The 72089-nt window shown below is 41.5% G+C and overlaps 1 pseudogene across 1 annotated transcript; it reads right to left on the reverse strand.

The window, feature by feature from the left end:
• Nucleotides 1–5641: 5641 nt before the first annotated feature.
• On the reverse strand, nt 5642–54537 carry LOC149237267 (protein STABILIZED1 pseudogene; annotated as a pseudogene). The gene is made up of 3 exons (XR_016245912.1): nt 54084–54537; nt 7958–8952; nt 5642–7603 (listed from the first exon to the last, which is right to left on the reverse strand). The product of XR_016245912.1 is annotated as a protein STABILIZED1 pseudogene (transcript).
• Nucleotides 54538–72089: the final 17552 nt, after the last annotated feature.

Genomic DNA, 72089 nt, shown 5'->3' on the forward strand with positions numbered 1-72089 from the left:
AACAATGATTAAATATATGATAAATTTGAACCTTTTGGCATTTAGAGGACATTTCTCTCAATTTACAAAAAATAAAGTATGAAAATCATGTTGGAAATAGTTTCTGAAGTTTTGAGTCCTTTATTTCCAAGATTAACTAAATGGGTTTGGAAGATGAAAAAAAAAAAACCATCAAATTGGAAGAGTGGGAATTTTATATTCACTAAGGTTTTAAAGAAATTATATGCATAAAACTTATACTAACACCTTCTAGTGGAATTGATAGTGCACTAATCCGTTGCTTGCCATTATTTTGGTTTCGTACCACCTTATAGGATATCCGGGTTCAAATGCTATTTTCCATGACAGATAGTTGAATATATTTCAACTCTAATTGTTATTGAAGGGTTCCACAAGGATGTCACATGAGCATTTATGATGCCCCTTTTTAACGTAGATAGCCACCTATGTTAAGGTTCTATTTTGCAGTTCCATGTTGTTATTTGTGAAAATTATACACATTTGGTTGGACACGTGAAAATCAATTGATGGATTTGGTATTGATGATGGAAATGTTGGATGTATGACCAAATGTGTGACTTACTTGGATACAATTTATCTAGTGCGTGACTTGTCAGAGTTATTGTTGCATCATATAGGCTTATATAGATATGATTTATCTAATCAATGACTTAGTGAAATTATGATTTATCTGATGTAAGATTCATTTCCAGTATGAACAACAAAAATTGACACATGGACACTGGGCTTAATAAACATGATGTTTGAGATCATGTATCTATATCTATTTTGTGGTTGTATATATGCATGGATGAGAACTAAACTACAGGTTGGAAAGAACTGTATGATAACCAAGATCTAATATTCCATTGGGGAAGGTCGAGACGACCAATGAGGAAAGGTACGATGTACCTTATTCTATTACATTTGGTATCTACTTGATATGCACTCTTATGACATGAGTAAAATGCAAATGACAAGTGGAAAGACGACCTGACTGGATTATTCGATGACAAGTCCAACCAGCTCTATAGTGTGGTTCGTGCTCTGAAGGAGGGGTGGAGGTGTTACCCACCGTGTATCCTCCGAAACCTGGAATTGTGGGGAGGACAACTGAACACTCCCCCTAGACATGTGATGACGATTGCCAGGTGCCTGCTGGGGAAAGTTCGGTCGAGGCATTCGACGCTCCCACCATGTCGGTTTTATCAGTGGTCAGTATGGCCTTTGCCACTGATAAGGCGGCAGAGGACGGATAGGGTGGGAACGGAAGTAGGCCAGGGTGGATAGGAAGATATAGATCAGTTGGATACTCTTGATGGGAAGAAATGTCATTGTCAGACTTATCCAATTTTATTGCTATAACTCTCTCTGGTTGCTATGCTTTCAAACTCCTTGCATCTTTTCATTCTAACTTTGGGACGAAGTTTTCTGAAGGAGGGGTGTATGTAATGCCCAACTTAAATCTTATCCTACAAATTTTGTTAATGTTTACATTATCTGAAAATATTGAGAAATATTGGTCTAATATAAAATTCATGATTTCCATTATTCAAATTCCCCACTTACCTTCTCAAATTGAATATTAGGTAGGATATGGTCTCCTTCCATGATTTCAAAAATATATATATTCATTTCACATTACCCAATGTACCCTCATATTTACTAAGGAGAAGACATGGTCCTCTCCATGTAATTACATCTCACATTCCCCAATGTACCCTCACATTTACTTGGGAGAAGACATAGTCCTCTCCATTTAATTATCAATATATATATATATATATATATATATATATATATATATATATATATATATATATATATATATACTCACCTCACATTCCCAAATGTACTTTTCAGATTTACTTGGGAGAAGACATGATCCTTTCCCATTAAATTCTCAATTTTATATTCATGTCACATTTCCAAATGTATTCCTAGCTTACTTGGGAGAAGAGAAGTCAATTGTAAGGATGGATGAGAATTTAATGACATTAATGAAAGGTGGTTGAGATGGAGAAGGGAAGAAGGTTATAAAAAGGGAAGGGGGAAGGAAGAAAGGGGGAGGAGGGGGTCTTGCTTATGATTGTGGGGGTTGGTTGTGACTGTTTGGACTGGTTATGATTTTGGGAGACCTTGGAAACCTATGGAGGTTTCTTGGGTTGAGAGGAGGAAAGTATTGTTATCTGGTTTTGCACATTCTTCTTGAGGACACACTATATCTGGTTGGACTTGGGCACGGAGGGCTAGGGAACCTGTGGAGGTTTCCTGGGCTAGGAATTTGTTTCCTAGTTGGCTGGGAGGTATATCCGGTTGGGTCGGTTAGAAGGAGCGTTCAGCTGGAGCTATAAGACAAAGGTATCATCATCAACCACCGGAACATGTATTTTTCCATGGACTACTCTTGTTAAGTTGATATCAATGGAATGCTCACCTTAATTTATGTTGCTTATGATAAAATGATAAGATGTTAAATGTTTAAAGCTATGTGAGAAGGTCAGTAAGCTCCTTTTATTACTTTTAAATTAGCAAGAAAATAGATCTGTTAGTGTATATTAGATTGAGGCTCTAATAATAGGAATCAGGCCCTTACACTTAGTAAAGGGAATTTTTGTTGGGAGGGCATGTGAAAGCGATATTGTGAGAGATTTTATTAATTTTGATATAGGAATGGGGAATGTTGAGCAGCAAACATCTTCACACTACAACCAATCAACCATTATGTTAGTACCAAGCACCACTCCTTGTGGCTACCCATGTTGGCATAATGATCATGGTATATTGGAGCTTATATGTTGTTGTGTTGATGACATTGCTTAACCAATGAAGAATTATTTTTGTATAGAGAGATATTTATGTCGTAAAAAAAATTCCCAAATGCATAGATTTTAGGCATGTCCTACTTAATAATGAGCATTCTTTTAAGGAGGGAATGTAAAAGGGGTACTATGGAACATTACATAGATTTATTTATTTTAACATATGGGGAGGGGTAAAGGCCAAGTAACAAGCATATTCACACTGCAACCAATCAATGATTATGTCAATAGGAGGCACCACTCCCCCATGGTTATAGATGTTAGCATAAGGATTATGATATATTTGTTGAAAATTGGCAACAAGAAATTGCTAAAAATAGAAGTGCTAAAAATAGCAGTTTGGGCATCAGTGCTGGATTGGGCAGCGGGGAACAAATAGTGTGGCTCATTACACTTCTATTGACACATAATAACCAGGACTATTTACAAATTTTCTCTTGAGATGTTTCTATTAATGACAATGTTCCTAACAGGTATTCCAAGCCTCATCAAGACCCAAGCAACTGCTAAGGTACTCTGTTGTCACTCGTATCTACTAAGGCCTGTGCATGGAATAGGTCACCTGGCCGAAACTAGAATATATCTGTCTTTGTTTCATTCATGAGCACCTCCTTGAGGATGGTGCCCTGTTGGTATGTAGTAGGGTAAAGCCACGCATACCGAATGAATGTTTACAATACCCTTGACAACAATTCTAGACTCTATATTTCTGTAGGTACAATGGTCTAAATTCGAGTGCAATCATTTGAGTAATTCATAGGCATTGCCTCAAACTGAGTATACATAAAGTCAGTGTGCTTGAGCTTGAAAATCTAGTCCTGGGCACTGTTTTGAGTAACTGTTGTGTGTTAATTTTTTTTACCAAGAGTAGGTAAGCGCAATAAGTAAGAGTAATAGCACCGCTAAGCCCTGGGTAGAACATGGGTTTACTCCTTAGTTAACATTGTTGCCTTCAGTGAACAACACATCATTGGGATGATTTAAATGAGCAATTCTTTCTCTTTCCTCGTTGAGTAGAACATGCTGATATGATTTTGAAATACATTAGTCTATTCTATCACTTAACGAAGTGAGTAGAATATACTAATATGTCCTATTGCTTGAATAGCATAGGACTGATATGATAAGAACAACCTTTATCTCCAACACAGGATTGAACTAATATGTGCAGTTTTGTTTCCTCATTGGGCATAATATTAGCATATGGCTGCTCGTGTTGTTTTGGCTCACCCTTTCTGTTCCTAGCTCATTTCCTTTGTTCATTATACATACTAAATGGCCGTGGATTTGTGTATTATATCGACTGCTGATCCATTACTGTTCAGTGTCTTATCTTTGGTGAATGCCTTTGTTTTGAAAGTTTAGGTTTCATAGTAAATCATTAATGGGCTCTGAAATAAGGCACATTGAAATCTTGGACACTTGTTTCATGCCCAAATCAATTGTATCTTCAATAAATACACAATTTTGGCCCACTCTGTATAAATCTGCTTCTCAGACAATATTACATCTCCCTCATTATACAGGTTGTGTTCTTACATGCATAGCAAAGGCATCGTTTTGGCAATCATTTTATAAGTCACTACATATTGTCGGTACAAGGATCTAGGGTCTCCAAATGTAACTGTGTTGCCCGGAGACTCACTTTGCCTCTCCTCAAATTTGTAAACATAGTAGTATGCCAATGCTTCTTTCATTTTGTATGTGTAAGATAATTTTTCGTCAAACTGCATAATTGTTTTTTAGTTTTATCCATCCCAATTATGTTGTGAATGCACAGGTTTTTGGTTCAACATGGATCTCTTATATCTTTGTACTTTTCCTTTACTAACTATTTCTAGTTACATTTAGAGGTGTCTTTTAAGGGATGAGGGGGATTACTTGGATTCAGTGCTGCCCAATCTCTATAGAGGTTTATAGTAAACTATGACACATTGTGATGTATATCGTTGGGAGTTGGAGCGACAAAAAAATCGGTTTTATGATTCAGTAGGTTTATGCTTCTTGGAAAGCTTTCAACTGACAAAGAAAAAAAAGGGGAATGAAACACGCAACCAGTCCCTTTCCTTTTATTGGATCAACTGCTTTCTTTTTATGAAAGCATCTACAGGCTAAAGTAACTAGAAGTGGTCAAAAGTGAGTTTGGTTGGTTGGTAAAGTCCAACTGTTCTTAGCCCTCAACAAAGTTCAAATACCTCATAGGCATGTTAACCCCTCCTAGACTGTGCTGCATAATTGGGTTTTTGCAAAATTTTGGGCACTTAGGGTTAGCCTCAAGTTTGATGTAATTAGGATTATACTCGAGTCTTGGCCAAATTTGGTAAAATAGATACTCAGCCATAACTGAAAGGCAGTAATATGCAGTGGAGTCATTCTATGAAATGATTCAATTTGGCATGTGAATCTCACATCTAAGGACCATTAGAATCCCATGGATGGAGACTGATCAAGATTCAACCTGTCATCATGGAAGGAGACTAACCAGAGTTCAAAATGTTGTTTGCCCTATGACAAGTATCTACTTGAGTCAGACACCACAAATAACTATTAGTGGAGTTGGGTATGGCACAACTACAATAATACTGGCAACAATAGCAATAGCAAACTATCTTACGAGATGGAGTTGATGTTCCCTGCCTTGTTGGGAATAATGGTAAGACGTAAGGGTTCTATGCACCTTTATGTATATTTTGCCCATAAATCAGGGTTCAATTGCTTTTAAAGCATCGATTATTAGCAACACCATCCATATGATACTTATGGGATATTTAAGGAAAACAATGAATTTACTTTTCAAAAAAAAATAAAAATTGGGATGACTATTACAACAAACTATGCTACAATGATTACAATAATACTGCCAGAGTAATAAGCTGTCCAAATTGTTAGCTAGTAAAAACATATTGATAATTGGAAGGCCTGATTTTTTTTTCTAAAAAGTTTTTCAAACTCCTATAACCCCTTCTTCCTTGCCTAAAGCAACCACTACTTTCTTTAAAATAGCTTCAACAAGGAGATGTGAATTTTCAACTGCTTTTGATATAGATGCCCACCGCTCTCCATGCCTTGGTTCTATAGCAATGCATCTCTTCAGAACATCCTGTTGGATCTCCTCAGTTCCATGCTGAAGTTAAAACTTGTAGTATTAGGCCCAAAAATCCCCATTGTCTGGTGCAAGAGTGACTGCCCTGTTCAACCAATTCCTGGCCTTATCAACCTTCCTATCATTCCAGAACAGCTTGGCAACAGCTGCAATCACATATGGATCATGATCACATCTCTTGAGTGCATCCATACTCTTGCTCTTTCTCTGAGGCCTTGGAGCCATATCAATTGATGCTGCCCATAATATGCCACTGGTCGGGCACTCCTGTGACACCTTAGCCATCAGGATCTCACTCTCTTTCTTATTGCCATGCATTGATTCAGACCTGATAGCAGAAAGCCAGAGCTCTAGATTTTTAGGGTTCCTCTTTCTAGCTATAGTAAGAATTGCCCTCGCCTTGTTCAGACCACCCATTTTTTCCTCAAATTTAGCAGTTGAGATCCATAGAGGAATGCACCCTGGACAGTTCTTGAGGCCTTGCTCATAGACCTCACGTGCAGCCTCCAAGTTCCCAAGACGATCTTCAAGCTGTCCTCGCATTAGCCACAATTTAAAGCATGCAGGATACTTTTTAAGCCCTTCATAAAGCAGTGACCTCTCCTCCGCACTGTTTCCCAGCTCTCTTTCTACAATTGCTGACTTCATCCAGACTCTTTCTGTACCACCTCTCTCACGAGCCTTGGCGAGAAGCATCCTTGCTCTCTTAGGCTCATGATTTTCAAACTCCAGCTTGAATGCAGCTAACCAAATCTCCTCTGAGTTGGGTATTGCAGCATAAGCCTCCTGCAAAATTGCTCGAGCGGATGGGACATCCCCTGCAAGCCACTTTTCCTTAGCTCCCATCATCCATAGCACCTCTGCTCTCGGACAGTATGTCACTACTTTTCTCAGTAAGGCATCCAATGATTCTCTAGTTCCATGGCTCTTCTCTAGCTGGGCAGCCTTAAGCCAAATACTTTTCTTAGCAACAAACACTGTAAGGGCATGTGCATAGATCGCACGTGCAGTTTCAATTGATCCCCTCTTCTTGCATTCCTCTGCATCTGCAACCCATGTTCTCTTTCTATCTTCCTCTTCAACTCCAATAGAAATTGTGTTGCGAATTATTTCCTGGCAAGTCACACCAGACCCTGCTCGCTCTGCGGCCTCTGCCTCCTTCATCCAAGCTTCTCTGTCAATCACTACCCCTTCCCTCTGCAGGGACCTGATTCCCCTCTTAATAATCTTGCCCACCATGGTTGTGTTTCCATTGGCCTCCTCAAGCTTCGCAGCAGTGATCCAGATCGAAGGTTCCTTGGAAAGCTTCTCCCTCGCCTTGTTGAGAACCTTCTTTGCCTGATCGTATGTCTCAAGCCTTGTCACGCAAGCCACAACTCCACATGTAGTGGACAACACTCCACTACCCTGTGAAGCAAAATCCGGGCATCCTCCTCATTTGCCAACTCCACCACAGCCTTCCAAAGCCTCACAGAGTCAGGAATATGCTCCAGCCCCTTCCTCAGCACTTGGCTCTTGTTCGCATCATCATGTTCAAGCTTTGAAGCTTGCATCCACAACTTCACTGAATTGGGGATCGCCTTTACACCGCGCGCAATGACTACTTTGGCTTCATCCGGACTCGCCAATCTGCAAGCCTCCAACCATGCATCTTCATTCTTTGGGCATTCTTCACAACCTGAAATGTTCAATATAAAGAAACGAATCGTAAAAGCCGAACATTTAAGAAAAAATATTGAAAGGTTTACTGGAATCTGGAATTTGACTCTTAACAAAAAAAGAGGACCCATAATTCATAAAAATACAAAACAGACAACACTTTTGAATCAAATATCCTTCTAAATAAAATAAACTTGCAGCCTACATAACTGAGAAGTTAAATCACCAAAATCAAATCTCTATAAATATGATGTTCTAATAGAAATGAAACCTTAAAGAGCTGACACTTCTCAACTAAATTTTAACTGAATTCTGATTAAATTCAACTCCTGAATTTGAATTAATAAAAAGGTTCTGCAGGGCAGGAACATACCTTTTTGAATCAAATGTCGTGCAGCCTGTATCTTCCCTGCAACCTCCTCTAGCCTCGTCGCCGCAATCCAACCAGGAGGATGCTTTGGGTTAGTCTGCGTAACCGACTTGAGCAACAATCTGGCCTTTTTAATATCCGAAATCTCTGCATCACTGGTAATCTTCATACTCTTGAGATCAGTCAGATACCCCTTGGGATCCACTACAGTCAACCCTGAAACCGAATCAGATAGCCTATCGAGCTTCAAAGACAGCATAGTCCCTCTCCCCTCTCCAACAGCCGTGAGATCAGTCACCAGTGTCTGTGCCCAGGGTGTCTCCGTGCCACTGGCAGCCCTGCTTTTCGGATCCAATGCACTGACGTGCTCCTTCTCTTGCCTGGCCTTCTCCAGCCATGTATCCGGAACTGGAACAAAACTCTCAAACCTCTTTTTCTTGTTCCAAAGCGAATAATCCCAATCTCTGGTATGTTGTCCCACTCCTCGGTGGAGAGCGTATACAATTTCCTCTTAAGGTCTGCAAACTGCTCTGTAATTTTAGGGTTTGAGGCTCTGTACTTCTCAATCTCCTATTTCAGCCTTGCCTCCCGCCGGTCCTTGTGGCGAGAGTCCATTATTTTATCAATGCTCTCCCAAACGGCATCAGCTTCCTTGTCATCCTCATCGTATTCGGCAGAGGCAAACAAACCCACATCGTTACCCTCAAATTCATCGAACTTCTGGTTCTCATCATATCCCTTCTCGTCGTCTACTTCTTCCTCCTCTTCGGCACCCGTGGCACCGGCACTGCCCTTGCCCCGCCCTCTACCCGCTAACGCGCCTCCTATGGTAGTGGCGGAGCGGTCTGACAGGTCTGGGGCGGCCCTCGTAGGCCCGATATCAGACCGCGTGGTGAACCTCGTGGCCCCTCAGCCCAGGACAGCCACATAGTTCGGTTGGGGTTTTGTGTTGAGAAACTCCAGCCGGGGCCGGGGAACAACGGGCCCCTGCATTCTTCCTGCAACGAGGAGTCACAAAGGCGGCAGCTAATAGAACAGGTTTCCAAGTGATCACTCTGTCAAGTTGCAGACCCTCTCAACGGCGTCAACACCTCCCTTCGCCTGACGATTTGATTTCCTGCAGTCGACTGAACCGAAGTGTATCGCACCAACACGATTCGTGAACCCCGTCAATTGGAAACAAAAACAGGATCCTAGGAAGGAATAGAGTCCAGACAGGAAGTATTTCCCACCCGAATGCTCGTTGGTTGCCCCGACTAGCTATTAGTGGGTATCTAAGATTGTGCCATGACAGTTTGTACATGCAAAGGTCGAGGGCCTCGGGATTGTGATAAAGAGGACCCCGTGAGAATGTGTCTTAATATATATTTTTTTAGTTAAAATTTGATTTGCAACAACGGAGAGGAGGCATGCTCGTTCTACAAAAAATTTAGGTTTCGTCAATGATGTGGGTGTGGTAAGTTCGTTGGTGCCCATAAGAAGATATATGGATGGATGTTACATGATAGTACCAGCCTTAAGCTAGGTGTCGGTGGAAGTGAGCAAGGTACTTCATAAGTTAGATGGCATTTTTGGTGAAGGTGACAAGGGACTTCATGAGTTACATGGTATTTTTAATGCAATAGTAATGAGGAGGATCCACTAAATCTTCATCATCTTTGGAATTTAGTTGTTATTCACACGGTGCTTTGCTTTTCTTATAAGTGGTGACCAAATATTATGCTAAGGTGGGATTGTCTTTGGAGTAAATTTGTGGAGCTAGATCCATTGGAGATGTGATTCATTGGTTGGTTGTATGGTATTTCTTGTAATTTTTGGTAAGGAAAAGAAACCTTGCAAGGTTTTAAAGTGAAAGAAAAAGAGAATGTCACTAGTAGTTAGGAAGTTTGAGAGTCAAACACATTTTAGAGTTATTTGAAAAATACTCCAATTGGTAATTTTATTGGTTGACACATCTCAGTAGACAATCTAAATGAATGGATACAATGCTAGTAGGCTCTAGTTTTTAGGTATGAGCCTATTTTTCATGTTCTATCATGAGGGTGGCTAGGGTTTATTTTTAGGAGCATTGAGGATGCTACACCAGTTTGGCTAGCAAATGGTTTCAGGTTCTCCATTCCTGTCCCTAGAGCCATGTGACCCTTGTTTTCATCTACGGGCAGAGATTGATATATGTATTCCAATTTGGATCAAGCTAAGAGGTTTGCCTATTGAGATGTGGACATATAGGACCATCACTGACATTGGGAACCTATTGGATAAAATATTATCGATGGATGAATCCTATAAAACAAACCCTCATTATATTGTGGCTCATATTCATGTAGTGTGAATAAGTTTGTTTCTTAGCCTTTTCCCTCCTTTTGTGCAAAATTAAATGATCTCTCGCTTGGAGCATACTACAACCGAGATATCTTTTAATTTTGCACAAAGGGAGGGGAAAGGCTAAGAAACAAACATATTCACACTACAATGTATCAATCATTATGTTAATAAAATGCACATCTCCATTGTGGCTATGCCCATTGATAAAAGTTGCATGGTATATTGGAGCTTATATGTTGTTGTGGACCACATCTCGTAATTAACGGGGAATTAATATTTTGTATAGAGAGGTATCTATGTGATATAAACAATTCCAAGGCACACAAATTTTACATGTATTTGACTTAGTAAAGGGCATTTTTGTTGGGAGGGCATGTGAAAGCGATATTGTGAGAGATTTTATTAATTTTGATATAGGAATGGGGAATGTTGAGCAGCAAACATCTTCACACTACAACCAATCAACCATTATGTTAGTACCAAGCACCACTCCTTGTGGCTACCCATGTTGGCATAATGATCATGGTATATTGGAGCTTATATGTTGTTGTGTTGATGACATTGCTTAACCAATGAAGAATTATTTTTGTATAGAGAGATATTTATGTCGTAAAAAAAATTCCCAAATGCATAGATTTTAGGCATGTCCTACTTAATAATGAGCATTCTTTTAAGGAGGGCATGTAAAAGGGGTACTATGGAACATTACATAGATTTATTGTTTTTAACATATGGGGAGGGGTAAAGGCCAAGTAACAAACATATTCACACTGCAACCAGTCAATGATTATGTCAATATGTCAATAGGAGGCACCACTCCCCCATGGTTATAGATGTTAGCATAAGGATTATGATATATTTGTTGAAAATTGGCAACAAGAAATTGCTAAAAATAGAAGTGCTAAAAATATAAGTTCTATTTTTAGCAGTGCAGTGTGGATTCCTATTTTAGTCAGTCCCTGGACTAGAAATAGGAAGTAAAATTCGAATTTGGTCTTACCAGCAGTTTGAATATTAATTAATTAATTCAGTTTGAGTTAATTAGTTAAGGAAAATCAAACTTGAAGTCTTTGTGAGAACATGCAATAATTTCTCCACTGATTGGGGAATGTGTCCTTGATTTGCTCCACTGATTGAGGAATTAAGGATGAGTTCTATATTGAGAGGATCAGTTGACTTAGTTTAACTTAGTCAAGTCCAGTTAGATTAATTTAACAAGTTGTTAAATTAATGAGATTCAATTTGTTAATGCTTGCATGCATGTAACAACTGGTATTTTCAGATAATTGAAGATTCACTCATGGATAACTCATGCATGTCAGTTCAGACAGAGAACCAATTGAGATCAGATGGAGGGACAGTGTACTATCAGTTGCTAGGATATTCCTTGTGAATATTCCTTGCATGCAGAAGGAATATTACTCCTTATGGATTGTGTAGTTGGACCTGAGGTTACAGCAGATATGATGTGGGCAATTCACACATGTTATGACATTGGACCCCAATCAAAACTGCGCAAGGAAATAGGAGCTTAGAGGAGTATAGCTTTTGAGCTGATTCTTTTTGTATGTTGTTGAGGATTTCCACTTGATTGATAATACAGAGATGGGGTTTTAGGCTGGTGCTTTTCCCAGATAAATTCTTCTATGTTATGTGTGATTGATTCCTTCTTATCAGTTATATGTGTTCATGCTTGATGTTGCTCATGTTCAATTAAGCTTCCGCTAAGTTTATGGTAGATGTAGATCTAGTATTATGCTTTAGTACATTGCATATACCAGTTGGATGTGCAGGTGAAATTTCTACATGATATCAGTGAGCTAGCTGATTTGTAGAGAAAATTCTACATGGTATCAGAGCACAGGTGATCAAGGAAGAAAAATATACAAGAAGGAACAAGTTTGTGGTTTCTAAATATTGAATTGAGTTCTTATCACATCTATTTCACCGATGGCGTTCTATGGTTTGAGACTCGAATATGCCCTTGATGGCAGTTCGAATTATATAGCCTGGAAGGATCGCATGGAGGCAGTATTAGAAGATAATGTCCTTAAGGACTTCATTGATCAAGAAGTCCAAAAGCTGACTGATGCTACTCAACTGGTGGAATGGAAGAAGTGTGTGGCTATAGCTAGGAGAATCCTCTTGGAGGGAGTTCGAGATCACATTGTCTCGAGCCTCCATGGGAAGGAGACTCCATTTTCGATGTGGAAAACATTGAAAGATTTTTATCAGAATAGCAGTGATCAGAGGAAGCTAGCATTGAAGGAAAAACTTCGAAAGATCAAGTGTGAAAAGGATGACACGATCTCTATGTATCTGAACAAGCTCACCTCATGCAGGGATGAGCTTGCAAGTGTAGGGGTCGTGACAGCTGATGATGATATGGTGAGTCTAGCACTCCTTGGCCTTCCTAAGAGCTGGCATAGCTACCAGGACTCGGTTAATGGAAGAGAGAAACTGCCAGATTGGGAACAACTATGGTCGGATTTGATGCAGGAGGAGATCAGACGGAGCACCAGAGACGGTTCTTCATCCATGGAGGATGAGGAGAACTGTGCCTTAGCGAGTAAGACAAAGAAGGGGAAGGAGAAGGTTTCTCTTTCTGAATCCTGTTCTTCCAATGGTGAGAAGAAGGTTGTGTTTTTTCAATTTAGTATGTCCTAAATTGCTACATTAATTATCAATTCGGGAGTCGTAAACTGATGAAGTGCGGCGCACTATATGTGCAAGACAACCTCTTTCTTACTTTTTATTGTTTTCAATTTTATTTTGTTTTGGAGTTTTATCTTTGTTTTTCTCCTAATGCGAATGGAAATCTTATTCCTAAGTTTTAAGAATACTTTAGAAGGCAAGTATGGATATAGTTTTTAGACAATTATGTCCCTTATGATAACTCCCAGAGCTTAACACTTCAAAGGATCTCAAAACATCCTAGTGAGAAGATTAGTACTTGAACAAGAATGTAAATGTGCAACTATTCAAATTAAACAAATTATGAACTACTGGTCATGAAATCACTGTCTCTTCTGCTCATCTAAATACAGAAAATAAAAGTTAAGCTATTGCACTCAACCAAACCAAAAATTGCAGACTAGTGAAAGAAAAATCAATTTACATCACTTTTAGTCCGATAGCTCGCCAAGTAGCTTTTCGGGGCTAAGCCATGGCTCTGGAGATAATGTCAATAACATGAAGAACTTGATATCTAATTACAAAAATGAAAGTAAAATCAAATCACTTCATTCATAATACGATAGCTCGCCAAATAGCTTTTCGGGGTTAAGCCATGGCTCTGGAGATAACGTTAAATGACATGAAGAACCTGACATCTAATTGCAAAAATGAAAGTAAAGTCAAATCACTTCATTCATAATCCGATAGCTCGCCAAGTAGCTTTTCGGGGTTAAGCCATGGCTTTGGAGATAACATTAAATGACATGAAGAACCTGACATCTAATTGCAAAAAAGAAAGTAAAATCAAATCACTTCATTCATAATCTGATAGCTCGCTAAGTAGCTTTTTGGGGTTAAGCCATGGCTTTGGAGATAACGTTAAATGACATGAAGAATTTGATATCTAAGCTAACTAACAACAACAAATAAATAAGACTGAAATCAGGGCATAACTGAAATTGAAAAGCTAAGAAAACAAAGTTAGCAGAGAGGCCAATCTCATGTCACTATTTGATGCAAAAATTATATGAAAATGCTCGAGCATAACCTATCCTGAAACACACTAATCAGTGTTAGCAAAAATATACAGTGCTGGAAAATCATGTACAGGAATGAAATGTTAACATCATAAATAAATTAGGAAATATATACATAGATGAACAAGCTATGAAATATTTACAACGGAAATAAGAAAACGACACATGAAGACTTTACAGAAATAAAGAAACAAAACCTCAGCCAACAGGGGCCCTCTGCACGACCTTGGTTAACACGCTGTCAATCTGAAATTACGTTCACACAGTCATAAGAAACAAGGTCTTTTATATTGCAAAACAGAGGAAGGATCCCCTCGTTACAATAGCAAGACCAATGCTATGGCAACAATATATAAACTAACAACAAGACTATCTCAAAAACTAACTACGTGTGTTTGCAAACGCGTTATTTATATAGGAAATTACATAACTGTTTTTCCTATGAAACACCTTCAGTAGAGGACACGTAAAAAGACAAAACCCGTGAGCTTAGCGTCTTGGTTTCCATGATCATTCAATCTACCAAAAGGTGGATGTTGGATTTGTGTCATGGAGGCAGTCTACAGCTGTCAAAATGGATCCACGGATCTAGGAACGGTCTCGAACCTTTCACGTGTTGAAAACAGAGACCTGTTTGTTGTAGAACTCCTCGTTTGACCATCGTTTGACCAAGGCTTTCCTTTACGAATTTGGCTGAGCTGATAGGACCTGGTCCATGTCCAAATCATTCCTGAATTGCCCATGTACCTCGTTTTACTTGCCAACACCTGTAACCTAGAGATCAATAAAAACAGTTGCGGAATCACGAGTCAGCTGTGGAAAGTGGCTGCATTCCGCAGCTAATGAACAAAATCTAAGTCAAATAGCAAACACAAAAATATAGTTAGAAAACCACTTAAATGCACTCTTATAATCAATATGTAATGATCTTTGATAGCTTATGAGGCACTAGTGAGGGGAAAAAGGTCTAGGAAAGTATGTAGAAGAGAGGTAGTTTCAGGGCTCAACATACCCCCACTGTGAAGGTGTTGCATGTCCTCATGCAACCAAAACTGTGACCATCTTCCCTTCAGTTCATGTGTTCTGAGACCTCTGCTAATATATCCAACTTTCTTTTCTTCTTCCTTGGTACTACTGTCATCCTAGGCTTCCTCATTAGGCACCTGTATTTGAGGTTGATAAGGGCCCTGCTCAACCTCCTCCTCTTTTTCTTCAATTTCCTATTTTTCTTTTGCCACAGCCCAAGATGCAACATGGTGTTGTCGTGGATAACTTTATCCAACCTACTCTGTTCTTTCAATGTTTCATTTTCTCTTTTGATGTGTCTATTCAAGACTTCCAGTTCGAAAACTTCTTTAGTGATTGGATTAAAGCTTCCTGGGCTGTATTAGGATGGGTAGATGAAATGCCTTGATCTATTGCAGTCTTCTCCAACGATTCAATGAAATCATACATTTCTTGGTGGGTTGGATCTATCTCAGGTGTAGCCTTTCTTGGGCTGACCTCAAAATCTGGTTGAGAAGGACTGATCTCAATATCTGGTTGAGAAAGAGAAGAATGTTGTGGGCTATGGCCAGGAGGGATTGCTGGAGACTATTCCGGTGTTTCCTCTCATAAGTCCACGAAGTGGGCCCCTTTAGTTTGTACTTTCTTCAGTTTACCTTTAAGTCTGGAGCTCCTCCTTAGATTTTGTGAGCTGGTGTCTCCTTTCTCTACACTCTGTTTTTCTTTCCCTTTTCCCTTTGCTGTAGCTGTTTGTTCCTTAAGGTAAATTAGTCTTTCAGAAAGTATTTGATCCTCTTCTGAGGAAGGTTCTGGGGTTTGATAGACAACTTCAATATTTCTTTTCCCCTTTAGTTTCCTTGCTTCCTAACCCTAGTTCTTTCCTTCCTACTTTCAGACAACTTCTCTTCCTTACTAGTTTCTTTAGCTATGTTAGTAGGAGTATCTTGAATGTTCACACTTGTTTTCCTTCTCCTACTTTTCCTTGCTGAGCTACTTTCAGGTGTTTTAGGTGGGTCCTGAAAGAAGTTTCTAATCAAGAACTGTTCCCAAGTGTCCTTTCTTTCCTTCAATTGTTTTTCAATCAGAATTTTAACAAGGCCGTGATGGTAAAGGTGGGGCTCTACATCATTCAGATTCTTTATACAGTTGTGGACATCTTTTTCAGGCTACTCAATAGGAAATAAGGCAAATTGATGGTTTGATTTTCCAGAAAATTCATTAGTAACCTGACATGGTACATGTACATGGACCCAAATCGTCCTTCACATGTAATAAACTTCTGAATTATCAGTAATAAACTAGTCCACTTTTCCTCTAGAGCAGAGACAGGGATTTCACGTTTGAAAATGGTTATATCCATACCTGGATTGCGCAAGATAATCCTCCAAGCCCTATCATCAAAGTCTTTGTTTTTGAACCACCGTTCCCCCTCCTGTGGAAGCCTCGTTGCTACTGCAATGGATGCCTCTGTGACTGAAAATTTGAGATCTCCAACCTCAACTTCCACACCGTTAAAAGACCTTGCAAATGTCTTCGTGACTTCTTTATTGTGACCTCTGAATTTCTGGATGAATTGCAGCCACCGTGCCTTCCTTAATATGTTTTTTAACTGTGGATAACCCTCCATGAATTTAGGCCCGTCTGGCTCTGTTCTTACCAGAAGGCCCATTCTTTCCTCCTGCCTTAAAAATACCTCTGTGGGTGATGGACTATAGGTGTTGGATTGACGGAGGTGGAATGGTTGCGTGAGCAGAGATGGAGAAGGATTGTGGAGCAACTAGTAGTTGTAAAACAAAAGGACACAGAACATGCAGTGAGAATGAGTTCACGGAGCGAAGGCTTGTATAAACAGACCAGTACTAACAAACGCAATCTTCAATGGGAGAGTACGGAAACGGAGTGGGTTTGGCAAAGCTTTGAATTAAAAGGCTGCGGAGTGGACGTTAGCATGTTCATAAAACGACTGCGGATTTGTGTGGCAGAGAAGAGTCGTGGTCAAATAGATTACATCTTCATAACTACCTAGTTCAACAGGTGGAGTGCAGACATACAGTTAAGTACGAGTTAGATTCGGAGGCGGATCATGAGAACGTTAGAAATTAATGCGGAGTTCGTGGTGGAATTATGAAAAGGTCATGGAGGGGTTATGAAAACTATCAATGTGAATCATTACACATAATGGAGCCGGTGGTTTCACAACTATATAGATTATGTGCTTTAAAATGTTATTTGAAATAAATTTTGCTCATACCTTAGAATCTTACCACTTCCGTCCACTGACCTTTGATTGGTTGCTTCTTGTTGGTGCTTCAGGTGCTAACATCTTCAAAATATCTTCCTCTTCCATTCCTACATTTGATTTTTTCATTATTTGGCTAGCATCTGACTATAACAGAGTAACAAAGTATTAGCTGTAGAATCAACAATCAACTGCGGAATCAGATTTCAATTGCGGAAATTGACACAATGAACATATGACTGAATGGAGATGGATGGAAACGAATGATGATTGAATGAATGATATATGGAAACTGGTCATGAAAGGACTTTTATTGGCGGAATGTGATGATGAAATGGAATGAAATGAAGTGAAGTGAAGTGAATGAAATGAGAGGGATTTTTTTTGGAAAATATAGGGTGTCAGAAGTTTTTGATTTTCACCTTGTATTTTCTGCATAAGATTGCCAATCAGTGATTGGTTTTCAGGCTTACACAATTTTTTTATTTTTATTTTTAAGAAACACTGAAAAGAACAAAGACTAGGCTAGTGGAGAAGAAGGATTCTTCTTCACCAGCCTTATTGCAGAATTATCTTGAAAGATTTTGACAAATTCCTCCTTTGAGAGTGGCTTATGATAGATCTTTAATCTGTGACCATTCACAATAAGAGGAGTTTGATATTCATCAATGGTTTTGATTCTTAACACTCCATTGCTAAAGACTTTGTCAATCTCATATGGCCCAAGCCAATGAGTCTGAAATTTATCTTTGAAATCTTTGAACTTGGAATCAAATAGCAATGCCCAATCTCCTTCTTGAAAATTTTTCTCCTTGATGTATTTATCATGCCACTTAGCTCTTTGATATTGAACTAGATCAGTTCTTAAGATTGCTTCTTGTCTGATCTCATCTAGTTCATTCAACTGCTCCATTCTATGCTTTTGGGCTTCTGATAGATCCATTCCCAATTGAACTGCCATCTTGAAGGTTCTAACTTGGAACTCAATGGGGAGTAGAACTTCTTTCCCATAAACAAGTTCATAGGGAGAATGTCCTGTTGTATTCCTCCATGTAGTTCTGTAGGCCCATAAGGCTTCAGGAAGCCTTTCTGCCCAATCTCTTCTGTGTAGATGAACAGTCTTGGTAATGATGCCTTCAATAACTTTGTTTGTGGACTCCACTTGACCATTTGCTTTCGGATGGTAAGGAGTAGATTTTCTGTGCTTGACCTTGTACTCTTCCATCAGCTTCTCCACTAGTTTAGATGTGAATTGACCTCCCTGATATGTCACAATTTCTCTTGGAACACCAAAGCGAGTAAAAATATCGTCATAAAGAAAACTAGCAACTGAGTGCTCAGTAGCAGAAAATAATGCTTTGGCTTCTACCCATTTAGTGACATAATCAGTACATACCAATATATACTTCCTTTGTTTAGATGGTGGATTAATAGGTCCAATGAAGTCTAAAGCCCATTTTTCAAAGGGTTTGATGAGTACTTGTGGTTGTAATGGCATCTCATTTGAGAGGGTAGGTTTCCCTACTCTTTGGCAGTTGTCACATATTTTGACATATTGTTTTGCATCTTTGAAGAGGGACGACCAATAATATCCTAAAGAAAGGATTTTATAGGCTGTCCTTTTGTCAGCAAAGTGTCCGTCGCATGGTTCATCATGACATGCTTTGAGAATATTAGGCATTTCATCTTCCCGAACACATCTTCTGATCACAAAATTTGGCCCTGTTTTAAACAATTCGTTAGAAATCCAAGAATATTTTGAACTCTCCTGAATAATCTTTCTTCTTTCACTAGGAAATAAATGCGGAGGTAGTTTCCCTGTAACCAAATAGTTAGCTATATCTGCATACCAAGGAGTCTTAGTAGTTACTGCAAATAAATATTCATCAGGAAACTTGTCCTCTATAGGAGAATCTTCTTTAGTATTCTGAATCTTAGACAAGAAATTAGCTATTGTGTTTTGTTTTCCTGGTCTATTTAACACAGTAATATTGAATTCCTGTAAAAGTAGGAGCCACCTTGTAACTCTGCCATTAGTAATGGGTTTGTTCATTAGATATCTAATTGCAGAATGATTAGTATGAATAAAAGTTTCATAGCCTGTTATATAATGTCTGAACTTGTTGATTGCATGAACAATAGCTAAGAACTCTTATTCAGTCACAGTATAATTCAACTAAATGGGAGTTAAATTTTTACTGGTATAGTAAATGGCATAAGGAACTAAATATTTTTGTCCCAACACAGCCCCTAGAGCTGTATCTGAAGCATCTATAGAAATATGGAAAGGAAGTTTCCAATTTGGTCCTCTCAAGATAAGTGCTTTAGATATTCTTGTTTTCAAAGTTTCAAATGCTGATTGGCAATCAGGACCCCATTTGAATTCACAATCTTTTGTAAGCAGTTTAAAGAGTGGAGATGCTATTTTGGTGAAGTTTTCTATAAATATTCTATAATATCTAGTAAATCCCAGAAAACTTCTAACATCTCTTTGACAATTTGGAATAGGTAACTTGAAAATGACTTCAACTTTTGATCTATCAACTTTAATCCCATCCCCTGAAATATGATGTCCTAAAACAATACCTTCAGTAAACATCATAAAGCATTTTTTATGGCTTAATGAAAGGTTTGTTTCTTTACATCTTATAAGGACTTTTTCCAAATTTTCTAATGCCTCTTCAAACGAATCACCATAAACTATAAAATCATCCATATATACCTCTACACAATCATGGATTAGATCAGAAAAAATTCCTAGTACTGCTCTTTGGAATGTTGTGGGTGCATTACATAATCCAAAAGGAAGCACTCGATAAGCAAAAGTTCCCCATGGACAGGTAAATGTGGTCTTATCCTGATCCTCAGGTGCTACCTGAATTTGATTATAGCCAGTAAAACCATCCAGAAATGAAAAGTACTTTTTGTCTGCTAATGTATCTAATACTTGATCGATAAAGGGCAAAGGAAAGTGATCCTTCAAAGTTGTTTTATTCAATTCCCTGTAATCAATGCACACTCTCCATTTACCATTCTTTTTGGGCACTATAACCAAAGGAGAAACCCATCAGCTATTTGAAATTGGGTAAATGAAGTTTACATTGAGTAGCTTTTGGAGCTCTTCTTTCACAATCTCCCTAAGATTTGGATTCATCCTTCTTTGAGGTTGTCTGATTGGTCTACTGTTTTCCTTGATATAGATATGATGGATGCAAGTCTTAGGGTCAATACCTTTCATATCAGTATACTCCCATGCAAATGCAACAGATTGTTTTTGTAAGATTTTGGTTAGCTCTTCCTATTGTGACTTTTCCAAATTTTGGTTGATATTCAATGGTTTACCTAGAAAAATTTCGACGGTAGAACCACCAAACTCTTCCATAGAGTAAAGAGGCATTTGCCTTGATGAAAAATATTCAATATCAGAATCTAACTAGAATTGTGTGTGGTCATATTCTGAAAATGTTTCAAAATTTTCTAATGTGTTCAAAATTTGACTATCTTTGCTAATTTCAGAGATAGTAAAGACAGGTTGTATAATATCTTCATCATCGACCCATTCATTGTCTCCTGCTTCTGTAATTGCTTTTGCTGGAGTATACAAATTGAATTTCTTTGTCGAACTACCATCAGAAATGTACATATCCCCAGATCTATAACTAATAAAAGCATCCGCTGTGGCTAGCGAAGGTCTTCCTAAGATGAGTGGGTGTCCTCCTAGATTACTCTTGGGAGTCAAAATCATGAAGTCTACTGGATATTCCCAAGAATCTAAGGAGACTGAAATATCTTCTAACACACCATCTGGTTTGATTATTGATCTATCTGCAAGTTGTAGTAAGGTGGGTGTAAAAAGAAGATTAGGAAGTTTAAGTTGTTCCATAATCTGTCTACTCATAATGTTTATAGCAGCCCCTAAGTCAATCAAAGTATTTGGAATTTCTATCCCATTTATGTGTGTCTTGACAATTGGAATACCTGGATCCACATATTTTTGCATGGTAATTTTTCCCATCACGATATCTGCAATTTTTCCTACCAGGTGGATTCTTTTTGTATCTCTTGGTTTCCTACCTGGTCTTCTTTTGCTAGAATAGGAATCTCTCTAATGGCTTGTAGCAAGGGAATCTTGATACAGACATTCTTTAATTCATCCAGGAAATCATAGTCAGGCAACAAGATTTGTTTTTCCACCTCTTTGTCAATTTGTAATCTTTCAGGAAAAGGAGGCGTGGATGCAGATGCAGGTTGCTCAACTATAGGAGTTGTGGGGGTTGACTCTTTTTCTTTTTCTTTTTGAATGATTGGGTTTCGAGGAGATGCTTCCTCAGAACCTTTATTGACTCTATGAGAATCCTCCTCAGAGGCATCTTGCTCTTGAACATCTATAGAAGGTTTTTCTAAAACTCTGCCAGATCTGAGTTGAACATCATTAAGAGGAACAATCATATAGGTAGGAAATTGCTGTCCTTCTACCATGTAATCATTCTGAGGATTTTTGTTGTTGGGGTTTGGTATTGGCTGGGCTGGTAGTTGATTTGTCTTTTGTTGAAATGGAAGCAAGAGTTGGGAATTTGGATTTTGTTTAGAAGGTTGTTGTTGTGGAAATGGTAATGCAAGTTGTGGGTTCTAATTTGGAAGTTGTGTATTTTATTGTTGATTTTGGAAAGATGGAGGGTATTGATAAAATTGAGCAAATCTCCCATAATGATGATTTTGCATCCCTTGTGCCCATGATTGGTATGGATTTTGAGGTTGGGGCCAAGGTTGTTGCCAAGAATTCCAATTTGGCGGGAGCTGAAAATTCATAGGATTGTTGAATCCTTGATTTTGTTGCCCTTGCCAAGGTCTTCTTGAAACAAAACAAAGGGATTCTACTGAATTTGGATCTTCCTGAAAGACAGCTTTAAGCCCAGGAATTGAAGGACAATCCTTGGTCTCATGACTTTCTGAGCAAATCATACATGTTTCTACAACTTTTGCATCCAAGGGGCATTCCCTTAGAGCATGTTTCTTTCTACATTTTGAGCAAAAAATGGCCAAGGCATCAGCTTTTGCTTTCTGCTTGTTTTGAATTTTAAGGGTGTCTAGTTTTTCACTAAGGCTCCCTAGAATATCAATTTTGAACTCATCAAGCATATTGCCAATCTCTGCCCTACTTACTAATCCATTTGCAAATTTGTTGGCTCTAATAAGAGAAGGATCTCTAGGCCCTTTTCCAGTTTTAGGTTTTCCCCTTGAGAGATGGATGCATAGTTCTGCTATGTCACGAAGTGGAAGTTGAGAGATATCTCCCTTCCCCATCATGTTTAAAATATCTATCCATTCATCTCTAATGGATTTCAATAGAAGGGCTTTCAAGGTTTCCTCGTCTAAATTACTCATTTTCTTTCTCTTCAGGTTGTATTGAAATCTTTCAAGTAAATCCTCCAAATTTTCATCTTCTTTTTGCATCATTTTGAATACCACATCCTTATGATTAGTGGGCATACAATAATCCAGGTATCTATCCAAAAATGTTTGTTTCATATCATTCCAAGTCCTAATAGATTGAGTGACTAACTGTTGTAGAGGTAAATCCTCTCTGCGGACAGAGACGATCCCTACTAGCCCAGACCGGGTCTAGCAACAATCACACAATGCTATCACGCAAGTTCCTAATTGCAAATAAAAAGTAGATGGTGAGTCCGAACCTACTTGGATTCCAATGCTAGTGTTCGTTGAATAGATGTTGCCTTCGTTCCTTTGCCTTGGCCGGTCACGATCCCCACAATCTCCGTGATTGGACACCTGCACATGCAAAGAACAACATGAAAGCAAGCATAAAATCTAGTAGATGCAATTATATATCAGTCAGAAAAGATATAACTCAACATCAAACATAAAACAATGAGAGTGGAACCATAATGACAGTCATCTATTATTAATAAACAACAGAGAAGAATACAACCAAAGTTCTGACGTCAAATCCTTCTCAAGAGGGTCCAGCCAGCAAGTCTCTTAAGCATTCACCCTTGGAGGTAGATATCCCAAGACAAAGACTCTCTCTCTCACACAAGTTTACACAAGAAAGAAACACTTCACAACCTTCCTTAAGCTCTCTAGCAATCCCACACTTGTCACACCAACTACCTATCAAGTTCACACACTAGCAGCAACACTCCAAGCACTATTAATTCCAAACTATCCAAAACTAGCTACTCATGGCAATGGTAGAGGCTTAAATAGGAGAAGGAGTCTCCACAAATGGTGGGAGGATGAGCTTATCTCCAAGGAAGGTGGCTCAAATGACGAAACAGACATGCCAGAGAAGGGAGGGTGACATTTACAAGGCCAACAACCAGGTCTGGAGTCATCTGGAAGGCCGGCTGTTAGAACAAACTCGCCCAAACTGGATCAGCGCGGGTACATAACTGCACTGGAGCGCTGACATCGCAGCTAAATAACAAAGAAGGTCATGTCAGCGCGATCAGATATGAATAACAGACGCGCTGGATCATGAAATTCGACCAGCGCGGGAAACACGTGTGCTTCCGCGCTGGCAGCACATTCCGTCTGTTATGGAGCGCTCGTCAGCGAGTTTATCTTGACAACAGTCACGATGATAGCAAAAACTTTGGCAAAGTGGGTCATTTGGCAACATTAGAGAGCATGAGCATGATTAATTTGAACTCATGACACAGTAGGAAGACTGACAGGAAGACAGTGACAAATTACTGTGTAACAGATGCCCCCTAAAGCATGAAGCCCGAGAGAGTGGGAGGGGTGAAATTCTTTACGAAACTGGCTGAACTGGAACACCACCAGGAAGAACCTGCACGTATGTACAACTGATATCTCTGATAATCGATTACATGTAGTCCAGGCATGGGCGCAGCCATCCAAAAGACATACGAAGGAGGTCTGTGGTATGGACGCAACCACCCAGCTAAAGAGACCATGACGATAATAAAGGTATGGTCGCAGCCATCCATGAGGACTCAGGTATGGGTGCATACATCCATCAATGAGTCATGTAATGATCATAATAATCCACAAAATTGCAACCTGGATTTCAATAGACAAAATCTAGGGTCTTGCGCTCCATCTCGACCCGAACGAAGTACAAGTCCAAGCATGTGAATATGGGAGTTGAAGTCGAACATGCAAGAACATCGGCTGATTACTAGTCAATGATGAAAAATGTTAACAGATGCGAGAGGGACCACCAATAATGACAATGGTCCTCAAGGACTATAGGTACAATCCACGGCGTGCAAATCAATGAGCTGGCGTCGAACACCCGCAAAATCATTCGATCGGAGGCCAATGATGAAAACCTCGTGTCGAACACGAAGAACCTGCCATTGATGCATGCAGGCTCTAAGGCACCTGAAGGGAGTCTCTAAGTCACCTTCCTGGATAATGAGCTGAAGTTGACAGGAAGTGACCTTGATCGAAGGTGGGCCATAATGTTTCCCACATCATCGACACGAGACAGATAAGGTATTTTGTGTGAGGTATCAGAGGGGGGTTGAGTATTCTTGCAGAGGCCAACTTCTCTTGAACATATCGGCGGCACGACAGTAGACTCGGCAGTATTGATATTCAAATGATCAAGGGTCATGGTGACAAGTCAATGAGAAGATGAAAAGTCAAACAGGATAACCCAAACCCACGCAGGCCAGTGCAAAACAAGATGAGATGTCCCCACCCTGACACGAATGTAGACAAGTGCCATGTTCAAGAGCGACATAATGCCGACATGACAATGATTATGATTCCATTTTCCCCACCATTCCTGGTGAGTACCCCGATTATTTTTTGATGACAAGCTTGACGGGGATAGCATATGCTTGCGAGCGTCATTTCGACAGAGTCCGATGTCATTAAGTTTTAACGAGTTTGACAAAGGAAGAACTCGGCATCTTTTCCTGTTTAGAGAGTCTGAAAAGACAGCAGAAAAGTAAACTCCAGGGGGGTCCTTTTTCGTAAAGTTGTGTCTCGCGAGCCCGAAAAAGTATAAATTAATGCTCGAAAGAGCCGCCCGACCAGTATGATCGAGTACTTTTCGTCAGTAGTGACTTCGACCCGAAAAAGTAGAAAAGCGGTCAGAAGTACGTCGTTTTGGAGCCAATAACGAGTTCGAAATGACAAAAACCCGGAAATCTTTTTAGTTTAAACGGTCGAAAAAAGAGCTTTAAAGGCGACCACCTCTCATTCCTTTTAACGAGCCGAGAGGGGGACTCGGCTATCTTTTCTTATTTCACGTCGAAAAAGATCTTAAAGACGACGTTCCGGGACCAAGGGTGTATAGAACCGTCGTAATTCCACCAGTATGAGAATCTGCACAAGAAACACCGCACGCGTAAACCTGTTCGAGATAATATGGACCAGACGCATAAAAACATAGCAGAACTATATGGGCACCAAGCACATGGTAAAAATCATCACAAAAAACCCACATTTGTGAAAAATAATACTTAATTATGAAATTTTACCATAAATAGGGGGTAAAAAATGGTTTTTACCATTGTTACCATTTGGAGCTTTGGAGGACGTCTTGGAGCTGTGAGGTTGACGAGCCGAATTCCACTCCGTACGCACATCAACCATCCTGTAGTCTGTTCCAGGTAGGTTCACCCTCCTCTACGCTCCATTTTGAAGTATTTTAGTTGCATTTTAACGGTGGGAAGTGCTGGTTTGGGCGGATTTTTTGAACCTCAATTCACTCTCGGTCAGCGCGGATTTCCTTATCGGGTCTGCGCTGATCGAAAAAGATTTACACAGACCACCCCCGGATCAGCGCGGAAGAGTGATGTACTTTCGTGCTGACCCAGGAAAAATATCAAAGGGCACCATTATCAGCGCGACTGTTTTAAAAACAGTCGCGCTGACGCCGCGCAACAAGTTTTTTAACAAATTGAACGTATAAAACTTTATGGACTGGGCCCTAATGAATTTTTGTGACCATGCAGGGTAAAATGGCGTTCGTTTGGCAAGAGCGAGCTCATGATAATGAAGACATAGCGGCATTTGCCGATGCTAGGTGCCGTAATGCAATGCGGGCGTGCGGGTTGCTCAAATTCCTCATAACTCCGTGCCTGTGAGCACAGCCTGACCTTCTTGAATTCCTGATCAGAGCCTGGAATCCCACTGATGGGAAATTTGTGATTTGAGGCCGAGACATTAAGTTCAACTATACAGATATCTATTTTTTGACCGAGTTATCACGTCGAGGTGAGATGCCCATTCTAGAGGGGCAGCGACCTGGCGGTGATACTCTGGATATGTTGATGGCCCGGGTGTGTCCACAGGCACGCAAGTCGCGGAGTGGGAAAGTAGCTATTCCTACAGTGGAGGACATCGTTCTTTGAACCATACTCTTCATGGTGACTCGGGCAGCAGGCTCCTTAGCCAATTACGAGGCCTCGAAGGCCCATCTTCGATTGGCTCTCGAATGTTTAAATCCCACCATATTCAACTGGGCAGCAGCAGTAACAACCAGTATGAAGAGACAGTTGAGCAACTGCCGACGTGGTGAGTCGAAGCAGTTTGGCTATGGGTCGATTTTAGTCCCACTCATGCTGGAGCAGGTACCGGCATTACAGCTACAGGACATGGTCGTGGATCCACCTAGAGGCCCCCGAGAGACGAGGGCCAGTCGATGGGGCCATGTCATGCCACGAGGAGGTGGCGGCCGACCAGTGGCATGGGGAGTATACTTCCGAGAGTGGTTGGATTGGTAGACTATTTTTGTGGAGGACTGGCCATATGCTGGCATAGACTTCCGTGGAGACCCAGACATGCCGCTGCCTGCTGGAGAGCAGTGGGACGATGGTGGTAAGCCACTTGATCTCTTTTTGATTTTTTATTTTTGTTAATGTTTTTGAATTTTCATGTACATGTCTTAACGATGAATACTATGGTATGCAGATGTAGGACCGACGAGACCCCTTGGTTTGGCCCCAGAGGCATGGAGGGATGCACAGGGCATTGGAGCTCTGGCCCTGGCTCCTTCGGGAGTCGATACGATGGAGACCGTGATACAGAACCTTGAGGGCTTACTGTTAGGGATTCCAGATTACCAGGGGATAGAGGAGGTCCCCATAGCATCTCAGATCCATACAGTGGGGGTAGAACCTAGGATGCACCGCCTTTTGAAGCGGGTGGCCCGAGCGGCTGCAGATTATAGAGATTATAACCCACCCCAGTAGACATCTAGGTCTTTATTTCCTATTGATGGTTTTTTGAGAGACATGTGTCTCAGATGTACCGAAAACACAGGCCTTATCTAGACATATACACTTATTTTTTGAGCGCCTTGGTGCGCCATACGATATATATATACATATTCCTATGGTTTATTATTGTGCTTTTATGTGCTTGCTTGTATGATGTTTTGATTATAAATTACGCAAATGTCTATCTAATACATGATTAGCGAACGCATCAGATAATGTGTTTAATCGTCGTGGAATATGCTGATATGTGATAAAGTCAAAATTCCTTTCTAACAATTTAACACGTAAGTACAACCTTAAAATGTGACGGTCTCTGACGGAATATCGCCCATTGAGCTGATGGACGACAAGTTGAGAGTCTAGGTTAACAACCAATGTACGAATATTGAGATTAATCGCCTCGGCTAATAATTCAATAACAACACTATATTCAGTGACATTGTTTGTAGTACAACCTAAACACACACCCTGAAGATCTATCAACTCACCGTGAGGATCGTAGATCACCCACGCCGCAGAGGACAAATTGCGAGTGCTGCGGCAGGCACCATCAGCGAAACCAATATAAGGTGCACCCGACATCTGCACAAGAAGCAAAAACACAATAAGGAGCAATCACGCTTTTCACACCAAGCCAAAAAACATGAAAACATACACACACACACACTTGCTAAGACACACACATGTATAAATTGAAGCGCATGAATCATGCATAGTACTTTTTCAAGTACAACCCATTGCGGGGCTTATCAAGAGGATTACCTTCATAGTCAACTAGCTCGTATGCCCCTTTTTGCAACACTCTCTTTACAATGTAAGGGCCTAGCCACATGGGCTCGAGTTTGCCTGCCCCCATCTTGTCATTTGCTTGGTCGTATAGCAAGACTAGATCTCCCTCAACAAAGGAACGAGGATGAATGGTATGGTCAAAATGAGTTTTGAATCTCTTCTTTTGAGCTTCGATGGCTAGAGAGGCTAAGCGAAGGGTCTTGTCTAACCATTCTAGATAAAGAATCCGTTCCTCTACCGGAGTAGTGTTGGGAAGAAACTCGACGGCTATTTTCAACGAAGGAATTTCACATTCTATGGGAAGGGTAGCCTCCAGTCCGTAAACTAGTTGAAATGGAGTGAAACCGGTGGCATCCTTCACAGAGGTTCGGTAGGCCCAAAAGGCGGGAAACAACATCAGATGCCAATTAGACTTATGCATGTCAACAGTACGTTGAAGCATCGTAACCAAAATCTTGTTAACGGCTTCAACCTGGCCGTTAGACTGAGGATAGTACAGGGTTGAACTATCGTGCCGTAAGCCTAGTTGGGTTGTCAACTAGGTCATCATGTGATTACGAAAATGTTTTCCGTGATCTGTGACGATGACCTGTGGAACTCCGAACCGTGTAATAACATGATTGAACAAAAACTGCGCTGCTGTATGACCGTCTTCATTTAATGTGGGCATCGCCTCGGCCCATTTTGTAAAGTAATCGACGGCAACGATAATAAACCCATGCCCCCCAGCCGAGCGAGGCTTACAAGTTGTATAATCAATGCCCCATTTTGCAAAAGGGCCTACGGTCACTACAGGGTGCAGCGGGGCCGGTGGCGCACGCATCTTCCGCTGGTATATCTAGCATGCATGACATGAACGGACGGCAAGAATGCAATCTTTAAAAATGGAGGGCCAGAAATAACCAGCGCGAAGGATTTTTTGAGTTGTGGCATATCCGGACATGTGACCACCACAGGCGCCAGAGTGGCAGTCGTTCAAGACTCTCTCAGCTTCCTCGAGGGTAAGACATCGGCGGAGAACGGAGTCCACGCCGAGACGGTACAGGGTGTCCCCTATGATACGATAGGGTTGAGACTGATGGCGGATCTGCCGCTGAGCATCTTTGGATACAGCGGGGCGGAAAGAGGACGTTTGTAAATAAACGATAATATCCCCGTACCAGGGATCGAGGGTGCTGATCAGAAAAAGAGTGTCGTCCGGGATATGATCCTCTGAAAGAGAGGGTGCAGAAGGAGATGGCAAAGAACAGAGTAATTCAGCAAAGACCAGAGACTTCTTAGACTTGGCAGCAGTAAATTCCAAGTCAAACTCTTGGAGGATTACGATCCACTTTGAGTATTTGCCCCCCAGCAACTGACATGACAAAATGTACGTCATCGGGTTGCAGTCAGAAATCACGGTCGTGGTGCGCAACAAGATATAATGCCAAAAGCGTTGGACGGCACAAATGAAGGCCAATGCCAACTTCTCGATGTAAGCGTAGCGAGTTTCCGTATCCAAGAGGTTGCGGCTGAGATAATATATGACATGTTCATTGCCATCATCATCATCTTGTACGAGAACCATGCCGATAGTAGTATCGGCGGTGGCTAGATACAGAGTATAATCACGGTGGTAGTTCGGAGGTTGCAATAATGGAGCAGAGACAAGGAGACCCTTGAGTCGCTCGAAAGACTCCTGAGTGATAGCATCCCAATGGAAGGGTGTATCTCGCTTCAATAACCGTGTGAAACCCTTAGCCACCTCGACATAGTTCAGAATGAATCGTCTTAATAAATTCGCTTTACCCTGCAAACTCTGCAACTGCTGCAAAGAAGCAGGGGGAGGAAGGGTCAAAATAGCCTCGACTTTGAGGGGGTCGAGACAGATGCCCTCTCAGGAGACGATAAACCTGAGCAGTCGGCCTGATTCAACGCAGAAGACACATTTATGAGGATTGAGCCTAATACGATAGTGTCGACAACGGAGAAAAATTTCGCGAAGATGGGAGGGATGGTCTTGACGCTTAGCTGAATGAGCTGGAAGATCATCCAGATACAGCTGTACAATGTGACGAATGTCATGAAAGGCATAGGACATTTCACGTTGGAAGGTAGCGCCGACATTCTTTAAACCGAAAGGGAGCTTCTTATAGGCAAAAGTGCCCCAAGGACAGATAAAAGCGGTCTTATGTTGATCAGCGAGCACGATATTGATCTGGTTATATCCAGAAAAACCGTCCATAAACGAGTAGATTTCGCTTCCTGCACACTCATCAATGAGCTGATCGATGAAAGGTGTGGGGAAGTTATCCTTAGGACAGGCGCGGTTAATGTCACGATAATCAACACAGACTCGAATAGTACCTTGCTTTTTGTTCACAGGGACTATATTAGAAACCTAATCCGTGAGTGGAATGGGGTAAATGAAACCAGCCTTGAGAAGCTTTTCGACTTCTGCTTTAATGGCTGCGGCCTTCCGGGGGTGCACAGGGCATAGGCGTTGACGAACAAGCTTAGCACCTGGATACGTAGGTATCTCGTGCACCACTATGTTAGGGTCGATGCCAGGCATCTCTTCATAGGACCAAGCGAAGACATCACGAAATTCGCGAAATAGATCGGTGTAAAGTTGAACTTCCTCTGGAGTGTAAGTGACTCCAATATGAATGTGCTCGACAATCCCTGGTTTCACAGAGATGTCGATGGGTTGGGTTTGCGTAAAGTTTCCCTTATTTCCCTCAGAAGACACTTGGTAAATTTGAATAGGTGTTTGTAGAGGCTGGAATGGGATACACGAAGCAAACCGTTCGAGACATGCGATCAGTTCCTGATGGGCAGGGAGAAACAAGGAACGGTGGTGATGATCTGACCAAGGGGGCTCCTCAAGAGACATGGTATCTATGATGGCTTCATCGGAAGGAAATATTTCCTTTAATGGATCCGAAGTAGCATCATCTCCAAGCCAAGGGAAATGAACATATGAATTGGGAACACCGCTCGAAAGAGCAGGTTCGGGAGGGGGAGCCGATGCAGCGACGATTTCGACATAGTTGAGCTCGGCAGGACTCAACGGCATCATATCGCCCCAAGATTCTATCTGATGAGTGGGAGGAAGGACCCACGGATCAGAACGCACGGAAATCATGTTAATAGGGGCGAGATTCGAAGGCGGGAGTGGAAAGACACCCGTTAGGGCGGGATCCTTAAAGAGCCCAGCTCCCACACTCTCGAATGATTTGGAGGTATGCTCCACGAAAGGCACATTACCTTCAGAAGAAGAGGCGAAGAAGGAGAGCTGGTCCACTGTGACAATCTTCCCTTGATGAGGGAAGCGAATGACATGGAAAAGGGAGGAGGCCACGGCTTGCATGGCGTATGTCCAACTACGTCTGAGGAGGAGGTTGTAGGTAAGATTAGCGTCGACGACTTTGACCTCCACTTCTACCGTCTTCTCTTCCAAGGAGATGGGCAAGCGTTGGAGGATACCGTAAGGATGGGACTCTCTTCCATCAAAGGCTTCTAACGTCGTAGGAGACTGGCTCAATGTTGGAGAACCAATAGCTTTCCAGCAAGCAACAGACATGATGCAAGTTGAGGCACCTTCATCAATGACTGTACGATGAATCATTTTACCATTGATGATGACTTGTATAAGGAAAGCGATTTGGTGGGGCAGTCTCGGCATATAGCCCTCGAGAACAAAAGAAATCAGATCCGAGTCAGCCGGGTCTATGCCACTGATGGCCGATAGCAAGGACTTCCTCTGGGAGGGGCAGCTCTGGAGGACTTCTAGAGCGGACATAGCAGACGGAGCCTGAGCTAAGTCCTCAATGATGCTGTAGTGCTAGGCAGCACGAGCATTAGGGTTGTAAGAAGACTTCCGGAGTACACCTTTTGGAGGGGGTCGAATAGTCGTCTCAGTGCTAGGTCTTTCGATGTGGAGAGGACCAGAACTGGGCGGAGGAGCGTTGGAGGGGACCTCCGGCTCTTTCCCGGCGTGAGATGGATATTCTTTTGCCCGAGTAGTGACATGGATGTGAATGGTCCCAACCATAAATACTTGAGAGCCAAATGAAGAAGAGGGTTGCGATGGATCTGCCACCATTTGAGTTTGTTGAGAAGGGAAAGGTTCTTTAAGCACAGCAGGAGTCCCAGGAGCACCTTTCAACAATCGAATAACTTCGGACTGCCTAGGGCAGTATTTAGTGTAGTGGTCCTCATCACAGATAAGACAAGGATATTTAGGTTTACGTTTGGCTCCTTCCTCGGGTGGAGGTTTAGGGGAGTCCTGTTTGGGCTGTTCGGATTTATTCTTGGCTTTCCCTTTCTTTTTCCCTTTCGAGGATTTATCCGCCATGGTGGATTGAACGGCGTTAACCTCGGAGGTACTTCCAGAATTAGATTGACCCTGAGAAGTGTTTCCATTAGAAGCATTTTGTTTTTGCTTCCCAGGGTTCGCGGATGACTTCTTTGAAGACGCGTTTACAGAGCCAATAACTCCTTCAACAGATGGTTTTGGCGGAGCTTTGGATGTTCCGGGTCTCGGGGCATCTGGAAAATAATCATATAAAGTACCTGACTGAGAGTATACTAAGTCGAGGTACTGAGCACGCGCGATAGCTTTCTCTTCAGTTACACAAGCTCCCATGGAAATGTCTCACGCGATCGCAGGGACAAAGGAAGTCGTGAACCAATCGGTCAGGAGCTGATCAGGAATCCAAAATTTGATCAAGCGACGACGCCGTCTCCATTCATGTATATGATTGGATATATGCGTGGCCGTGTCCTGTTTGAGAGACGTAAGGAGATGTGTCCCTGTCTCATACCGAATGGGTAACTGAAAATGAGTTAGGAATTGCCGTGGCGGAAAAAGTCGTTTGTGCGGACACAACTGATCTCCCTAGGAGTCTAAACTCTCTAGCGACAAACAAGACAAAATGGAGTGATCTTTCTCTAAATATACCTTTTAAAACATGAAAACTACAAGTGTTTAGGCTTACCTTATTCCAAAACGCTGTTGTTGTAGTCCGTCCTTGCCGATCCGGATGAGCTCCTCCTTCATGTCAATTCCTGCAACCACAAACAATCAAACAATTACCAAGCACTTGCATTTCATATAATAAAACATATATTCAACATGCAGACCAAGGAACACATGAAATAACTCATTAACACAAGCTATTGAGAAAAATAAACCAGTTTGTATTAATAACGAAACAAAGAAACTCTTACAACCTGGCCTTGGTGTTGTGCAAGTTCCTCCCAGGGTCCATCAAGGGTTTTCCTCTACTTTGACAAAGCTCACCCACTTCCAAGTAGAATCAAGCAAAGACAATCTCTCCTCACAAGGTTCTAAATGGGAGTCCTAATTCCTGCAGCGTTTACCCAAAGAAAATGTATAGCTATAACCTCTCCTCCCTCTGGCTCAATGTCTTTATTTATAGTGCTGTAAAGAGGTTATTCAGGTCCACCATCAATGGGATAATCCCCCTCTTTGGGTGGGATAGCTCCCTTATTGATGGGATAAGTTCCCCCTTAATAGAGATACATGAACCAACTGGAGGCGCATCCATTTCATCAAACCGACCTCTAGAAAGTTCTAGAAGTAACCACAAGTAACTTTTTTAAGATGAAACTCGCGCATTTTGCCTTTTACAGAAGGACGCACCTGTCCCTTAACATACAGAGCGTCCATGGACGCAACTTTTGTGAACATGGTGAGCGTCCCCGCAGGTAAGGCTAGAGAGAACCTGCGACCCCAGAGATAAACACATTTTTTACAAGACTTTCTCTCTTCTTTGAGTTTGAGATGGATAACAGAGGCATAAGACTTGCCTAAGAGGGTAGCATGACTGTTGATTTGAGCCATACTAACTGTAAGTAGTCATGGTGACATTTTTTAGTGTAACAGGAATGCCATAGCCAGCGAGTTGAAATCTTGAAATGTTTCGCGATTCAACTCAATATACCACTTAGCGGCTGAGCCGGTGAGAGTCCTTTGGAAGAGGCGGAGCCGGATGGAGTCATCAAGCCACGAGTTGGATGAGCACCAAAGGCTGGTGGCCAATATGGATTATGAAGAATGGGATCATTCGTCAACTTGGACACATCTGGAAGTTCCAACGTCGCTAAGAAAGGCAACTGAGGATTAAAGGACATTTGTGGCTGTGGAAGAGAGGTAGTACCAGGGTTCCAACCAGGTGGTGGTTGCCCCCATGGACTTTATCCGGATGGGCCCGACCCATAAGGGTTTTGCCCATAGGGATTTTTCCCATAGGGGTTCTGTCCATAAGGATTATGTTCATATGGATTATGTCCATAAGGATTCTATCCATAAGCAAACAGTTGACCCTGGGTCTGCCCCCCAACACCCCATGGATTAGCAACTTGACCTGCAGGCGCAACGTACTGTTGCTAATAATTATGGTAAGGAGTGGCCTGCATTTGTTGATAATTTTGATAAGGGGTAAATTGAGTTTGCCCCTGGGGTCGCTGGTAGCCATACGTTTGCTGAGCTCCATACTGAGCCTGATAAGAAGGTTGCGCTTGGTAAGAAGGTTGAGGTCGTGGCCCACCTTTCATTTGATAACTAATTTGAGTCTGGGGCCCAGAAGGATGTCCTTGAACAGGTTGGGCTTGGACCATCTGGCCGGAAGGTTGGCCTGGTTGGGTTTGGGGTGGACCTGTCTGCCCAGAAGGATGTGCTTGCTGGGTACCAGGTTGTCCTTGAGCAACCAAGGGTTGTCCTTGCGGAACAGATGGTTGAGCGGGCTGGACGGCCGGTTGACCCTGATGTTGGCCAGCCTGTCCAGAAGGATGACCTAGCTGGGCAGTGGGTTGGCCTTGCTGTGCAGAAAGCTGGCCCGCTTGACCAGAAGGATGACTAGGCTGGGCAGTGGGTTGGCCCTGCTGTATGAGAATGAAAGATAGCAAAATAATCTCGGTATTTTCATGAGTTTAACGAGTCTTGAAAATAACTAAAATTGACTCGAGATAAGTTTCATTTTTACAAAAGCTTGAAACAGACAAAAACTATGCTTCAAAGTAGTTTCATTTTTTCACAAGCTTGAAACAGAGAGAAAACTGTGCTTGATGCCCCTTAAGCGTAACTGCTAGAGCGCATGCCCCCCAGCTTCATTTCATTCAACTAAGTGCAAGCTGAATGGAAGGAAGGTTCATGAACGAGATCATTTGAAAGACTCGACCTAAAACTATAAGAAAATTAAAAACTGAAATAACTAACCTAAACATACAACTTAACATCTATGAGATCTAGTCAATCTCTCGACTCAAGTAGAGGAGGATTTGTTTCATTTTTTAACGAGCTTGACACAGGAAAAGAACTATGCTCGGATTCGGTTTCATGTTTTACGCAAGCTTGAAACGAAAAACTATGCTTGTTACAGTTCACATGCCCCCAGCATAATGATGCAAACCGAGGTACATGCCCCCCAAGCTTCATTGCATTCAATGAGGTGGATGGAATGAAGCTTTACTTTCATAGTTAGGAAAGACTTGTGGGAGTTGTTTCAATTTTTAGTGAGGTTGACACAGGAAAAGAACTATCCTCAAACCCTTGTTTCATTTTTTAAACGAGCTGGACACAAGATAAGGAACTATGCTCATAACTACTCTCTACAATCTACCTAACAAAAATTCTACTCTAAAAACCTTGATTCATTTGTTAACGAGCTTGACACAAGACAAGGAACTGTGCTCTAAAATCCTTGATTCATTTTTTAATGAGCTTGACACAAGACAAGGAACTATGCTCTAAAAACCTTGATTCATTTTTTAATGAGCTTGACACAAGACAAGGAACTGTGCTCTAAAAACCTTGATTCATTTTTTAATGAGCTTGACACAAGACAAGGAACTGTGCTCTAAAATCCTTGATTCATTTTTTAATGAGCTTGACACAAGACAAGGAACTATGCTCATGACTACTTTCTACAATCTACCTACTTAACCTACCCTTGTTTCATTTTTTAAAGAGCTTGACACAAGACAAGGAACTATGCTCAAGACTCCTTGTTTCATTTTTTAACGAGCTTGACACAAGACAAGGAACTATGCTCAAAATGTTCGCATGCCCCCAGCATAATGATGCAAAGCGAGGTACATGCCCCCCAGGCTTCATTGCATTCAACCAGATGGATGGAATGAAGGTTTACTTTCAATATTTAACTTGAAAAGGGAGTTGTTTCATTTTTAAGGAGGTTGACACAAGAAAAGAACTATCCTCATACCTGATTCTTTTTTTAACGAGGTTGACTCAGTAACAGGAACTATCCTCAAACCTGATTCATTTTTTAACGAGGTTGACTCAGTAACAGGAACTATCCTCAATCTATAATATACCTACTTAACCTACCCTTGTTTCATTTTTTAATGAGCTTGACACAAGACAAGGAACCATGCTCAAAAAGTTCGCATGCCCCCAGCTTAATGATGCAAAGCGAGGTACATGCCCCCCAGGCTTCATTGCATTCAACCGGCTGGATGATATGAAGGTTTATTTTCAAAATTTATTTTGAAAAGGGAGTTGTTTCATTTTTAAGGAGGTTGACACAAGAAAAGAACTATCCTCATACCTGATTCATTTTTTAACGAGGTTGACTCAGTAACAGGACTATCCTCATAGACACCTGTTTCATTTTTTAACGAGGTTGGCACAGGAAAAGGAACTGTCCTCACATGACTGATTCATTTTTTAACGAGGTCGACACAGTAAAAGGAACTTTCCTCGAAACCCTACTTTCTACAACCTATCTACATATCCTAAAATCTAGCTGATTCATTTTTTAATGAGGTTGACTCAGTAAAAGAACTATCCTCATAACCACTGATTCATTTTTTAACGAGGTTGACACAGTAAAAGGAACTATCCTCATACTCACTGATTCATTTTTTAATGAGGTTGACACAGTAAAAGGAACTATCCTCACACTCACTGATTCATTTTTTAATGAGGTTGACACAGTAAAAGGAACTTTCCTCACACTCACTGATTCATTTTTTAATGAGGTTGACACAGTAAAAGGAACTTTCCTCACACTCACTGATTCATTTTTTAATGAGGTTGACACAGTAAAAGGAACTTTCCTCACGCTAGCCTGTTTCATTTTTTAACGATGTTGATACAGGAAAAAACTATCCTCGTACTCACTGATTCATTTTTTAACGAGGTCGACACAGTAAAAGGAACTTTCCTCGTGCTAGCCTGTTTCATTTTTTAACGAGGTTGATACAGGAAAAAACTATCCTCGTACTCACTGATTCATTTTTTAACGAGGTCGACACAGTAAAAGGAACTTTCCTCGTGCTCTGATCATGGCTTCCAACTGGAAGAAAGACATGTCAATGGACACACCTTGATCATGGCTTCCAAGAGGTCTTCATCAGAAGGAAGAATAATCTTTTGGAAGGAACACATGTCAAGGGGCTCAAAAGGGATAAGAACATCGTGTTCAAGTAATCCCATAGAGTTTTCCATGTCAATTACCGGATCTAAATCAAAGGAAGATGAGCAAACAATGAGAGGCTCACTTACATCAGTAACTGAAAACATGGGACCAGTTGCCACATAATTAACCCGTGGCAGGGTAGATACCACTTTAGAATCAGGAACATTTAGGGCTGTCGTATTATGGGTAGTTGAAAGAAGACTAGGGAACGAAAGCTGGTCTACCGTCACAATACTGCCATTGTGAGGGAAAGACATCACGTGAAAGAGTGTCGATACGACAGCTTTCATTGCATAAACATAGTCTCGCCCAAGGAGTAAATTGAAATCCAAGGGACCTCGAACTACCATAAGATCAATACAGACAGTTTTACCTTCCAAGGTAATAGAAAAATTAGGAAGGATCCCTAAAGGTTCACTAATGGTTCTGTTAAAAGCTTTCAGATTCTGCGTAATAGGCGCAAGCTGAGGGGAACCCAAAGCTTTCCAAACAGTTGAGGATAAAATACTAACAGAAGCACCTTCATCTACCTGAGTACGATGTATGTCCCTACCACCAGCCTTGACAATGATTTGGAAAGGGATGGAGGAAGGAAGACGAGGTTCTGTCAGTCTATTCCAATCAAAGGAAAAGACCTCAGTACTTGGAGGGGGTTCTGTAGAAACCGGTGAAATGCCCCCCGGCATAGAAGAATCCGATGTAACAAGAAGAACATCAGCGATATGAAATTTACTCTTGAAAAGGAGAGTGTGATCGACCGAATGTGAAATTGAATCGACCACTTGATCAACTAATGGATCATCAACCTGAGTGACATGAGTTTCACTCTCCAATGGGAGAGTGTGATTGACTGTACTTGAATTTAGATCAATCACTCCGTCAGTTGACGGTAGGTTGGGAGAAAGTTTACGGTAACCAGTTGGAAATCCTTGTTGTGGAACAGTAAGGTTTTCCAACAATGTTGAGGCGTCATCCATGTGAGGGCAAATGTGAGTTTGATGACTCCCTTTGCATAACTTACAAGGAAACCTAACTTTACCCTTTTTCCCAGGAACCTGACTATCACTGGTTGATGGATGAATGGAAAGTTGATGAGATTTTTCTGACCATACTTCCAAGACCTTTGGAATACCAGGACAATTGACAAGGAAGTGGTCACCCTTACAAAGCCTGCAAGGGTATTTGGGTTTACGATGCATGTCGGAATTGTCCTCAACACAACTAACACTTACAGCCATGGTTGGTTGGTTGACTTCTTTCTTATCTTGCTTCTTCTTCTTCCCTTTCTTCTTCTTCTTAGCCTCCTGGTTACTAACATCAAGGCTTTTACCAGGCGAAGAGGAAGAAATGGAGGAAGAAAAATTAGGCGAAGAAGGTAAAGGGTCAACAGAAGGTTGGTGATGTTGAGATGGTGAACTCTGTTGAGGTGACGCATCCGGTTGAGATGGAACAATTGGAGTATTTTGGGCCAACGAAGTTGAAAATAACCATATCGGTAAACCTATTGTAAATCTAGGTAATGACAAAGTAGCCATATAAGGAGGACCAACATTTCCAAAGTAAGGAAAAGTACTAGGATTCTCATTAGGAGGGGTTCCTAGGTTGATAAATTCCGGAACATTTGCCATTATATTCAACTTCAGTGAATTTTATTAACAATTTAAAACTAAAATTAACAATTCACAATTCACACTTAACAACTAAAATTCACAATTCACACCTATGGTCTCTAAAAGTAAAAAAAAACAAATTAACACGCGCTATCAAATCTAGGAGTCAAACCACACACAAACAGTAAGCTCTCCGGACCGAAAACACTAGTTGGTGATGAAGCCCAACCTCGCAGAATTCAGTACAGAAATGGCGGGTGGAACAGTTACCCCGACAACCTGCTTAATGAATAGACCGGCACAAGTTCCTCCACTTTAACCGTCTCGAAGTGAAGTGAACCCCCCGGAAAATCCAAGTGAGTATAACCGACGTCTGCTCCAGGTACAGTGGGACCTTCCCTCCACCGTCACCTCGGTAGAACCCTAAAGATTATGGTCACTAAGGTCACCAATAGTAACAAATACACCTGGGGGAACAGTCTAAACTCCGACAGCACGCAAGGGCAGAGTAGCAAGCTCAATCCCCTTACCGGCTCCTTGACAACAATCCAAGGTTTACCGATAAGTGACCCCTGGCTCCTCGACAATGGTTAATCCGAGGTTTACCGTTTGTAATACGTACTGTCTAGCGTCGTTCCCAACGAGGGGGGAATGATCCCCTCACTGGTTCGGACACGAGCTCATGCTTCTCCTTTAAGAGGAGCTTTCCCAGAGTGCAATTGAAACAATTGGATTTATTCTACTCAAGATAAACTATCTGTTTGGTTTTGTAGTCTTGGAGAGTTAAGTACTCACCTACTCCAAGACCCTAGCCTAAACTATGTTGGTGTTTCAGAGCCCTAGAAATGTAAAAATTACTAGATGAATTTTAATTAAGTGCTGTGTTATGAAGGCTGTTATTACTCAAATGGGTAAATGGAGATGAAACCAATGGTGTTATGACCCGACTCAACTGAATGCAATCGAATATGATAATGCAATCCTTTCAATTCGATGAATCCTAACTAGAGTAAGGAGAGAGTTTCCATTCACGTCCAACAATGCAAAAAATTGATCATTAAGAGAAAATTTAACAAATTCTCTAATGCACTAATTTCATCAAGAAAAACTAATGCAAATCAATTCCAAACCAATTTTTATTTTTATTTTTGTGTAAATTCAAATCAAAGAAAGCTGATCTAAATCTACGATTGATTTTTCAGAATGTAAACTATGCAATTGTAATCTATGCACAATTCACATGAAAAGTATGCAAATGTAACCTATGCACATTTTTCATTCATATTCTGAAACTGAGAACTCTAATTATGCAAATGTGATCTATGCAAGAGAATTCTCAAACACAAGATGATTCTAATGTAATCTAAGAACCAATCAAGTGCAAGTCGAGAAAATTGGGTGAGAGTTCCAAAGATCAAAACATAAAAACACTCAAAGGCGATTAACACTTATACACAATTTAGCCCCCCCCGGCGAATGAGGGGGAATTTTTTTTTGCAAAAACAAAAGCAAAAAGATGCAAAATTGTGAAAAGACTGAGAGAAACCTCCAAGTAATGACCAAAGGAAATCAAATTAAGAATTTCTCAAAAAGAGACTCAAAACACCCAATTGATGAAAGCTAAAAGCAGGAATGCTAATGAAACAAGTTCAGGTGAAAATTTTTGACAGGGTACTAAAGGATCTGGGCAGAAAACACTAAGAAAAACCAAAATCTAAAAGCAATTAAAGCAAAAATGGAGTTTTCCTAAATTTTTACAGGAAGACGCAGGCAACCCGTTAGAACAGGCGCGGGCCCGCTCTGTGCAAACGGCAACAGCGCATCCAAAGACGCACTGTGCAGTACTCAGAGGGTGCGTCCTTCTGGAAAAGTTAAGAAAAACCAAATCTAACTAAATCTAAAGCTAAGCCACCCAAATACTAATTCTCACAGTCAAAAACCAGAAAATAAATATGATTTTCTCAGAGCAAAGTTCACACAAAGGAAAAGACTTTCTCATTAATGGATTCCCCAGTATGGTCGCCAATTTGTCGTGGCGGAAAAATTCGTTTGTGCAGACACAACTGACCTCCCTAGGAGTCTAAACTCTCTAGCGACAAACAAGACAAAATGGAGTGATCTTTCTCTAAATATACCTTTTAAAACATGAAAACTACAAGTGTTTAGGCTTACCTTATTCCAAAACGCTGTTGTTGTAGTCCGTCCTTGCCGATCCGGATGAGCTCCTCCTTCATGTCAATTCCTGCAACCACAAACAATCAAACAATTACCAAGCACTTGCATTTCATATAATAAAACATATATTCAACATGCAGACCAAGGAACACATGAAATAACTCATTAACACAAGCTATTGAGAAAAATAAACCAGTTTGTATTAATAACGAAACAAAGAAACTCTTACAACCTGGCCTTGGTGTTGTGCAAGTTCCTCCCAGGGTCCATCAAGGGTTTTCCTCTACTTTAACAAAGCTCACCCACTTCCAAGTAGAATCAAGCAAAGACAATCTCTCCTCACAAGGTTCTAAATGGGAGTCCTAATTCCTGCAGCGTTTACCCAAAGAAAATGTATAGCTCTAACCTCTCCTCCCTCTGGCTCAATGTCTTTATTTATAGTGCTGTAAAGGGGTTATTCAGGTCCACCATCAATGGGATAATCCCCCTCTTTGGGTGGGATAGCTCCCTTATTGATGGGATAAGTTCCCCCTTAATAGAGATACATGAACCAACTGGAGGCGCATCCATTTCATCAAACCGACCTCTAGAAAGTTCTAGAAGTAACCACAAGTAACTTTTTTAAGATGAAACTCGCGCATTTTGCCTTTAACAGAAGGACGCACCTGTCCCTTAACATACAGAGCGTCCATGGACGCAACTTTTGTGAACATGGTGAGCGTCCCCGCAGGTAAGGCTAGAGAGAACCTGCGACCCCAGAGATAAACACATTTTTTACAAGACTTTCTCTCTTCTTTGAGTTTGAGATGGATAGCAGAGGCATAAGACTTGCCTAAGAGGGTAGCATGACTGTTGATTTGAGCCATACTAACTATAAGTAGTCATGGTGACATTTTTTAGTGTAACAGGAATGCCATAGCCAGCGAGTTGAAATCTTGAAATGTTCTGCAATTCAACTCAATATACCACTTAGCGGTTGAGCCGGTGAGAGTCCTTTGGAAGAGGCGGAGCCGGATGGAGTCATCAAGCCACGAGTTGGATGAGCACCAAAGGCTGGTGGCCAATATGGATTATGAAGAATGGGATCATTCGTCAACTTGGACACATCTGGAAGTTCCAACGTCGCTAAGAAAGGCAACTGAGGATTAAAGGACATTTGTGGCTGTGGAAGAGAGGTAGTACCAGGGTTCCAACCAGGTGGTGGTTGCCCCCATGGACTTTATCTGGATGGGCCCGACCCATAAGGGTTTTGCCCATAGGGATTTTGCCCATAGGGGTTCTGTCCATAAGGATTATGTTCATATGGATTATGTCCATAAGGATTCTATCCATAAGCAAACAGTTGACCCTGGGTCTGCCCCCCAACACCCCATGGATTAGCAACTTGACCTGCAGGCGCAACGTACTGTTGCTAATAATTATGGTAAGGAGTGGCCTGCATTTGTTGATAATTTTGATAAGGGGTAAATTGAGTTTGCCCCTGGGGTCGCTGGTAGCCATACGTTTGCTGAGCTCCATACTGAGCCTGATAAGAAGGCTGCGCTTGGTAAGAAGGTTGAGGTCGTGGCCCACCTTTCATTTGATAACTAATTTGAGTCTGGGGCCCAGAAGGATGTCCTTGAACAGGTTGGGCTTGGACCATCTGGCCGGAAGGTTGGCCTGATTGGGTTTGGGGTGGACCTGTCTGCCCAGAAGGATGTGTTTGCTGGGTACCAGGTTGTCCTTGAGCAACCAAGGGTTGTCCTTGCGGAACAGATGGTTGAGCGGGCTGGACGGCCGGTTGACCCTGATGTTGGCCAGCCTGTCCAGAAGGATGACCTAGCTGGGCAGTGGGTTGGCCTTGCTGTGCAGAAAGCTGGCCCGCTTGACCAGAAGGATGACTAGGCTGGGCAGTGGGTTGGCCCTGCTGTATGTAAGGCTGCCCCCCTTGTCCAGAAGGATACCCCTATTGGACTGCCGGTTGACCATGTGGAATATAAGTTTGTCCAACTTGTCTAGAGGGATAACCCTGCTGGATACCAGGTTGGCCTTGTTGGATGTAAGGTTGTCCTGGTTGCCCAAACGGGTAACCTTGCTGGGTACCAGGTTTCCCCGGATAGCCAGAAGGTTGAGTCAGATAGGTAAAAGATGGACCGCCAACGGCTGAAGGTTGTCCCTGATAGGGTTGTCCTTGTAGGCCCCCAGGTTGTCCTGGGTAAGACTGGCCATAATATTGCTGCCCTTGGGGGGTTTGCACATAAGATGGCTGGCCTTGGTTAGGTGGTCCCTGAAGCTGTGCATGCATTGCTTGGCCCCCATGGAAAGTGGTGGCATTCCAAGCAACGGATAATGGTACCGAAACCTCAACAAAAGGTTGAGTAGGAAAGGGTTGAGAAAGCTAAAGGTATTGACCAGTAGAATCGTAATAAAAGAATGGACCCTGCGCATTCAGATCCTGAACAACTTGTCCATAGGCATCATATGGCCCCCCTCCTGGGACCGGACCAGAAGAGGGTGGAGCACTTTGTGCAGGGTGGACAAATTTAGGTGAGTGTGCTGGCTGGCCGTTACTCACTTGACCGTGAGGGGGACCAGCACGAGTGTTCAAGGCTGAAGACGTTGTAACGGCACTAACAACCAGAGTTTAATGTGCTACACAAATAGTTGGATTTGTCGGAACTGAAGTGACAAGTGTAGTGTGGACTTGTGAAACAAAAGATCTCGTGGTGGGAGTGATATGGGGGTCCCACATAGTCGAAGCAGGGGTCCTGGCACTTACCCTATCCCTCAACGACTGGTAGCATGGGGGGAGCGGAGAAGTAGTTGGGATGGGAGTGTCAATTTTCGACAAAACAGGTGTCTCACTTACTCTAGGAGATGTCTCATCCATGTGAGAGGTAGACATTGGAGACGAAACACCAGGGGGGGTAAAAGGAATATCGTCCTCTTCAGGCTCCCAGATGGGGTTCCAATGAATTTCGTAACCTTCGTCGTCCGGAGCGCGAGAGTTGATCGGTTGGATACTCGGGATAACAGGAGGAGTATCACTTACAACCGATACCTCAGGAGCAATGGAGGAGGGAGACCCTTGATCACTTGGAACGGGAGTCGACGGTTCAGCCAGGATGACAAAATTCAAACAAAACCTAAGGGAATCTAACGATAAAGGACCCTACTCAAACTAACGCACACAAGATCTAACCAGGTAATGTTTATCGCGGCCAAATGAATTTTAAGACGCAAGGACACAACTTGACCTTTTCATGTTTTAAGAGTTGAGAAAAGGACAAAAAGGTGACTCTAGTCGCCTTCGAATGTTTTGTGAGCCCGAAGTGACAAACTGCTCAAGTGAGCCTTTTCTTTTAAGGAGTCTGAAAAGGATCAAAAGTGACTACTCTGGAGAGACTAGGCAAAGGGTTTACCAAACAAATCCGTAAAACTGCATATACACCTTGGCAGTCATATGAAAACCAAGGACTTCCTGTACGACAGTCAATCTTCCCGAATGCTGTGTTCGATGTGTTACGGCTTGTAAGGCGGCAGACACGGCTTCCTGTGGATAAAGGATGATAACCTAGTGGGGTCTCCCCTATATACGCGACGGTACATGGGAGCTCAATTCCGTGCTAGACCACTATCGAGTCACAAAAGGAGGAATCACCCAACCGTAGTGTGAAACAACAGTGACTAGGTTTAACGATGCCGGAGCACGTCTCTAGCCTAGACCTCTAAACAGTGAGTGTTATGTTCCAATGCGTTTTTAAGTTCATTCAGTTCATTTTACGGTTGATCTTGAATTAGGTTTCGGTTTTCAGGCCCTACCGTATGAAAACTTCTCAAAACTTCCTAAATGCAAACTATATGCCAAAATATGTCATTCCATTCGATGAATGCTAATTACGAGAGAGTTAGGAGGCTTTCATACAAACGAAATGATTACAAAACAACAAACAGCTTCTCTAATGCAGCTAATGGAAGTTCACAATCTTTTCGTTAAGATCACTAATCATTAATCAAAAGGAAAAGCTTCTAGTTCTCATTAGCCAATACAAAGCAAAAGAGATTTTTTTTTTTTTTTTTGTCGATGGAAAAGTGCATTAAACAAACTTTTGAGAAACAATAACAAACAAATGTGAAAAGAACCAGTTGACCCCAAACAACTGTGATCCGTGTCCAGGTGGTGAGAAGTAATCGAAACAATGCGAAGACTGGTTCAATAACAATCACCTAAACAACCAAGCAAAAGCGAGCAAAGAGGAAGGTTTCGCAAAACCAAAAGCAAGTAGTAAACGAACCTTTGTGAGCGAGTAACCAAGAAAAGCTGATCCAATGAAATTGGAATGATAAAACCAGGTCACAAGACACAAGAAGCAAGATCCGCTCAACAAGACTTCTCAAGAAAGTGCTTCAATCTTCAGGCAATGGAAATCAAGTCATAAACCAAGTGAAAATAGTAGGGGATAGCAAAACCAATAGGCTCAGGAGGCAGAATTGAAGAAATTCAATTCTACAGGTATCAGCGTGGGTGATACACAACAACAATGCGCTAATCAAAAACCACGCGTAGCAACAAAGCGTTGCCAGCGCGGAAGTACACGACTTAACCGCGCTGGTTCGATTTTCAGAACCGTTGCGACTGTTCAGTGTATAAACGCGATGATCACGAAGTCAAAGAAACAGCTATGCGATGGCAGCATGACTGTTTTATTATAAACTGCGCTGAAGCTAAAAAACAGGCACAATCAAGCCAAAAGCTCCCAAACCAAGGCAATCACTCTTTAAACAGTCAAGGCACCTCCCAGACTGAACTAGGAAATCCAAAAATAGAGAACTAATCCCCAATCTTTGAAAAGAGAGCAAAAATCAAACTCAAGGACAAAAAATGAACACAAAAAGACAGAAGCCAGCTCCAAGCTGTTCAGTTCGTAAACCAAACCGGAGATGGACTGAAGTGGCTTTGATCTACTTCGCTAATGCAGAGCAATAACGTTTCGAAGGCTATCTAGCCGTGCTTCAGGCTCCATCCAAAGTTTACAAATCAAACAACAAGGTAAAGAAACTTCCCGAGCGGAGTCGCCAAATTGTTGTAGAGGTAAATCCTCTCTGCGGACAGAGACGATCCCTACTAGCCCAGACTGGGTCTAGCAACAATCACACAATGCTATCACGCAAGTTCCTAATTGCAAATAAAAAGTAGATGGTGAGAACCTACTTGGATTCCAACGCCAGTGTTCATCGAAGAGATGTCGCCTTCGTTCCTTTGCCTTGGTCAGTCACGATCCCCACGATCTCCGTGATTGGACACCTGCACATGCAAAGAACAACACGAAAACAAGCATAAAATCTAGTAGATGCAATTATATATCAATCAGAAAAGATATAACTCAACATCAAACATAAAACAATGAGAGTGGAACCATAATGACAGTCATCTATTATTAATAAACAACAGAGAAGAATACAACCAAAGTTCTGACGTCAAATCCTTCTCAAGAGGGTCCAGCCAGCAAGTCTTTTAAGCATTCACCCTTGGAGGTAGATCTCCCAAGACAAAGACTCTCTCTCTCACACAAGTTTACACAAGAAAGAAACACTTCAAAACCTTCCTTAAGCTCTCTAGCAATCCCACACTTGTCACACCAACTACCTATCAAGTTCACACACTAGCAGCAACACTCCAAGCACTATTAATTTCAAACTATCCAAAACTAGCTGCTCATGGCAATGGTAGAGGCTTAAATAGGAGAAGGAGTCTCCACAAATGGTGGGAGGATGAGCTTATCTCCAAGGAAGGTGGCTCAAATGACGAAACAGACATGCCAGAGAAGGGAGGGCGACATTTACAAGGCCAACAACCAGGTCTGGAGTCATCTGGAAGGTCAGCTGTTAGAACAAACTCTCCCAAACTGGATCAGCGTGGGTACATAACTGCACTGGAGCGCTGACATCGCAGCTGAATAACAAAGAAGGTCATGTCAGCGCGATCAGATATGAATAACAGACGCGCTGGCTCATGAAATTCGACCAACGCGGGAAACACGTGTGCTTCCGTGCTGGCAGTGCATTCCGTCTGTTATGGAGTGCCCGTCAGCGCGTTTATCTTGACAACAGTCGCGATGATAGCAAAAACTTTGGCAAAGTGGGTCATTTGGCAACATTAGAGAGCATGAGCATGATTAATTTGAACTCATGACACAGTAGGAAGACTGACAGGAAGACAGTGACAAATTACAGTGTAACACTAACCCCATGAACCATTTCAAAGTAGCTCCTTTTAATGTTGAAGGAAACAATTTGAGTTTTTGAGAGTCTTCCATATAGTCATAGGTTCACAAGACCTCAAACTCAAATAGAAATGTTTCAGGATCATCACTTCGCAACCCATAAAAGTTTGGGAGGACAGATGGTAAAATATTTTTCATGGTTGTGTGGGTTTCCTCATTGGCTATAGGGAATCCAAATGAGTCATCTCCTTCCCTATTTCCCCCAATATTACCTCTACCTCCTCCATTGTTACCTCCATTATTTCCTCTTCCTCTACCTCTACCTCCTCCTCCAAATCCATCTACTACTCCCTCTGTCATGGTAGTTTCCTCAGAGTCTTCTGGTTCTTCTATTAATGGCGGATGAGAGAGAGTTTCTCCCTTTCCTTCTTCTTCAGGTGATTCTACTTCTTTGATTACAATATGTTCCCTTGTAGAAGTTAAGAAAGGTTCTTTTCCTAGATCCGATTTAGTAGATAGTGTGGAAGAATCTTCTAATTTAGTTGCTGCCCCTTGAATTCTGGGAATCCTAAGGCTGTGAGTATGAGTCAGGGATGGAGGTGTATCTTGTCTATGCCTTGAAGTAGCTGGAGTTGTGAAAATCGAACTTTTGGACCTAGCTATAAACCTTCTCCTAGAATCTCTTGATCTATGCATGTCATTTTTTTAATTATTTTTTTTAAGTTGGGCTAATATTTATCTTTCTGATCTTCCAAGTCACACTAGGTGCAAGAAGAGAGCATACTCAAGAAATTATTGAACTAATAACTCTCTTTTCTGATCCTCCAGATCACACTAGGTGCAAGAGGAGAGCATACTTCAATAAGTTATCAATTTTTCCCTTTTTTTTATGTAAGAGATCGGCTACCTAGTTACACTTCCCCGCAAGGGTGCCAAAATGTTTAGTCAATTTAGTATGTCCTAAATTGCTTCATTAATTATCAATCCGGGAGTCTTAAACTGATGAAGTGTGGCGCACTATATGTGCAAGACAACCTCTTTCTTACTTTTTATTGTTTTCAATTTTATTTTGTTTTGGGGTTTTATCTTTGTTTTTCTCCTAATGCGAATGGAAATCTTATTCCTAAGTTTTAAGAATACTTTAGAAGGAAAGTATGGATATAGTTTTTAGACAATTATGTCCCTTATGATAACTTCCAGAGCTTAACACTTCAAAGGATCTCAAAACATCCTAGTGAGAAGATTAGTACTTGAACAAGAATGTAAATGTGCAGCTATTCAAATTAAACAAATGATGAACTACTGATCATGAAATCATTGTCTCTGCTGCTCATCTAAATACAGAAAATAAAAGTTAATCTATTGCACTCAAACAAACCAAAAATATCAGACTAGTGAAAGAAAAATCAATTCACTTCACTTATAGTCCAATAGCTCGGCAAGTAGCTTTTCAGGGTTAAGCCATGGCTCTGGAGATAACGCCAATAACATGAAGAATTGATATCTAATTTACCTAATTGCAGATGAAAGTAAAATCAAGTCACTTCACTTATAGTCTGATAGCTCGCCAAGTAGCTTTTCGGGGTTAAGCCATGGCTCTGGAGATAACATCAATAACATGAAGAACCTGACATATAATTACAAAAATGAAAGTAAAATCAAATCACTTCATTCATAATCCGATAGCTCGCCAAGTAGCTTTTCGGGGTTAAGCCATGGCTCTGGAGATAACGTTAAATGACATGAAGAACCTGACATCTAATTGCAAAAATGAAAGTAAAATCAAATCACTTCATTCATAATCCGATAGCTCGCCAAGTAGCTTTTCGGGGTTAAGCCACGGCTTTGGAGATAACGTTAAATGACATGAAGAACCTGACATCTAATTGCAAAAATGAAAGTAAAATCAAATCACTTCATTCATAATCCGATAGCTCGCCAAGTAGCTTTTCGGGGTTAAACCATGGCTCTGGAGATAACGTTAAATGACATGAAGAATTTGATATCTAAGCTAACTAACAACAACAAATAAATAAGACTGAAATCAGGGCATAACTGAAATTGAAAAGCTAAGAAAACAAAGTCAGCAGAGAGGCCAATCTCATGTCACTATTTGATGCAAAAATTATATGAAAATGCTCGAGCGTAACCTATCCTGAAACACACCGATCAATGTTAGCAAAAATATACAGTGTTGGAAAATCATGTACAGGAATGAAACATTAACATCATAAATGAATTAGGAAATATATACACAGATGAACAAGCTATGAAATATTTACAACGGAAATAAGAAAACGACACATGAAGACTTTACAGAAATAAAGAAACAAAACCTCAACCAACAGGGGCCCTTTGCACGGCCTTGGTTAACACGCTGTCAATCCGAAATTACATTCACACAGTCATAAGAAACAGGGTCTTTTATATTTCAAAACAGAGGAAGGATCCTCTTGTTACAACATCAGGACCAATGTTATGGCAACAATATATAAAATAACAGTAAGACTATCTAAAAAACTAACTACATGCGTTTGCAAACACGCTATTTATAGAGGAAATTATATAATTGTTTTTCCTATGAAACACCTTCAGCAGAGGACACGTAAAAAGACAGAACCTGTGAGCTTAGCGTCTTGGTTTCCATGATCATTCAATCTACCAAAAGGTGGATGTTTGATTTACGTCGTGGAGGCAGTCTACAGCTATCAAAATGGATCCACAGATCTAGGAATGGTCTCGAACCTTTCACGTGTTGAAAACAGAGACCTGTTTGCTGTAAAACTCCTCGTTTGACCAAGGCTTTCCTTTACGAATTTGGCTGAACCGATAGGACCTGGTCCATGTCCAGATCATTCCTGAACTGCCCACGTGCCTCATTTTACTTGCCAACACCTGTAACCTAGAGATCAATAAAAACAGCTGCAGAATCACAAGTAGCTGTGGAAAGTGGCTTCATTCCGCAGCTAATGAACAAAATCTAAGTCAAATAGCAAACGCAAAAATATAGTTAGAAAACCACTTAAATGCACTCTTATAATCAATATGTACTGATCTTTGATAGCTTATGAGGCACTGGTGAGGGGAAAAAGGTCTAGGAAAGTATGTAGAAGAGAGGTAGTTTCAGGGCTCAACAGGTTGATAAATAGAAAGTGCGATGCTTTTGTTGTCATGAGGTGGGCCATTATGTTGCAAATTTTCCACAGAGGAAATCCAAGAAAGTATTCAGGGAAGGATCTGAAGGTGAGGCACTTGCTTCACAGTTTGAGTTGGATTTCACACTCTTCACATGCATGGTTTCATCCATGGTGGGAAGTGGTTGGTTTCTTTATAGTGGAGCTTCTTTCCACATGACCTGTGACAAGATTTTGTTCAGTACTTTGGAGGAGAAAGATCTCCAGATACTCATAGCGATGGGTAATGATGAGAAGTATAGTGTCTCAGGTGTAGGCACGGTTATTTTTCAGAGGGAGCATGGAGCTCGCCTTACCTTGACCAATGTCAAGTATGTGCCAGGACTGAAGAGAAACTTGGTGTCGATTGCGATGCTAGAAGACAGAGGTTATGATGCAGTCTTCAGTAAGGGAAAGGTTTTCCTTAGACACATCATCACTAGACAGGTGAAGCACATTGGTTCACGGGTCAAGAACCTGTATGATCTTGAGGTTCAAGATGCATGCAAAGCCTTGAGCAGCAAGGCAACTAATGGAGACTTGGTGGTTGAGAAGGAGGGTATGTTACCTCTCAACATGTAGCGCCAAAAGAAGTCTCAAATGATTGCGGAGGAGCGACGATTAGTGCAGCAACTTCAGGAGGTTGTGGAGCAGCCACAACTAGAGAAGTTGAGAGGAGATTGAGTAGAGACATCTACTCATGCAGAGACGGGGAAACTTCGAGCCAGGTAGGCTGAGGGATCACATGCAGCCATACCTCTAGGTAGGAGGTGGGGTGATGTGGAGTGATCGTCCTGTTAGCTCTGCTACAAACTTCAGTATTTGGAGGACCAATGTTCATATCGGCCATGTGTTTACGCTCAGAGGGGGAGATCGCAGCAGTCTTTTTCTCCATTTTTCTTCATCTTCTCTTTTCCCATAGCCCTGCCATCTTTGTTTTCCTCTTAAAGCCTCCTCATTTCCCGTGTACAACCCCCAAAATCCACTAAAGACCCATATTTCCTTAGCCCCAGGCACCGAGTTCAAACGGTCATATGACCGTGACTATGTGACCCCGCACTCTGCTTAAGCCCCTTTTCCTTCATCGCGATCGCAGCTTTCCGCAGGTCTCTCATAAGTCGTGTCCTTAATAATCACTGATTGCCGATCACTGATTGCCCCTTCGGATGCGACATGACTTTAAACTGCGGCTAATTATTTTATCGGGTCCGCAGTCTCGTTTCTATCGACGATCGCATCTGTAAAAAGGCTTCCGCTCCCCTTGTCTTCCTCTGATGCGATATTGCGTTAGTCGTCGGATCCGGCTGCCCGAGATATAACGGCCCATGTCTGTTCGTGCCCGCTTCCGAACTGCCGATGAGATATTCATCGGCGATTGCAAGTCGCAGGGTCAAGGCTTGTTGCTAACGTAAACCACTCCACTTCGCCGATGCGATATTAGGTTCCGGACCCGATATATGCACAACACTCCATTTTGATATTTTTTCAAGTCCGCGCCCATAGCGTTTTCAATGTATTTTGTGTATTTTCTTTGTATAAATAAAATACAAAGGGAAGCTTGTGGCAAGCACCGTTTGCGATGGGATTTCGGATCCGAAAGGGTTCTAAAGGCCAAATATATGTATTTCAAATCCGCCAAAGCCAATTTTTCATGGTTTGCGGCAGTTTTGTAGGTATTAGTCAAATATTAAAAAACAAAGGAGGGTCTGTTTAAACGTGCATTGCAAGCCAAAGGCAGACCCGATAGTGAATAAAACTATGCCTGAAACCTTTAAAAAGTCAACATGGAAGCAGTGATGGGCGGGAATGATTAGTTTGAGCAGCGTTACTCCGTTTAAAAGCCAAAGCAGTCATATTAAAGCCGTTCAATGATTCAGAAGTAGCATTTAATCAGCAGTATGGCCGAGGAGGAGATAGGACGCCACAGATCCAGACAGAGCATTCAATGGTTATGGGTTTCACCCATACCTCATTCCACTTGCCCAAGGAGGACCGCAGAGAGCCAGAGAGAGTCAAATCTATTTAAAACTCAGACAAATATATATCAGAGGCCCATTTTTGAATATGAATATGGTTGGTGGCCATTTATGGGGCTCCTCCACGCATGGTTTGACAGATATGTTTTGTATTGTAACACTATATATGCTCAGAGAAAAAAATGTAATGGGATTTTGATGAGTGTTAGATGAAGAGAAACCTGTTGTAAGGTTCAACTTCTGGAGACTGTAACTACTTTGTAACCTGCGACGTCTGGTCTTCATTTCCAGCTAATACAAGCTTCTTTTGCTTTTTATTGCTCACTTTCCATTTCTCTTTCTTGTTCCAGGCTGTGCCTGTTTGCATTTGTTCTATTGCTGTGAATGTTTAGCATCAGAGGGGCTATCATCCCACCTTTGTGTTAGGATTTAGCATGTATCATAGAACATGTGTGCAGATTTCTGTTGTTTAATGCATAGAGAGCTGTCATCCTGTCTGTGCATTAGAAACTAGATTTACAGACCTCTTAACTGGTTGCAGCCGGCCATCACAAGGTCCTGTGCATCTGCTGGTGTGGTCAGTCTTCTCCATTGTCACCTTATCCACAAACTGTGAGTAATAGGTGGTTAAAAGCCTTGTAGTCTGGGGGTGTTCACCCATGTCTGGGGTCAATCATAGTAGAAGTGGTTATCTGGCTTGAATATGCAGCATTTGTTCCATTCATCCACCATTTATCCAACTATATTTGGTTGAATTTGTAATGTTCCTGAGCATCACCGATATGCAACCTAGGTGAGTTTCTTTGGGTGATAACAGTAACCATTACAACACATTCTCAATATGATAAGTACTAAAATAACCAAAATAGTTCAACTACTTTAGCACATATGAAAGAAAACATGAATTGCAAACATCCACAAAATACTCTTACAAATATTCATAATCCTTGTTGAAGAACGTGTTGGCCATGAGGCCTCTGATATTAAGTGAAAGTTACAAGACACATGTACACAATGAACACCCCTAGCTCCAATAATGGAGCGTTGGATCCACTCCTTGCTCCCCAAAAGAACTAACTTGTCTCTCTAATGCCTTGCGGGAGGAGACAAGGTGAAAAGTCATTTGCTCATACAATGAGGATATATATATATATAACCAATGAGGTGATTGTTCACCTTCTTTGTGGCTCTTTGTGATAAATTCCTCTTGTTTCCAATTGGTCGATGATGCCCGAGGATAGGGAAAAACCTTCGTTGCAACCCACCCATGGATCCTCCCCTACTCTTACTTGCTCTCCATTTCCCACCTGCGAGGAGAGTCCTTGCTCAATTATTTTGATTGAGTCCAGAGTTTCCTTCCAAACCACAGATGCTTGTGGATTTTTCTTTTCCGGCTTTCTGATCCACTCATCCAAAGGGGTTGGATCAACATACTTTCTTTTTACCACCATTGTCCACATATTTTCCTTCATTAACAGCCTCCATCCCAGTTTTGCTGCCAGAGATGGGCTAAAAGCTATGATATCTTTTAAACCACACCTTCCCCACTCCTTCGGTCTTGCCACATTTTCCCATGCTACCCAAGGAATGACCGAGTCCTCTTTTGAACCAGCCCATAGAAATTTGCTGCATACTTTTCTTACTCTTGCCAGGATTCTCTTGGGCACCCATGTAAGTGCTGCCGAATAGATAGGGATTTCCATGATTATATGTTTGATCAAAACTAGCCTGCCAACTCTTGATAACCATTTGTAACTCTAGTGTCTAATCCTGTTTTCAATTTTAGCCGTCAGCCAAAACCAATCTTGGTTCCTATATTTTTCAGGCTTTAAAAGGAACCCTAGGTATTTGAAGTTGTCAGTCATCTTCTTTTCCTCAAAAGGAAGGTCCTTTGATATACTCCTAGTCTCCATCCTAGTGAAACCTTCCAGAATAAAGGATGATTTATCTTTGTTGATACACATTCCCGTAGCTTTAAGAAACAACTCAAGGATAGATTTTAAAACCCTAGTTTCACTCCTGCTACCATTACTGAAGAGAAGGATGTCATCTAAAAAAACAAATGGGTTATATGTAAATTGTAAACCACTTCAATGCCCTTAATATCACCTCTTCTCCTTGCTTAAGTATCATTTGAATGAGTCCCTCTCCTTCTAGTTGGAATAGTAGGGGGGAGAGAGGGCATCATTGCCGAAGTCCCCTTTAACTCTGAAAGAAAGGCGTGTTTGCCCCATTGATTAGAATATAAAAACTAATATTAGCCATACATCCCATAACCCAATTTATGAACCCGATGTTGAACCCCAAGTGAGTCAACAATATTCAAATGTTCAACCAGCTGATACGGTCGTATGCTTTAGATAGGTCTATTTTCACTATAGAACCTTTTCTACGGATTTTTTTTATTCTGTGAATGGTCTCCTGAGCCACACCTACTCCTCCATGAATCTGTCTTCCATCAAGGAACTCAAACTACTCTTTTGATATGTTCCTTGAGATGATTGGTTTCAATCTAATTGCAATTACTTTTGCAATTATTTTGTAAATGCAGTTACATGATGATATTGGCCCGAAGTCCTCAAAGGATGATGGGTCCTCCTTTTTCGGGATTAGGTCTATGAATGTGGCATTGAAAGGTTCATATATCGACCCTTTTACCTTGGATTCTTCGACGACTTCAGTTAGTTCATTCCCCAAGGACTCAAAGAAATTTTGAAAGAACTCCACTTTCCATCCACCTGAATCTTAGCTCTTATCCTTTTGAATTGACCTTAATATTCCTTCAACTTCCCCTTTAGTCACTTCCCCCATGATAATTTCATTCTCCTCCTCCTCCGAATACCTTGGGAAGTTTTGAGCTGTCTTGACCACCTCGGCAATTGACACTTCTGAAGGGGCTTTGAAAATATTTTTGAAGTATTTCCTTCCCTGCAGGGACAATGCCTCAAAATATTTGGCCTGAATTCCATCCTCCGATTTTAACGACCATATAGTATTTGAATTTTTTGGGCCTTTTGCATAATTTTGGAAAATTTTTGAATTTTCATCACCTTCTGCCAGCCATATTGCCCTAATTTTTAGTCTCCACTGTTCTTCTTTAATTGCTAAAATATTTCTTCGGCTGGAATCCAGCTGTTTGATCCTATCCCTCTTGCCTTCAATCTCATATCCATCTTCTTCCGAGATTTCTAGCTGATCTAGTTCCACTCCTATCTGCTTTAGTTCTTCTTCTTCTTTGACTTTCTTAACTCTAGCCCATTCAATAGTTGTCTTCTTTAATCACTTCATATTTTCCATGAACCAATAAGCTTTTCCCCTATCCTCATTTGTTGTGACCAACCTCCAAGTAGTTTTAAATACATTGTTATATGATTCCTCCTTGAGCTAGGATTGTTGAATTTAAAAGGGGCAACCGACTTTTTGTTTGGCCCTTTCATTTCAAGAAGGATGGGGAGATGGTCTGATTCTCCTCCTTCTCCCACCCAATGTCTAAAAACCAGGATCTTGGCCATCACTTCTTCTCTCGGGAGAAAACGGTCCAGCCTCTTAGCCACCCTGGCTTCCCCTGTTCTCCTATTCCTCCATGTAGGTCTAGACTTGATCAAATTAATGTCCATCAATTTCCTCTCACTTATCTTGTTTAAGAAGAAATCAAATAGTGGGTCGGCATGTGCTGAGGGTCCCCATGTTTTTGAGAGGCCCAGGGAAAAATTCAAATCCCCCCTAATCACCAAATTCGGGTTCTCCATGTAAGACTTTGAAAACAAATGTTCCAGTATGTCGCCATATCTTGACAGGAACCATGGATGTTTAGGATTAAAAGGTTTGTGCACATCTCCAGAGAGTATACCTCTACTCCTAGAGCCTGGTCAACTTCCCAGGAGGAAAGGACCTTCAACCTTCCCTCTTTCACTCTAGTGGCCAATCCCTCGTATCTGCCTTTGGCATCCAGAGCCTGGAAAGTCCATCCAGGCAATATTTTAAGTAATGCTTTACTAATCTCCTCCCCAATACCCAATGTTTCTTGCAGCAGAAGCACATCAGGGTTGTAGGAATTAATAAGGGGCTTCAATGCCAGTTTTTTAGGGGTACTGGCTAACCCTCTATAATTAAAAGAAAAAATGATCATTTAGAACCAAGGGAGGGTTTTTGCACTGCTCTAAGCACCCCTGAGTTGGATAGTTGTTTCCCATCGGCAATGTCGATCTTGGCTCTCAGCTGCGCCTTTGATATGTTTGTCTTTCTACCTCTAGATTTACGAGTACCAAACGGAATAGGGTGTAGCCCCAACCCCCCCACCACCTCCCAGGGAACGAGTTTCTTTTCATGAGGTTTTAGAGGTTACAATGTGGGATTTCACATAATACAAAATGGCCATACCAGCTGCCTCTACACTAGACACTGGGCTTCTATTCAGATGTATATCGGGAATGGAGGTAATGATATTGTCCAATTGTTCATTTACATTATTAACATGTAATTTATTTGAATTCATAAGCTTGGAGGGACCAGGCTTGGACAATGAATTGAGAAAAGGCAACCAGGAAGTATTGAGAGAGGGGATAGGATCTAGAGCCATACCCTCTGGCTGGACAGTTGAGCCCCTACCATCTCCCTCCTTTATCTCTGACCGGGCCGACTCCCCCTGCTGCTCTTGTACTCTGTTTGTTTTCTCCTCCTCCTTTACTTCCACTCTTTCCACTGCATCCTCCTGCATCTTGTCTTCTTCCATTTGTTCCCCCCCCCCATGACCGGGATGTTGGAAATAATACTGAGGGGGGGGATGAATCAGTATTATCAAATTAATAAAACTTTTTCATTTCCATAATCAGATTCATATATGCTACTTCCACAACTTCTTATGATTAAGTTAATTGATCTTCAATGAGTGCATTAGAACATTATCAACCATATTATCAGATAACAAATGCAGTAATAGAGAATAGATCATCACACATAAGGCACACACATGAACACCATGATATAAGGTGGAAACCCAATGTGGGAGAAAAACCACCTGCTGCAAGTCATCTCAATCTTCTTCTTAATAAGAAAATCCTTTTACAATATTTGTACTGGTGCAGTCTTATACCAGTACGGGAGCTACAACCCCCTTTGCTCTTGTACTAGCCGATCCATTTACTAGTACGCAGGCTACTACCTGCTACAATGCTCCAAAGATCTCACTTAGCTTTTGTACTAGCTTAGATACTAGTATGTAGGCGCTGGCCTACAATCTTCTCTCCTCCAGGTAGCACGTTTCATCAATTTTCAGACTGGATACACTGAAGCACAACACATAATCTGAAAGGCCACTTTTCATCCAATTTTCATACTGGACCCAACAACAACATTGAAGCTCATAATCAAACAACCTTCTGAATCACCCAATCACCAGATCCATACATATACAATGATATTATGAGAGTTATCAACCAGATCTAGTACATAAATATAAGTCATTAATCATGCTGTTATCTGAACTCAATACCAGTAACCAAACATAAGTTATGCACCCAAAACCCTGCAGAATAGTCAAAGGCAGTTAAAACAAATTTTAAGCAGGGATCGCAACTTCACTGGTATAGATCTGCGGATATCTGTACTACCTCCGCACCTGCGCCTTCTGTGGCGCCACGACCACCGCACCTGCGCCTTCTGTGGCGCCTCCGCACTGCGCCTTCTGTGGCGCATCTGCACTGTGCCTTCTGTGGTGCCTCCGCACCGCGCCTTCTGTGGCACCTCTGTGGCGTCTCCGCACTGCGCCTTCTGTGGCGCCTCCGCACTGCGCCTTCTGTGGCGTCTCCGCACTGGGCCTTCTGTGGCGCCTCTGTGGTGTCTCCGCACTGTGCCTTCTGTGGCGCCTCTGTGGCATCTCCGCACTGCGCCTTCTGTGGCGCCTCCGCACTGCGCCTTTTGTGGCGCCTCCGCACTGCGCCTTCTGTGGCACCTCTGTGGCGTCTCCGCACTGCGCCTTCTGTGGTGCCTCCACACTGCGCCTTCTATGGTGCCTCTGTGGCGTCTCCACACTGCGCCTTCTATGGCGCCTCCGCACTGCGCCTTCTGTGGCGTCTCCACACTGCGCCTTCTGTGGCGCCTCCGCACTGCGCCTTCTGTGGCGCCTCCGCATTGCGCCTTCTGTGGTGCCTCTGTGGCGTCTCCGCACTGCGCCTTCTGTGGCGCCTCCGCACTGCGCCTTCTATGGCGCCTCTGTGGCGTCTCCGCACTGCGCCTTCTGTGGCGCCTCTGTGGTGTCTCCGCACTGCGCCTTCTGTGGCGCCTCCACACTGCGCCTTCTGTGGCGCCTCCGCACTTCCGCAGCTGCAGCGCTCAAGAGATCACCCTTCACAGATTCGCTTTCAACTTCCCTTTCATAGATCAAACTTTTAAAACAATAACCCAATATTTCAGATCTTAAGATATTCGATTTGCAAGAATGAATTAGCCAAGTGATCTCCTTTGCTTTATATAGGCAAGCTTCTTCCTAAAATCATGGATCAATACCATAGATAACCAATACAAGGGGCCCAAAAACATGGGGCTCAATAATACCAAGGACTAACCACCATGGACCAAAGGTAAGTTCTCCAACATATACACACTTTTGACGAGGTACCATGGTCCAAAACCATAGGTTCAAATACCAAGGACTAACTACCATGAACCAAAGGTAAGTTCTCCAACATGAAAGTGCGTGAACTTTTTCTCTACATGAAATAAACTTTTCTCTGCATAAAAGTGCGTGAACTTTTCTCTACATGAAATAAACTTTTCTCTGCATATAAGTGCGTGAACTTTTCTGCACTATAATTTATCATCTGAGATGAGTGGGTTGCCATCAAGTACAACGTATGTATCATAAAGCCATACCAGAATCATAATGCCAACACGGGATTTCCTTGTTTAGGTCCTTCTCCCCTTGTACCTCTTCCACTCCCCCCTCCTTCCTCTGCCTCCTTCTTCGTATGAACCCCAAAGGATATTCCCTTGCCATATGTCCATACTTGTGACATCTATGGCAGCGAAAAGGGAGTTGTTCGTAGTCGATCATTTGTGTGTAAGAGAAATCCCTATATTTAAGGTTGATTTCCTCTGCCAATCCTTCCCCGTGGTTTAGACTAACCAGAATTCTAGCCAACCCTTTTTCTCCAGTGTGCACAAAGGTCATATCAACTTCCCAAAAATGTCCCAAATTATTCCCAATTGTCCTAAATACAGAATCAACCCAAAGAAAAGGAGGGAGATCGAGGAGTCTTACCCAGATCGGGATTTCATCCACCTTCTCTCTCTGAGCGTCGAAAAGTAGGTTCCACTTTTTAAATAGTATAGGATGTCTCCCAAATCTCCAGTTCCTTCCCAACACCCATTCCAATGCTTCTTTCCTAGTAAATTTGATCATGAACCAACCCTTCGAACAATTTTTCTGGCGATTCCGGCCAATCATTAGTTGTCCATTCATGGATGTAGTTTGCAGTATGCTTTTTTCCTTTTTCCCTGCCCACCAACGTTAGCTTTGCTGCCTCCATGGCTTCGTCGGTCTGGAGATCGAATCCTAAAACCATATTTGCAACTTCCTCTTTCTTCCTAATTAACTTGTTTTTCTTCCGTTTTTCCCCTGTTGTTCGGTGCTACCCCCCTTCCCCACTCCACAGTGTGGTCTCCTCCACATTGATTACAGCTTCCTAGAGTGGATCTGAACGCCACTCCTTCCAATTGTTTCTGAGGTTGTCTATACCTCGTACTTCAGCTTGTGCTACCTCCCCTACCAAGAATGGTGGCTCTCTTCCTTTCGAAAACCCCACTGCCTCTATAAAGCCCTCCCGATCTACAAAATAGGGTGGGTTGCAACAAACCCCTTGTTCACGATTTTCTCCCCTCCCTGGGTCCTGCACCTTCTGGCCACCATTCAGATTCCTCCCATGTCCTATTAAGTCTGGTAAGCCCACCAATGAGCTCAAATCGTGACTGGGGGTTTCATTTCTTCTGACATGCGAAAGGGCTCTTGCATGCAACTGTGTTGTCCAACCTTAACCCTCTCCCGACTTTTGTCGTGCTTAGATCTTCCACAAGAAAATATTTCAGGCCCTCCTAGCCATTGAAGCCACAACTAATGATGATATCTTCTAAACCCCCCGAATAGAAATCTTTAAGCGGGCTATGAAAATGATTACTTACTTGGAGGACCTCTGAATTTCTGGAAGCGCAATCAGGTTTAGGTAGTAAATCCCCCAACCTCCCTTCTAGCTCCTTCCCTGCTCCCTAGCTTTCCAGTTTAGTCAAACCTAAAGTCTCATCCAGAAGCCCTAATGATTTCCTCTGTTTCCATCCCACTCTCGAATCGCCTCTCTTCCCTCCTAGCAGTCCAACTGGACGAATATACCACTCGATGTTCTATTTTGTGACCTCCAATCCCCGAACTGATAGTATATCCTCAGGCTTGGGGCCAAGATTGATGACATCACGTTGTTTGACCATTTCCCTTTCCACTATTTTCAGTTTTTAGGCACCCCCAGAACCCGAAAGCCAGTTCTCCTTCAGCGGGCGTGTGCAGGTTGTTAATGTTGGCAGCACAATGATAATGAAGTACAATAAAACAAAGCCCGGAATCCATCCTCTCGTCACCCTAAAGCCCAGTTTCACATCGTTCCCAAGGCAGTTGTCCGCGGTCAGGTCTCCCTCCAGATGCCCTCCCTACCTTGACAGCCTTTCCCATGTCGCGCCATGTGTGGGTCATATGGCTTCCGGATTTCACCTGTCACCATCTCGATCCCTGCTAAACCCGTCCTCCATTGCTAGGGTTTCGAGATCGCTCATCGGAATTCTCAAATGCAATCCCAAGTATAACCATCTATATAAACATCTCAACAAATTATTTTTAATTTTCAATTACTTTGTTTTTCTTTAAAGAGACTTGATATAAAATTATTTTAATATTGAAATATTTTATTTATCATTGCATCGAGAGGCTCATTATATAGCCTAGTGTGAGGAAAATGTGTCATTTTGTCCTTTCCCAACCTTGAGTTGAAATGGGTCCTTTTTAAAATAAAGATAAAATATTCTCTAAATAAAAATATGAATTATCCTCCACCAAATCTCACCCTTTGTTGTAGTCAAATAAAGGGATTAACTTAGAACATTAACCCCTCATAGTATTTAGGGCTCACTTGAACGATGGTATTGAGATATTTTCAAACTCCAAAGGCAGTTATGGCTTCACCCTAGCTAGTCGTTCTTCCATCTAATGTGTGGATCCACCAACCACCTCCTGTTGCATAACTCTTGCAAACACTCTAATTAATATATAACTCCCAAGTTTCAGTGGAGAGTATTTTCTCCCTTAATGGAATGATAGCTAGTTCAACACGTCCCATTTCTTATCTAGATCAAGCCAAGGTTTCTTATAATGTCATGTTGAAATCTGAATCCGTTCTTCTAATTGTTCAAGAATCTTCTACTTGCAATGCCCCCTTGGAGGATGAAACTTGTAGATGTGATTTTCTTTTCCTTTTTTGAGCTTGGTTTGGTGAACATATTTAATGGGTTTTTTTCATGGTTGATTGATATCCGTAAGTGGATCTCTAATACTTTGAAAGCTCTATTGTTTCAAGAACTGAATATTTACCAATTGGCTTAGGGTTTTTTTTTATTGTTATTTTTTATTCCCTTGAGGATAAGAAGCTCATGTCTGATTATGGGCCTTGGTTTCGGGGTAGTGTTGGTCTCTTCATATAGCCCTAGACTCTTATTTTTTATTTAGTTACCTTGTCAATATCTATTACTCGAGTTTAGGCAAGGCTCTTGAATCTTCTCCTACGTCTTTGGAATCTCCCATCATCAAATCCTATTGGAAATGAAAAAGCGAAATTTTACTGTCGGATTTTAGAAATGATAATTTTTAAGACCATGTATGCTTTAATGTGCATAGAGATAGATTTTAATAAGGGTTTTCCTACCAAGAGAAATCTAACACCAGCAAACTATGTATGGCTTTAGAAACTTGATTATGAAAATGTTTCATTTCGATTTCAATTGTGTTATGAGATAGGGCATGTAATAAAAATTTTCCCTAAGTAATTGCAGAAAAATATAGTTTGGAAAAGTAGTTAGAGGCCCAAAAGGTGAAAAGGAGCTCAGACTAAATATTATGATATTAAAAGAAGAAGAGACCCAATGGAAGAAGGAAAAAATAACCAAGAAGTTCTTGTTGAAAAGTATTCACCAAAGGAAACAAATATCAGTTATGAAGAAGTGACTCTCAATGAGTATCATTCAGGCCTAGTGACAAAGGAAGCCCATATTCAACAAACCCTTGTGAATGTGGCCCCTCCTTTGAATTCTTAGAAAATAAGGTGGGAAAAACATCTTCTTGGGTGATCACAAAGATGAGGAAAAATATACTAAAAGAGACAAAGATAACAAATACCAGTCACAAATGGGTGACCCCTCACATTTAGATAAAAATACAAGCTATATCCATGTTGGGAAAAGGCCAAAAATATCTTTCCCAGGAAAACAAGAAGTTACTCAAAATAAAACCACCAAGAAATGGTAAATGGAAGATAAATTTATTTGGATTTTAGGAGTTGTTAGCTTTGCTGAACAAAAGAATCAAAAATGGATTCAAACACTCTCAAAGGCTGCAAATATACTTATAATCATGCCCAAGATCCATGTTTGTTGTTCAAATTCTCTTAAGGCCTCCACCGATCGAAACGGTTGTAAAGGAAAAGCCCTTGGAGGGGCGGAAATACACTACCGGGAGGCACAAATACTTTAAAATCAAGAAAAACTCAAATTGCAGGCATAACAGTTCAATTCATATCGGTGGGTCAGCGGTATCGGCAGTGGCATTGTGATTGCGGTCTAGCGATTTGATCAGGGCCGTTAATCGCGTGCACAGATCAACGGATCACATCACGTCGGCATTTCGCTATCGGGGCTGCCAAAGAGGATAGGGCCTTCACATATGTTATGTTCTGATCCGATGGCCCGAACCCGACGGCCATACAACGCTGCACTTTATATTACTTCGGGTCCGTGGCGATCGCTGATATCGCATCGGCACTTTCAAAGGGGCGGGGCTTTAACATAAGTGATGGTGCGGGCAGATGGGCCGGACCCGATATATGCACAACACTCCATTTCATATTTTTTCAAGTCCGCGCCCATATCGTTTTCAATGTATTTTGTGTATTTTCTTTGTATAAAGAAAATACAAAGGGAAGCTGGTGGCAAGCACCGATTGCGATGGGATTTTGGATCCGAAAGGATTCTAAAGGCCAAATGTATGTATTTCAAATCCACCAAAGCCAATTTTTCATGGTTTGCGGCAGTTTTGCAGGTATTTGTCAAATATTAAAAAACAAAGGAGGGCCTGTTTAAACGTGCATTGCAAGCCAAAGGCGGACCCGATAGTGAATAAAACCATGCCTGAAACCTTTAAAAAGTCAACATGGAAGCAGTGATGGGCGGGAATCATTAGTTTGGGCAGCATTACTCTGTTTAAAAGCCAGAGCAGTGATATTAGAGTCGTTCAATGATTCAGCAGCAGCATTTAATCAGCAGTATGGCCGAGGAGGAGATAGGACGCCACAGATCCAGACAAATCATTCAATGGTTATGGGTTTCACCCATACCTCATTCCACTTGCCCAAGGAGGACTGCAGAGAGCCAGAGAGAGTCAAATCTATTTAAAACTCAGACAGATTTATATCAGAGGCCCATTTCTGAATATGAATATGGTTGGTGGCCATTTATGGGGCTCCTCCACGCATGGTTTGACAGAGATGTTTTGTATTATAACACTATATATACTCAGAGCAAAAAATGTAATGGGATTTTTGATGAGTGTTTGATGAATGAGAGCTTTGTTGTTGCCTTTAACTTTTGGAGACTGTAAATACTATGAGACCTGCAGCTTCTGGTCTTGATTTTCAACTAATACAAGCTTCTTTTGCTGTCACCTGATCACCTTCCACTTCTCTTGCTTACTCTAGGCTGTGTCTACTTGCATTTATTTGATGTGCTGTGAATGTTTGATATCAGAGGGGCTGTCATCCCACCTCTGTATTATAATTTAATAGTTCATTAGAATTGCTTGCAGATTGCTGTTGTTTTAATATCAGGGAGTTGTCATCTTGTCTGTATATTAAACAATAGTTTTGCAGATCTTATAACTGTTTGCAGCTGGCCATCACAGGGTCCTGTGCATCTGCTGGTGTAATTAGTCTTCTCCATCATCACCTTTACCTTAAACTGTGAGTAGTTGGTAGTTGAAAGCCTTGTAGTTTGGGGGTCTTCACCCATGTCTGGGGTAAATCATAGTAGGAGTGGTTATCTGGCTTAAATGTGTGCATTTCTTCATTTATCCATCATCTTATCCAACCATAATAGTTGAATTTTTAATGTTCCTGAGAATCAGTGAGTTACAACCTAGGTGAGTTTCTTGGGGTGATAACATTAATTGGCGCCATTTCCGGGGAGAGGAGATTGAAGCTCAGCTTCCCTGGGAGACGACATAGTTTCAAGCTTTGATGACAGACAAGGTTTGAACACAGTATTGGTTGTAATCTTCTGTCTGGCGACTCCATTGGTGGAAGACCATCCTTTGGCGACTCCACTTTGAAGTTCTGGCTCAATTCGTGAGGCATACTAGAAGAAATCTGCAGAAGTCTCCAGCTGTTCCAGTGCCTGACCCTGAGAAGATTGTTAACCCGAAGAAAACATCACAGAAAGGAGCATCAGGATCAGGTAAACCCAAGAAATCTTATTTGTCTCTGCATGAGAAGTTTTTAGTTGAGGATACACAATTTGAAGATTTAGAGCCTAGTATTGCTAAGGAAGAAATACCTGCAGAGATTCATAAAGCTCCTTGTCCATTTAGTTCCCCTTTGATTCTCAGTCCAAATAAAGCTTCCCATACTGTCCAAAACGTCCCAATATCTCTGCCATCCATTACATTATTTCCTACTGCTCCATCTGCTAGTGTTCTTCCACATATTCCAAATATGGCAGGACAACAAGCACCTACTAGGATTGAGAGGATTGTTGCTGCTAGATATGGACCTTTGGTATTGCCTGTACCTCTAAATCCTATGCCTGTGGGAGAATATCAAAAATATATGCCTAAGTTTACTGGAACAGAGGGAGTGACAGCAGAAGAACATCTTGAAGCCTTTTACAGTTATGCTGATAATTTAGATATTAGTGAGAATGATGTATGGATGAGAGTGTTTGTCCAAAGCCTTGATGGTGAGGCTAGGAAGTGGTTCAGAGAATTACCCCAAAGATCCATAATAGATATTGAAGCATTAGATGATGCATTTTTGAAGCAATGGGGAGATAAGAAGGACCTGCTGTATTATCATACAGAGTTTGGAAACTTGAAAAGAGAAAAGGGTGAGTCTTTGCCTGACTTCAATAAAAGATTTAATAGAATGTATAGTAAAATACCAGCTGAGGTAAAGCCTACCCCCACTGCTGCTAAACTCACATATGCCAATGCTTTTGACTCTGATTTCTGCTTATTGTTGAGAGAAAGACGATGTGCTACTTTGGGTGATATGCAAGAGGCAGACCTGGAGGTCGAATCCAATATTTTGGCAGCATAGAAGTTAAAGAGTCAAGTTGATAGAAGAAAGCTGAGAGATGAGGCTCCCTCTTCCCCTGCATCAACTTCAGAGCCTAAATTAGACAAAATGACTAAGATGATTGAGTCATTGGCTGCTGAAATTTCTAAGCTAAAAGTGGAGTAGAATTCAGGCAAAACAAGGCAGCAAAACACGTTTGCTCCAAGAAATCCAAGCCCATTTAGAAAAGCAAATGAGCAGCTACAAATTATGCAAAGGGGTGAAGAATCAAAAGAAGATCATAAAGTAAAAGCTCCCATTCAGAATGCAGTCATGGAGGAGGAACAATTTGAAGAAGATGAGGATGAAATTCACTGCTTGGAGGATAAAGGCAGCGCTGCATTTTTAACATTGGCAGAATATGAAGAGTCATTGCTGCAAGAGAAAAACAGTCAGAGGTGGGACAGTGGTGCTTTTCTGCAATCTGGTGAGCAGCAACAAAGATATAATCTAAGATCCAATGCAAAGAATGTCAAATAAAATGTTGCACAAGAAGCAACTGCTCAAACAATGCCACAGAATAGCAGGCAAAGAAGACCAGCAGCTGATCCTATCACCCTCAAAGCTCCAGTTCAAGAGGTAAAAACTGCCGATAAAGTATCCTCTTCTTTTAGTTTTGAGTCAGAAATTCAGAAATTGAAAATATCCATACCTCTGGCTGAGTTGGTGAAGAGTGAATTATTTAGAAAACCCATCCTTGAGGCCCTTGAACTAGAGCCTAAACAAACCTCCATTGACTTTGTCAATTTGCAAGATGACAAGCCTGCTATTGTGTTTAGTCCCATGATTGAACCTGCTGATAATAGTTCTCCATATTTCTATGTTTCATTAACTATCCATGATAAAATCCTCCATAATTTCCTGCTAGACACAGGGGCCAGCCACAATCTAATGCCTAAAACTGTCATGGAAGAGTTAGGCCTTGATATCACTAGACCTTATCATGATTTGTTCTCTTTTGATTCAAGGAAGGTAAAATGCCTTGGATTAATTAAGGATCTAGCCATTACCTTAACCCAACTGCCCATGAAAAGTATGATGATGGATATAGTGGTGGCTGATGTTCCTCCTAAGTTTTGTATGCTGTTGTCTAGAGGGTGGATTAAGAGGCTAGGAGGGACATTGCAGAATGATTTATCTTATGAAATTGTTCCAGTGTTTGGAGGAGAAAGCAGGAGTTTGTATAGAGAAGCACAGCTAGCATATATCATTAGTGATGAGAAGAATCCTACAAACCATCCCATATATGCAGTGGACACTGACTTTGGATCTTGCATTCTCCAAATAGAAGAATCTCAGAAGGCTGCGTTGCAGATCAGGAAACCAACAGCTCAAGCTGAGCATTATATAGATGGTCAGATTTGGGAGATGTTATTTGATGGAGCATGTACCAAGGAGACTGCAGGAGCAGGGGTGGTGCTGGTGTCTCCACAACAAGAATCAGTTCAATTGTCTCTAAAGCTGGTTTTTCAGGTGACAAACAACGTAGTAGAATATGAAGCACTGCTGTTGGGCTTTCATGAAGCCAAAGATAGGGGAATAAAAAATCTGAAGGTGTTTGGAGATGCTGATCTGATAATTCAGCAAGTAAATAAAACATTCCAAGCAAAACATCCAAGGCTGAGAGCTTATAGAGATGAGGTATGGAGAGTCAAAGAGTTCTTTGTTTTTTGTTCATTTTATACATTCCTAGAGCCCAAAATCATCTTGCTAATTCCCTTGCTGTCTCTGCTAGTTTGTTCATCCCTCCATCACCTCCCAAACTAGTTTACGAAGTATAGATGAAGTATAGACCCTCTGTGCCTGATAATGTCCACCATTGGAAGGTTTTTCATGATGATGATGAGTTAAATAGGTTCCTTCAAGTCATTGATGAGTTCTCTAAAATGAAAATTGACCAAAATAATGATGCTTTGTTAGAATATCCCAAGTCCCAACTTAAAAATAAGATTGGCAAGAATAGCATAGTCCAACTTTCTAGTAACCATATCCCTAAGGGTTTAATTCCTCTTGAGAGATTGTTTGACCACAATGATGTGCCTTACAAAGCTGCCCAAAAAGAAGATTAGTCTGAAGTTTGCAAGCATGATATAGGAGGTCCAGGTCAGCCCAAATTCATAAATTTGTCCACTAATCTATCTACTGATCAGAGTGCTGAATATTGCAAATTAATGAGGCAATTTGCTGATGTGTTTGCTTGGGAGTACATTGATCTGAAAACATATGACAGGAATATAATTCAGCACAAAATCCCACTTAAGAAAGGCACTATTCCTTTCAAACAGAAGCTGAGACCAATGAATCCTATGCTCCTTCCTCTGGTTGAGAAAGAAATCAAAAAGTTGCTGGCTGCTAAGATTATAGTGCCTCTCAGATATTCTAAATGGGTGGCCAATCTGGTTGTTGTGAGGAAGAAGAATGGAGAAATCAGACTGTGCGTTGATTTCAGGAATCTAAATAAATGCTCTAGAAAGGATAATTATCCCTTGCCAAAAATGGAGCATTTGTTGCAGCAAGTCTCAGGTGCCAAAGTGATGTCTTTCATAGATGGGTTTTCAGGCTTTAATCAAACTGCTGTGCATCCAGATGATCAAGAGAAGACAACATTTACCACTCCTTGGGGCACGTTCATGTATGCAAAAATGCCATTTGGGCTGATGAATGCTGGAGCCACCTCTCAGCGCGCTATGGATATTGCTTTTGTGGGTGAAACGGATAAATTCATGCTGATATATCTTGATGACATAACTGTTTATTCTGGCAGCCATCATGATCATCTATAGCATTTAAAAAGGGTGTTTTTAAAATGCAGGAAATTTGGAATTTCACTCAATCCCAAAAAGTCCCAATTTGCTTTGGAAGAAGGGAAATTGTTGGGGCATGTAGTGTCGGCTACAGGTGTTCAGATTGACCCAGAAAGAGTCAAAGCGATTCAGGCCTTGACTCTTCCAAGATCAAAGAAAGACATACAATCTCTTCTTGGCAAAATTAACTTTGTAAGGAGGTTCATTCCTAATTTTGCTGAGTTGGTTAAGCACATAACCTCCATGTTAAAAAAGGGAGCAGAGGTAAAATGGACTAATGCGGCCAGAAAATATTTTGAGTCCATTAAGATGGCTATTGTGGAAGCTCCTACTTTAATAAGCCCTGATTATAGCAAGGAGTTTCATCTATTCTCATTTGCCTCTAAGGATACCATTGCAGCTGTTCTGTTGCAGCAAGATGAAGCAGATCAAGAGCATCCAGTGGCCTTTTTCAGCAAGAATTTGAGGGATGTTGAACTAAGGTATGATATTATTGAAAAGCAGGCTTATGCTCTTATCAAATCTTTGAAGGCTTTCAGAGTATACATCTTGCATTCCAAAATAGTTGCATATGTGCCTTCTGCTGCAATAAAGGATGCCTTAATGCAGCCTGATGCTGATGGAAAAAGAGCGAAATAGATTGCAAAAGTGTTAGAATTCAACATAGAGCTGAAGCCCACCAAGCTGGTAAGAGGTCAGGGGCTTGCTAAATTGTTGGCTGAATAAAATTGCAGGTCTTTGGACATTGATTTCTTGTTCAATGTAGCAGAAAATGGTCAGATAGAAGAGCATGAAACAGCTGAAACGCAGAGAGGAAAATCAGTGGCCGAGAACCTAACTTCATGCAGCTGGTATGCTGCAATAATTAATTTCCTGCTAAATCTAGAAGTTCCTTCAGAATTTTCTCAAAGTCAAGCAAGAACGTTAAAGCTCAAGGCAACGAAATATTGCATCAATGGTAGCTTGCTTTATTGGAGGGATCTATCTGGAGTGCTTTTAAGATGCCTGGATAAACAACAGTCAATAGAAGTTATGCAACAGTTCCATGACAGCATGTGTGGAGGACATCATTACTGGAAAACCACAGCCCATAAGATTCTTAGAGCTGGGTACTATTGGCCCTCTTTATTTTCTGATGTATTTGTTTTTGTTAAATCTTGTGACAGGTGCCAAAGATTTGAAGGTAAGCAACAGTTGAAATCCCTGCCCCTAAAGCCAATAATTGCAAAAGGACCTTTTCAGCAGTGGGGCTTGGATTTCATTGGTGAAATCAACCCACATTCCAGTGGCCAGCACAGGTGGATATTAGTTTCCACTGATTATTTTACAAAATGGATTGAAGCAATCCCAACAAGGAAGGCTGATCATAATGTGGTAATGAAATTTTTATCAGAAAACATTTTCAACAGATTCGGTTGCCCACATAAGCTTATAACAGATAATGTAGCAGCCTTCAAGGCAAAAGAGTTGGTGGAAATGTGTGATTCAATGGGCATTAAACTTGTCCATTCCACCTCCTATTACCCCCAAGGGAATGGTCTAGCAGAATCCTCTAATAAAAGTCTGATCAGGATTATTAAGATGCTGTTAGAGGATAATAAGAAGAATTGGGATGCCAAGCTAAAGTATGCACTTTGGGCAGACAAAGTGACCATTAAGATATCTACAGGCTGCTCTCCCTTCAAGCTGGTATATGGTACTAATGCTATTTTCCCCATTCAGCTTACCCTTCCTGTGGCAAAGCTGCTCCAAACAACGCAGAATGAAGAAGATGATATGGCCAACAAAATCACTGATTTAACAGAATTATATCAGACCAGAGAGCAGCTGATTAAAAAAGCTAAAGCACATCAACAAAAGGTCAAGGAAGCCTTTAACAAGAAGACAAAAAGAATCAATTTCCAGGTTGGGGATTTGGTCATGAAATGGGATGCTTTTAAAGAAAAGAAAGGCAATCATGGGAAGTTTGATGCTCTCTGGGCAGGCCCTTTCATCATTTCACAGATTCAAGGGAACAATACCTTCATATTGAAAAGTATGGGAGGAGAACCAATCTTTGATGGCCCAGTTAATGGGCAGTTTCTAAAGAACTATGTGATTTAAGGTCTTTTGGCCTTAAAAGCTGTAAATATTCTGCTTTTATCAGTTTTTAGTGTAGCTGTAGTAGACTCCATGCCCAATGGAACACTAGGAATTTTGGCTAATTTGTTTGTTGCTGGAAAGGCATTGATTTGCAGGTTCTTGAGACCTCACAGGGAGGATCTCATCCCCAAAAGGAGCCAGTGTTAGCTTTGCTGAACAAAAGAATAAAAAATGGATTCAAACACTCTCAAAGGCTGCAAATATACTTATAATCATGCCCAAGATCCATGTTTGCTATTCAAATCCTCTTAAGGCCTCCACCGATCGAAACGGTTGTAAAGGAAAAGCCCTTGGAGGGGCGGAAATACACTACCGGGAGGCACAAATACTTTAAAATCAAGAAAAACTCAAATTGCAGGCATAACAGTTCAATCCATATCGGCGGGTCGACGGTATCGGCAGTGGCATTACGATTGCGGTCTAGCGATTTGATCAGGGCTGTTAATCGCGTGCACAGATCAACGACTCACATCACGTTGGCATTTCGCTATCGAGGCTGCCAAAGAGGACAAGGCCTTCACATATGTTATGTTCCGATCCGATGGGCCGGACCCGATGGCCATACAACGCTGCGCTTTATATTATTTCGGGTCCGCGGCGATCGCCGATATCGCATCGGCACTTTCAAAGGGGCGGGGCTTTAACATAAGTGATGGTGCGGGCCGATGGGCTGGACCT

This window comes from Pinus tabuliformis, chromosome 8, assembly GCF_031772625.1.
Source record: "Pinus tabuliformis cultivar Carrire ecotype Pingquan chromosome 8, CPIR1, whole genome shotgun sequence".
Lineage (NCBI taxonomy): Eukaryota > Viridiplantae > Streptophyta > Pinopsida > Pinales > Pinaceae > Pinus > Pinus tabuliformis.